The sequence below is a fragment of the Rana temporaria genome, chromosome 8 (assembly GCF_905171775.1).
Source record: "Rana temporaria chromosome 8, aRanTem1.1, whole genome shotgun sequence".
Classification (NCBI taxonomy): Eukaryota; Metazoa; Chordata; class Amphibia; order Anura; family Ranidae; genus Rana; species Rana temporaria.
The window spans coordinates 95,103,605-95,175,693 of record NC_053496.1 but is presented as its reverse complement, the minus strand read 5'-3'; the positions used below and the strand labels follow the sequence as shown (position 1 = coordinate 95,175,693).

The window sequence follows — 72,089 nt, the reverse complement described above, 5'->3', positions numbered from 1 at the left end:
CTGGGGATCTGTGACCTTAGTCCCTTTCTCTGTCTTAAAGGGGAGACGTCAGAGGTCTGTTAAGACCCCTGATATCTCTCCAAAGACCCCCCAACAGGGCTGATTAAAAAATTGCAATAAATATTTAAAAAAAAAAATGTAAAAAGAAAAAAAAAAAAAACACACTGACAATCCCCCTAAAAATAAATAAAAAATCACTGTAAAAAAAAAAAAATAATAAAAAAAAAATACTGCCACTGTCACATGACATTAAAAAAAAAAAGTATCGTTATTCGGTATCGGCGAGTACTTGAAAAAAAGTATCGGTACTTGTACTCGGTCTCAAAAAAGTGGTATCGGGACAACCCTATTTAAAATACAGTGTGGCTACATCTAACGTGTAGATTACATAGTGATGTTTGCAGACATCAACCTTGACCATGAATAGGTAAATGCTAGGCATCCAGTGCATTTCGAGACAGGGCTTTATAATTAATCTTTATGGATGTCCATACATAGATTCAAGGGCTATGTTACACCGGACGAGCTGCTATCTGCCATTCTGTACTGAACATTGGTCCATTTAGTCCTGTAACATGCAGTCTTAATTGGTGTCAGTACAATATACTTATTCGGTAATTTCTGCCACTCTCCGGTTTATCTTTTCTGTGCAACGTAGAAGCCAGTATTTGGGATAAAAGTAAATAATAAAATAAAAATAATGGAATCCAACCTGTTATTTATATTCCAAACCTCTGATACGTCTGTACAAGACGGGATACCTCCCAATAGACACTGTGTAACAGGTAAAGAGAAGAAGAGGTGGATGAGACAGAGGCCTCAAATAATGTCTTTGAGGGAGAATCAGCAACAGGGTCGGATGGAATGATAACAGAAACTTTATTGATGAATACATTACACAGTTTAATATATACAGGTCCAACTGGGGGTGGTACAAAGGCCTCCCGAGTGGGACCCATTCCTCCAATGTAGAGTTGGCTATAAAAGCTACATGCAAAATGACAACGTTGTCATTTTGCATGTAGCTTTTATAGATAACTCTAGATTGGGATAAAAGTAACCTGCACCATCGTATAGCGGCCTCAGCAGCCATATACGGGTCTGTACCTGACCTTGATGCTCCCGTTTGGGGATCTACACAGCATCCAATTGCATATATCTACCCTTGGGGGTAGATATATGCGCATCGTATCCGAGATATGCTACGCCGCCGTACCTTACCTGGATTTAAATCGAATCCATAAAGAATTCGCGCCATAAGTTACGGCGGCGTAGTGTATCTCAAGCGGCGTAACCGATCGGAATTCAAATCGGCTATTAAATGTCCCTAAATTTCCCGCTGTGCATTGCGCTAAATGACGTCGGAAGGACGTCATATTTTTAAACATAGACGTGAATTACGTCCATCCCGATTCACGGACGACTTGCGCAAAAAAAAAAAAATTCAAAATAAACGCGGGAACGACGGCCATACTTAACATGGCAAGTTTAACTATATGCCGCAAAACGGCAGCTTTAACTATACGCCGGAAAAAGCAGACTAGAGACGACGTAAGAGAATGCAACGGCCGCGCGTACGTACGTACGTACGTACGTACGTACGTACGTACGTACGTGGATCGTCGGAAATAGCTAATTTGCATACTCGCCGCGGAAAACGATGAAAACTCCACCCAGCGGACGCCGAAGTATTGCATCTAAGATCCGAAGGCGTACGAAGCCATACGCCTGTCGGATCTAACCCAGATGCCATTGTATCTTGGTTTGAGGATTCAAACCAAAGATACGACGCGGGTAATTTGAAAGTACGTCGGCGTATCAGTAGATACGCCGGCGTACTCGCTCTGTGGATCTGCACCTTAATTTTTATGTTGGAGGCTTTGAAAGCGCAAACATACATCCCTGAACCTGTGTATGGGCAGCTCTGAAGAATTATAAAGCCCCATCTCAAAATGTGTTGGCTGCCTAGCATTTACCTATTTGTGGTCATGGTTGATGTCTGTAATCACCACTATGTAATCTACATATGTATGATGTAGCCCCACTGTATTTTCAATTAACTAATTTTTATGTGTTTGTATTAATAAAGCTATTTCTATAATTTTTATATACATGAGTTCAGACGTATGTGCCTATAATAGTCCCAATTAATAGAGGGAATTTTTTGGAATTCATGTTAAGGGATGATGGCACCATTCTAGCACCCTATCATAATCTATATTCACGTATTCAGCTTCAGCTATGGCTGCATGTCATTGCTTAGGATTGGACCTGCTGATGGTGACTCCGAGTTAACATGCCATCATTATATGTGTCGACACGTCTAATTCAACTGAAGACAAATGTGACCGCACAGGCGAATGATTGGGAGATGGACCATTGTCGCCCTGTAACGGTAACTACCTGGACAAGAGCATTTATAATGAGATTACCAGACTTATTTTAATGAAAGCTGCAGATTTAAAAGGACTAAAAATTTATATTTGAAATTACATTAACATTATAAAGATTGTATGAGATTTTGATTTGAGTTTTGATCTAATTTCCGTATCATTTGTTTTAACCTTTTAAATATAGCACACATTTGGACAAATTAGTAAAATTGTTACCTAAAAAGATCTTCCTGCTGTGACCCTTTAATTATGACTTTATAGTTACACCCTGTCCCAATTTTGCAAATTGGCAGTCTGTTATGAATAACTAGTGTTGCTCAACTGGATTTAGAGTGTCTAATTTTCTCCTGCCTACTAAGACAGCTTGACATTGAGGTTAAAGTGTTTTTCAAATGGATGCATGCAAAGTCCTCATTAATATGTGTGTGTTTTGATGATGGGTAATGCTATAATGCATTCAACTTTATCTGTGCCAACCCTATGGAAGCAAAATGTAATGTCAGGCATTTAGAGATACTCCAGAAACCTCAGAGTACCCCGGAAGCAGTGAATACCAAGGGTTCTGTATTATGCACATTCTCGCTTATAGTGGCAGTAAACTCTCCTATCGTTTTCAGCCAAGGAAGCTGCCATCTTGGCCTCTGTTTAATCTTCACCTGCAATCGTGCTGCACATGTGATCAGTTAGGACCCCAGCCATTGGATGGTTTGCTTCAGAGCACAACCAATGGGGGAGTTAAATTTCCAGGCACGTGCCGGAAATGTAACTTTTTAAAATTATTAAATGGATGGCTTTACTTCTTCTTTTAAAGTGTGTATGAAACTGATGAACTTCTTATGTCCTCCTTTTTGAAATGTTAAAGTAGACTCAACATTGTTTTGAATCCCTGTGCTGCTAGCATTAGTAAACGGGGAGGAAATATCATATTTACTTGTGTTAAACTTTTTATTTATTTTATAAAGCTAAGTACACCCTTCTATCTGCATGCCTGTGGTAAGGGCTGATGAATTTCCAGGAAGTAAATGCTTTTTGTTTGGGGTGTTCAGATTAGCAATTTGATATATCTGTTAAGTTAAAATACAAAACCGGTTGATCTTGTCGGAAACTCAGAGCTGCTTTTTGTCACTTCCCGCGTTGTCTTAAAAGAGACTATTTAGCCCTCCCAGTTTTTACCCTGCACTCCAGATTAAATAGCCATTCTGTTATAGAGATCTGAAAGAGGGAATGGTTGAGTAGATTAGCAAATGTACTAGGCAGGGCTGACACCACTTTGTTCACAAAAATGCTGTTTGGTGTTAACCCAAACTAAGTGGACCTCCTAGCAATGTCCTTAAAGTGATAAGAGTTCTGTTTAACTAATTGCCATTATTCCTACAGCTAATACCTATAGATCATGGTACTGCATTTTGACTTTTTAATCCTCTCAGTACCTTATTTCAATAGGGCTGTTTAGTGGTCATGTGATCTTTCCCTGTTCTTTGCTGTCCTCCAGGGAAGACCTTTAGGAGGTGCTGCCATTACTCTGATGCTCCTATATGTCAGCAGATGACGTCTGCACAGTGCTGATTGGTGCTGGGCCAGACCCAAGACCTAAAAATCAAAATAGACCTTCTAATGAACTAATATGTAGAGAAAAAATGTTTTGGGGCCAGTTCACACCAGACGCAGTTCCGTACAGTTTAGTGTGCGTTTTTTCTGCACTAAAAATGCATGCACAGTATTTTCCATGTATTCCAGTGGCTCTAGTTGGCTCTAGTTCACACCATGCAGTCAGTTTCTGGTGCAGAAACTGATCGGAAACTGACTGCATGGTGTGAACTATTTCCATTGGAATACATGGAAAACACTGTGCATGCATTTTGTGCAGAAAAAAAAGCACACTGAACTGCCATATATGAATTTTCCCTATAGGTAAGCATATAATAAGGCTTACCTATAGGTACTGTAAATATCTCCTAAACGTACACTGCTTAGGAGATATTTACTGTACATGCAGCTTTGACATCACCGTAAATGGCGGCTCCTGCGCATATGTGGTGGAGTGACGTCATTGCGGCTCGGGCCACTCATGCAATCGGAAGGTCCGCGAACCTGGAAGGAAGTCGGGGAAGAAGATGGGAGCCCTTTTAGAGGGCTTTGTTCTAAGGTAGGTTTCATGTGAGTTTTAGTATGCGATGCATACTAGCCCATTATAACTTTTGTCTTGCAGGTTTAAAAAAAAAAAACGCCAGCGGTTTACTACCACTTTAAAACGGAGAACTTAAACATAGGTGTAACCTTTCCTTATGGCAGGTGAGGCTACTGATTGCAGCTTGGGATAGTATGTATATAAACAATTAACACATACTAAATGCTGGTATTAAGCAGGCACCAGACCTTGGCATCCAATATAACAAAACTTGATTTTCTCTTTCGTTTATTGACGGACACACCACTTCAAGTGCACTCCAGCAGCTCGTTTTTTTCTGCCTAGTGTAGGAGAAGGACCTGGCTCCCGGTGGGGACCATTGGTCCTGGTGGTTTTTTTTTTCTTTTTATCTTTCTGCTGATTCCTCTGATCTACTATCAACAGCTGGGCTGGGTGACAGGCTGGATAATATAGATCCTGGTAGTCTCCCCAGCCTGGCCATCGAGCGTGAGCAGGCCTTGGCTACGCGCTTGGTCGGTGACGACATGCCCCGTCATTCAGGGGTGGCCGGTGAGCTATATGCTCCGGGGCACACATATGACCAGCCTACTGCTGTCCGTGTCACAGTGTGCCGTGGCCGACAGCCACCCCGTACCGCTCGGGTGATGGGTCTGTCCGTGGAATGCGTCCAGCAATCCCCACAGGATGGGTAAGTATGGTTCCACCTGTCCTGGCAGGATGGAGCAGCTGGGCATACCTTGGGAGGTCGACTAGGGGGTCTCTCACTCTACCTTTCTTCTCTCCTTGTCCTTTTCCCTCCTCCCTGAGCTGGGGCCGCTGTGACTGACCGGGGGGCTCCGAGTCCTGGCAGGGGTCTGCGCTGGGGGTTGGTGGTTCTCCCTGTTTTTTTGACATAGTGGAGTGTCTAGTGTACTTTTTGGGGAAGGCTGCCGTGCAGGTCAGCGCGGTCGTGGCCATTTTGGTGTAGTCTCAGCCAGGGAAGGCCGTGGCCATTTTCTGTGGCAGCTAGGAGGGTGGATTTTTGGCTTACCTTGGCCCCCTATCGGGTGTCAGGCGAGTGTGGGTCAGAGGGTGTCAGAAGCTGGTGCTTCTTTACCAGACATCCCTGTGGTGGCAACCGGTTCCTTTGCACCTGTGGTGCCTATGGATGCTTTGTCGGCGGTCCTGGAGTATTTCGTTGCCAGGGCGGAAGCGGCGTGCGGGTGCAAGGGGGGTAAAAAACGCCCTCCCTTCGTCTTCTGGGGAAAGCTCAGATTCAGACTTGGGCCTTGTTGTTGCACACGGCCCCTGTTCTGATGTTTCAGAGGATGCGGACCAGGACCATTCGGACAGTATGGATGACTCCGTGTCCGGGTCAGCACAGGAAAGGGCGCTTGTAGGAGCACTTATTACAGTGGTGCGGGATACCCTAAAGATGGAGGATACAGCGAGGGCATCTACAGAGGCGTCTGTCCCTTTTGGGTCCCACAAGCCGGTCCGCACGGCTAAGGTGTTTCCCTACCTAACTTACGTTTGATAAGTTTATTTACAAAGAATGGGAACGGCTCAGCGGGCCTTTTCAGTCCCAAAATGCATGGTGGTACAGTACCCCTTGGGGGAGATGTCCATTTCTTCAGGAAATTCTCCTCAAATTGTGGACCTCCAGGTTAAATAAGGTAACCACGATCCGGTGGAGCCGCACCCCGGCTTTTAAGGACCCCATTGATAGGAGGGCTGAGGCGGTCACCCGGTCCATGTTCACGGTGGTGGGGTCGGCATTGCGGCTAGTATTGGCCACGGCCCTGGTGTCAGACGCTTACTGAATGGGCTAAATTGTTGCAGAGAGTTGGAAAAGCAACAGGCTTCCCCAGTCTCCATGGAACTGGCAGACCAGTTGGTGCATGGCCTTAGATACGGCTCCTTTGCTTTCTAGAGCCTCAGTATCTGCGGTGGTGCCCCGTCGCCTGATTTGGCTAAAATGCTGCTCTGCGGACCAGGCATCCAAGAAGTCTCTGGCAGATTCACCCTTCCAGGGGGAGAGGCTATTTGGAGCCTCGCTGGATGACATTATTAAAATGTTACTGGGGGTAAGAGTACGCTGCTCCCACAATCCAGAAAAGGTAAGGAGCCATGCCGTAGGCTTTTTTTTTCGTTCGCCCGGGTTCACAGGTAAGCATTCCCAGGCCGACAAGGTGCCGCTGAGGGGCAGAAGCGTTCCTGGTTTTGGAAGCCAAACAAGGCTGCATGAAGGTTTGCCCCCGCCCGACTCTCGGATGGGGGGGTCACCTTCGGGAGTTTGCAGCACGGTGGACCTCCCTTCTTTCTGACCAGTGGGTTTGCGAAGTGGTGTCATCGGGGTACAAGATAGTTTTATTTCTTGTCTGCCAAACAGGTTTTTTCCCTCCAACCTTCATCTTCTCCTGGCGCGTCGGTATGCCCTGTTTGGGGCAGTGCAGGACATGCTGAGGCGCGGGGTGATAATACCTGTGCCGTCGCCGGAAAGGTTTCAGGGATTCTACTCCAATCTGTTTGTCGTCCCAAAGAAGCATGGGGTCCGTCCGATCCTGGGTCTCAAGGCTCTCCACTGCTTTGTAAAAGTACGAAGGTTCAGGGTGGAATCAGTTCACTCTGTGGGCGCTGCACTCCATCTGGGGGATTTTCTGGCATCCTTGGACATCAAGGACGCATACTTGCATGTCACCATATGCGTCAGGCATCAGAAGTTTCCTGCGATTTGTGGTCGGGGACGAGCACTACCAATTTGTAGCTCTCCCTTTTGGTCTGGCGTCGGCTCCAGGGGTTTTCACCAAGGTGCTTATCCTGATTCTGGCTTTGCTGAGGCAATGAGGGATCGTGATCGTGGGATACCTGGACGACCACCTTTTTGAGAGCAGCTTCTGCCTCAGATTTATGGGAGGATGTGGCGGTCGCCAGTCAGACTCTTCGGGAGTTTGGTTGGGTACTGAACCTCCAGAAGTTGGCGTTGGTGTCGACTCAACGCCTGGAGTACCTGGGCTTTATTCTGGACTCAGAGGCAAGAGTTTTTCTCCCTTCAGACAAGCTTCAGATTCTTTAGGCTGCGGTGAAGCAGTTGGAGTCCCGCAGGTGGTCGTCACTGCACTTTTGCATGAGAGTCCTAGGTCTCATGGTGGCCATTTTCGAGACTGTACCCTATCCTCAATTCCACACGAGTGTTGCAAAAGGAGATTCTTTCCAAATGGGACAAGTCTCTGTTATCTCTGTATTGTTGAATTCGGGTGAGCCCCCTAGTCAGGGAATCCCTGGTCTGGTGGCTGAGGTCTCCGGCCCTTCAGTCCGGGTGGTCATTCTTTCCTTTTCATTGGTCGGTGATCATGATGGACGCCAGCCTGACCACTTGGGGGGGGGGGGGTGTTTGGGGCGTACACTCGGCACAGGGTCCCTGGACGCAGGAAGAATCCCGCCTGTCAATCAATGTGCTGGAACTTCGTGGCGATCAGGCGGTGCCTCTCCACATGGTCACAGAGGCTGCAGGGATGCCCAGTTAGGATCCAGTCGGACAACGCCACGGCAGTGGCATATGTAAACCATCAAGGAGGAAAGAGGAGCTTGGCTGCAGTATTGGAGGTCGCTCACATCCTGTGGTGGGCAGAGTGACGCGTGCCAGCTCTATCGGCTGTGTACATGCTGGGTGTAGTAAACTGGCAAGTGGACTACCTAAGTCGTCAGATGCTGAACCAAGGGGAATGGTCGCTACATCTGGATGTATTTTGACTCCTTTGCCTGAGATGGGGCACGCCAGATGTGGATCTCCTGGCTTCTCAACTCAATCAGAAGGTGTTGAGGTTTGTGGCCAGGTCCAAAGACCCCTGGTTGGACACGGCAAACGCGTTGGTAGCTCCATGGGGGCATCATCGGCTGATTTATACCTCCCCCCTCCGCTAAAACTTCTCCCTCGTGAAGAGTGGAGACCGAGGGGATTCCGGTGATTCTAATTGCCCCAGATTGGCTTTGGCGTCCCTGGTATGCCGACATAGTTCGAATGGTGGTGGATGTTCCTTGGCGACTGCCGATGCGAGAGGACCTTCTGTCGCAAGGTCCTATACTTCATCCTGCTTTTACAGTCGCTGGCATTAACGGCATGGCTGTTGAAGGTCAGGTGCTAAGGGACCGAGGTCTGTCGGATTTGGTAATCTTTACCATGCTGAGAGCGTGGAAGTCCTCTTCTCTGAAGATTTATCATCGCACGTGGAAGGACTACATTTCTGTTTGAGGAGATCGGGTGGGGTCTGCGTACATAATCGGTTTCCAGGATCCTACTATTTTTCCAGCGGGAAGTGGATCAAAACTTGCCTTATGCACCATTAAGAGGCAGATGACAGCCTTGGCTGTCCTTTTTTTTTTTTTTTTCAGTGACCCCTGGCGGCTCATTCATTGGTGAGTACGTTTTGTGCAAGGGGTTCAACATGTGGCCCCTCCGGTGAGAACATTAGGGAAATCCCCCCTATTGACATTCTGTCATAAAAAAGCCTTTCTGGTAGCGGTTGTATCTGCCAGGAGGATTTCTGAGTTGGCGGCCTTGTCTTTCAAGTCTCCCTACTTGATCCTCCACAAAGATACGACGGTGCTACGCCCGCAGCCTTCGTTTCTCCCAAAAGTTGTTTCATCTAAATGAGGACATCCTTATTTCCTCGGCCGTTGCATCCTAAAGAGGTTGCTTTTCATTCCTTGGACGTGGTCCGGGCTCTGATGGTGTATCTGTCTGCTACGGGTCTTTCAGAGGTCAGATTCACTGTTTGTGTCGGTAGCTGGTCCGAAGAAGGGCCTGGCGGTCTTGTCGGCCACCATTTCTCGGTGGATTAGACAGATCGTGACCCAGACTTATGTCTTATAAGGGCGGGCGCCTCCCTTTCCTGTGGCAGCACATTCGACCAGGGCAATTGGTGCCTCCTGGGGCTTCCTGACATCAAGCGTCGGTTTTCCAGGTGTGTAAGGCGGTGACCTGGTCGTCCTTTCACTAAATTTTACAAGGTTGATGTGAGCGCATCTACGGATGCTTGCTTCAGCCGCAAGGTTTTGCAGGCGGCTGTTTAAGGTTGCAACTCCTCCGTTTTGTTATGGGTGGAGTTTTTTTGTTGCTGTTCCCACCCCTTGTTTTTTTTGACACTGCTTGGGGATGTCCCTAAGGTAAAGATTTGAAGTGCTGTGTCCATCAATGAACGAAAGAGAAAATTGGATTTTTGTACTCACCCGTTTACCTCCTTTTTTATGTTTGTACTGCTTTTTGACGAACTGAGCTGCTGGATGCAGTGTGAGGGGTTATAGCCAGTAGGAACGCCCCCTGGTACTGTGCAGTTTTGCTGTTTTTACATGTGCTGCCTAGTCCTCTCCTGAAGGTGGCGATATAACCCTAAGGTCAAGATTTGATGTGCTGTGTCCGTCAATGAACTTCAGAGAAAAGGATTTTACAGTGAGTACAAAAATCCTATTTTTCCAAAGTGACCATGCTGAATCCCAAGTTTTATTTTAGTAACTTTTTTGTTTTTTCATTGTCATAGTGTACTAAGCTTGATATAATTGTTGCTATATTTATATCAGCTTTGAAGCCAACTGTAGATTTATGTTCTCCCTTATGAGTCATGAGCTGGAGTACAGGACACAGAGCCCTGTAATGTTTGAAGAATGTTTCCTTTGCCAACATTTTGTGATAGTATGTGTTTTTTTTTATTTTTATTTTTTTTGCAGCCAAATTGGGATAATGCCCACTATATTTGTTACATCTCCATTCACATAGCATAAAATATTTACCAACTGTTTTTTTTACTTGGTTGAAAATTCTACCTTCTGTTCCCCTTCTAAGTAATTTTAACCACTCAACCTCCGGAAGATTTACCCCCCTTTTATGGCCAGGCCATTTTTTGCGATCCAGCACTGCAGTACTTTTACTGCCAATTGCGCGGCCATGCAACACTGTGCCCAAATACAATTTTATGTCTCCCCCCCCCCCCCCCCCCCCCCCAAAAAAAAAATAGAGCTTTCTCTTGATGGTATTTGATCACCTCTGCAGGGATTTTTTTTCTGCTATAAAACGTATCCAATAAAAAAAAATCGAATGTCTTCATAGTTAGGCCAATATGTATTCTGTTACATGTTTTTGGTTAAAAAAAAAAAAAAAAATCTGATTTAACTTTTTTTTTTTTTTTTTTTACTACTAGTAATGGTGGCGATCGGTGACTTAGAGCAGGATATTGCGGCGGACATTCAAAGACTGACACTTTGTGGGAGCCAGTCACACTAGAACAGTGATCAGTGCTAAAAAAACACTGGCTGGGAAGGAGTTAACATCAGGGGTGATCAAAGGGTTAACTGTGCCTTATTAGTGGTTTTCTAAACTGTGGGAAGTGCTTTTACTAGGGGAAGACATTGGATCCTAGTCTGCTTTGCAGAGACACAGGATCTATGACTTCCCTCCTTTTAAAACTTTCTGTCTCTGCTCGATCATTGCTGAATGCTTGTGCACCCCATACCCAGAAGAGCCGGATCACATTTTATATATACATATAGTTATATAAACTGCGCTATATCAAGCTACAACTTACATGTTATACAACACTCGGCAAAATATAAAAAAGAAAAAACTTGCACTAAAAAATTATCTATGAAGTGCTGATTCAACTAGCACTGATGTAAGTGCACTACACCAAAAGTTGTAAAAAAAACATAAGGTGAACACCCAAACAGGTATAGACACACACACACACACACACACCAAGGTGACTGTGTGCGACCAAAAAAAAACTGAGAAGAAAAAAAACACATGTATGAAAAGTTATTCATGTGGTTTTTTTTTCTTTTCACTGTTTTTTTTGGACATAACAGTTTCCTCTGTCTATTCCCACTAGCAAGGTAGCATCTTCCATGTAGCCATCCACTCTTTGAGGCAAGATTCTTAGTGGCCTTGTCTCGTAAGGAACTTTGGGGCTATGCAGGGATATGGTTGACCTGAGGCCTAGGGCCCCCTTTCTCCCAAAAGGTATTTTCTTCCTTTCACCTTAATCGGGGCATTGTGCTTCCATTTTTGTCCTGCAATGTGCATCCTAAGAAAATATCCCTCTATGGTTTGGATGTTGTACAAGTCGCCTGAGTCTATCTCTCAGGAATGGCTTCCTTCCAAAGAGCTGGCTCCCCTTTCATCATTCTGTAAGGAAAAACCGGCCTCTCGTTACAACATTGCTAGGTGGTTTAGGCTGGCCATACATTATACAATTTTCTTTTAGATTTACCAAAACCATATAAAATATGAGGTCAGACCTAAACACTTTCAATTGTATGCAATCAGGTAGGCCCGTGTACTACATAGTTAAATCTAAAGGACATTGAATAAGAAAACGGTATAATGTGTGGCCAGCCTTAGTCCGCTCAAGGGCAAGATTACACCCTTTTTTTTTTTCTGTCATGGCACACTCCACTAGATCAGTGAAAGATATTTAGCACAGAAAGGCTCAAGAGGCAGATTCCAGGATTTTCAAGACTGCTACCTGATTTTCTGTTCACACATTTTCGAAGTTCTTCTTAGGTTGATGCTCAGGCTTCTCCTGACATAAGGGTCTTAAGGTATCTCATTTAAGGTGCAAGCTACCTGAGTTGCACACTGTTGTTATGGATACCTTGTTGACATTTCATTTGCTGTGTTGCCCGCCCCTCTTGCCTCTGTATTAACCTTTTGACGCTTCTTTACTGATGAAGAAAAGGACATTTTCGTAATTGCCATAAAATCAATAGGTTCATTAGGGTACACAAGTCATACTTTTCTGTCTTTTCCATAAAACTGGAGCATGATGAGAGTGGGAGGAGTTAAATCACACTGACTAGCATTTTATTTATTTTTTGTTTGCTAGGGCCCAGTCTCCTTCTGGGATCCGATGGTGTCTGGATCTGGGCCAGTAGGAGGAAAAGAAAGCCACTTGATGCAATGCGATTAAAAATAAAATATACACGGTAATGGCGCACGCTGCAGTTAGAAGATATAACACATGTCAAGTAAAAAGTCCTTTGAGTACCAGGCTCTGAAGTGAGATGACAGTCTGTAGGATCTGGGCAGCCTTGTGCAGGGAGCTGAAGCCAAACTCCAAACATGTAACCGAAAGAAAACAACAGGCACCACTTAGAAAAGACTGTAAACTTTTAATGTATAAACAGCATCAAGTTACTCGCATAGAAATTACTGTATTTAGGCATAAAGATGGGGTCCATAGGACAGTCAGTCTCTTGGCCGTATTGGTGAAGTCCACTTGTAGCAGCTGCTGTGTGTTGCAGAGATGAATGCAGGTGCTTGTTTTCCCAAACAGGAAGTTTCCAGGTAAACTGTGCAGCAGCTAGATAGAGGGCTGAAGCGCACACTGGGACACAACGGCGTGCAGAGAGGGGGGATGATGTCACAGGACCCAGAATGCAACGCGTTTCAGTGCTAGCACTGTGAGTTCTGGGGGATCACAGCGCGCACCTTTCTCAAGCCCTTGAGAAAGGTCAGAAGGTGGTTAAATCGCAAATCTACTAACATCATTGCTACTTCTGGCATTGGGGTTGGTTTACTAAAGGCCAACAGCACTTTGTAAGTACACTTGCACTAGTTTCCCCAGAGCTTGGGGAATGTGCTGATTTCCAGCATCCAATCATAAGCAAGCAAAAAAATTTGTGTTTTTGTGCTTTTTTTTTTTTCCTTGCACCTGATTGGGTGTTTTTTTAACGACCTGAAGCTTTACCACGTTCTCTAAGCTTTGTGGGAAAATATGTGCACTTTGCAAGAGCAATTGCACTGTCTATTTGCATTTACCTCCTTGCAACACAAGTTGTTTGTCTACCTCTCTGTTTTCAAGCTGTGGTGTTCAAAACATACTAAAGCTTCTGCTATCCTAGTAAATGCCTGACATTGCCATTCTATTTATGAGATGTATCAATTTACACAACTGCAGCTTCCCAGTGCCAGCATTCAGGGCACAGAGGGGCCTCTTAAAAATACACTCATCCCAAAGTGTCATCCCATGTCATTGTTAGATGCAGGAAAGAGGGTGAGTAGCAGTTTGTCAAATCAAACTGTCCAAGTAGCCCTTTAATTTAGAATGGAAGAAGTCATCTGGATGAATGTTGAAACATCTTCAACAGTAAAGAACAAGCACATCTGAATGTGTCTCACTACATGAGCTAGACCTGGATGTATTAAAAGAAGTATCGCTTTTTAACCCCTTAGTGACAGAGTAAAACAAATGTTAAAGTGGAGTTCCACCCAAATTTACAACTATACATTTTCACATTCAGTACATTGCATAGATATTCCGTCACTCCAATATTTTTTTTCCCATTTAAATACTTTATTATTTCTCGTTGAAGGGTTACTTACTGTCTTTTGCTCCCAGGGGAGTAGGTGGGTAAGTAGGTGTATCCGTCTTTTCCCCGGCGCCTGGGAGCGATGTGTCATGCCTCCCAAGAGTCAGTGTGGCTCGCAGCCCAGCAAAATCTCGGGTGAGTTAGAAACGGGAAGTAACGTGCGAGAAATAAGCATTCACTGCATCAAGGAAATGAGTGCTTGTGGACTTCACATGCCCACAAGCAAAATGGAAACGTCCTTCCTCTTATTATAGAAGTTATTCTTCTATACAAAATCGGACAGCGGATGTTTACACACACCAGAACAGTGAGTATTCTTTTACAATGCAAAAAAAATAAAAATGAATGAAAAAAAAACTGAATGGCCGCGGGACCTCCGCTTTAATGCCTGAACACAATTTTGTAACTTTGACATGTGTTGGTAAATCTGTACATATCACCACAACTACTTTGTGTGTGCAACCGGATTATATCTTTTTTCAGGACAAATTTAGCTTTCTTTTGGTGGTAAATGGCCTGATTATTTTTATTATTTTAAAAGCAAAACTGTAGTAATAATTGCAAGATCAGTGGAATGGGCAAACACAAATAAGAGATGGGTGAAAATGGAAAACATGTTGCACAAGACACAGTTAGGGAAAAATATTCGGATACCACCTAAAAATAGAACACCTAATTCTGACATGCACGAGCTAACTAAAATTGTTTTTAAAGTATGGGATAGATTATATCGACGGGAAAAGTGGTACAATTCCCTACAGTTGTAAACACACTTCAGGTCACACATAACCCCATCAGCGCCCCCTGTGGTTAACTCCCAAACTGCAATTGTCATTTTCACAAAAAACAATTTTTGTTGTGAAAATGACAATGGTCCCAAAAATGTGTCAAAATTGTCCGAAGTGTCCGCCATTATGTCGCAGTCACAAAAAAAATCGCTGATCGCCGCCATTAGTAGTAAAAAAAAAAAAAAATTATAAAAATGCAATAAAACTATCCCCTATTTTGTAAACACTATAAATTTTGCGCAAACCAACCGATAAACGCTTATTGCGTTTTTTTTTTTTACCAAAAATAGGTAGAAGAATACGTATCGGTCTAAACTGAGGAAATTTTTTTTTAGATATATATTTTTTTGGGGATATTTCTTATAGCAAAAGGTAAAAAATATTGCATTTTTTTTAAAATTGTCGCTCTATTTTTGTTTATAGCGCAAAAAATAAAAACCGCAGAGGTGATCAAATACCACCAAAAGAAAGCTCTATTTGTGGGGAAAAAAAAGGACGCCAATTTTGTTTGGGAGCCACGTCGCACGACCGCGCAATTGTCTATTAAATCGACGCAGTGCCGAATCGCAAAAAGGGGCAAGGTCCTTTAGCTGCATTTTGGTCCGGGTCTTAAGTAGTTAAGCACTTAGTGAGCACAATCACTCAACCAATTAGAGAGGAGAAAACCCTGAATCCAATTGAAAAACTTTGCAATGTTAAAATGCCTATGAAACATGGAATCTCTCAAATGTATGAAATATTAACAAATTTAGAAGGAAGTGGGGATTTACCTTACATAAAGAAATGGGAACAAGACTTAACAACAAAGTTAGAGGAAAAGCAAATGATAGAAGCAGTTTATAACTATGCAACAGATATTGCTACTATTGAAGCTAACTATAAGTGTTTGGTAAGATGGCATCTGGCCCCGGAAAGGATCAATAAAATCCAGCCAAGTAGATCTCCCTAGTGTTGGAGGGACTGCAAACAAACAGGAACAACAATACATATTTGGTGGGAGTGCCCAAAAATAAAAGAGTACTGGTATAGTATTTTAGGGTGCAGTGAAGTGATAACCAGGGAAAAGATCCCTCAAAATCCCTGGAATGTGTTATTTCATGGGAACAATAAAACTAAGAAACAATACCAAGAAACTTTGGTCCCTCCCCTGCTCAATGCTGCAAAGGCCCTGATCCCAAAAAAATGGCTGCAACTGGAGACGCCATCTATAAAGAAATGGATACCGAGGGTAGATTATATATTTGAGATGGAGTACCCCTGTAGCAGAGAGCAGGGAACGGAGGAAAGACATCGATTAATTTGGAAGAAATGGCATAAGTTTAAGTAAACAGAGAATTACACAGCAGCCATGATAGCAACGGAAGTGACCGAAATAAGTTTTAATGGTGAAAATACCGGTTCTTAAGGGGGGGATGGTAAATAGGATGTTTTGTTAGAATCTTATTGTTTTTATGTATTTATTTTAGGGATGTTTTCACATACAATACAAAAGTAATTAAAAAAAAAGCAAAACTGGCCCAAAATAGTAAAAAACAACTTTTCTTTTTTAAACTTTAGCTGTATATTTTTTGCTAGTACCATAATTTAGCACCAAAGAATAACCAAAAAACATTTTTTCTGCTCCTGATGATCACAGTAATGCTACATATGTGTGTGTTATTTGCAGCGCTTTTTTTTTCTCAGAAAATAGGTGCAGGAACTCAACCATGACCCCGTTCAGATTTCACAAACAGTGGAAGAGTCTTAAGGGGCATTACATACCAGGATTGCATTACATACAGAGTTCAGGGGGTTACACACAGGGTGCAGAGTTGTCACTTGTAAACACAGAAACCAGACTTCTGTGTTTACAAGTGATTGTGATGAGCAGGCACCAAAGAGTCTGAGCCAGAGGTGGTGGAACTGAGTTCCCCCAAGTTCCCCCTGAAAAAAAGCCCTGGTTATTTGTACTCATAGTAGGGCCCAGTAGCACTGACCTAGATCGAGCCCTGATCTATCTTTCCTGTCGCATCATGGCAGCTTGATGCTCACAACCTGATAGGACTGGTTAGGTATAAGAATTAAAGAGAGATCCACCACCATTCTGCTTTTTTTTTCTCGCCTTGTTAGGACTGGATGGATGGCTCAAGACCCCTTCCTGCTCTCGCCCCAACCAGGTTCAGCCTCTCCTGGATGAAAGTCCCTGTCTGTACAGTCTCTATACGAGCTATATGGAGGGAACCCCACTCTGATGGTCTTGGGGGTTGCATAAATTACGGTATTCTTATACCATACAAGCCTTAAATAGGCTTGGAATGCTCGCAGCAACCTCCATTTCATTTCTTTCCATCCTCTTGACCTACCTTTCACATCTGTTTTCAGCTCACCCATCTTTAATTTCGGTAAATTGTTCACATTCTGTTTCCTTTCACTGCATCTGCACATCATGTCTGGGCTCTCTAGTCCCACTGATCTTTTACCCTCCAAGATGGTGTCATGGCTGTACTGAACATGTACTGAAGTGGCCCAAATGAGGGGCACTGCTGCCAGTCTCCAAGATGGTGCTGAATGCAGCAGAACCGAACCGTGCATTTGTGGCAATGACTTCACTTCCGCCGTGATGGCAACGGTAAATTTAAGAACCACACTGTCTTTTAAAAAAATTACAGACCATTGCAGGAGTAAAACGGGCTCCCTGCAGCTGCTGGTTCCTGTTTTTATAGTCCTCCTATTTTTCTGTCCTTTGCTTCTCTCATGGAGGCTGCTGCTCAAGCAGACCATCACAAGTCCCTAAGGCAAGGGGTTCCAGTCATATAGCATACTTGAGAGAGAGAGAAGAGGATTAAGGGCAAATATCCTTTTATTGGCTGACAGCCAGCAGTCTCTCCTTCACCAGAAAATCCTGTTATCCACGCTACAGCAGTTCAGATGGCTAATAAATTAAAAGAGCAACCTACAGCCATCCCAAAAAGATCTTTTTGAGTGCAGAATTAAATACCAGAGCAAACAGAGTAGAACAACCCCAGGAAAAGAAAAAAGCTTTAGCTCACAAAATGTGGAAACTGATGGCAGAAGTTCACCTCCCAGCCAGGGCATGCATGAGTATTCGGGAATCCACGTCGGCCACTTTCCCTATGATCCAATAGCCCCAGTGGCACATGAGAACATTCCAAAATTCATTCTTGATGCAGTGGGATGGAGTCTCAATGTGTCAGCCGATATATATATATATATTTAAGAGATGGTAAAACAATCGATATGATGGTGGACTCGGACCTACAACCAAAAAGGTTATCGTCAAATTATTCCCCCCTCATCTGGAGATAATTACATTGGATGCCAGTCTAGACAGATGAGGAGCCCACTACTGGGACCAAGCGGTACAGGGACGGTGGCACTTCAGACCACTAGGGGTAGTTTCGAACATTTTGGAACTGAGGGATGCCTTCCAAGCTCTTCTGGCATTTAGTCCACTGATCAGGGGAAAGAGTGTCTTACTTACATATAGACAATATAGACAACAGAGTGACATTATCTTACATTCAAAGAAAAGGTGGGACCAGAAGTCGCACTTTCATGAGGGAGGTACGACTGATGTTCGAATGGGCTAAGTTGTACTTGACGGATCTGATTGCAGTTTACGTCCAAGGAGCCCAGAACCATTTGGCCGATGACCCGAGCAGAACCTTCATTTTAAACAACAAATGGTGCCTGAGTTCCCAAGCCTTCTCTCTTCTAACACAGACCTGGGGAGTTCCCGACATAGATCTGGCAGCAACACAGATGAATGCCAAAGGTCAAAAATTCCTGACAAGAACGATATATCCAACAGCAGCAGCAGGATTAGACTGTCTACACCAATCATGGAACTCTAACCTGGCATACATTTTCCCTCTAGTTCCATGAGGAGGGAAGAGGGGGGGAAAGGAGGAGGAGGAAGGAAGAGGAGGGAAGAGGGGGGGGAGGAGGAGGAGGAAGGAAGAGGAGGGAAGAGGGGGGAAAAGGAGGAGGAGGAGGAAGGAAGAGGGGGGAAAGGAGGAGGAGGAAGGAAGAGGGGGGAGGAGGAAGGAAGAGGAGGGAAGAGGGGGGAAAAGGAGGAGGAGGAGGAAGGAAGAGGAGGAGGAGGAAGGAGAAAGGAGGAGGAGGAAGGAGAAAGGAGGAGGAGGAAGGAGAAAGGAGGAGGAGGAGGAGGAAATGAAAAAGGAGGAGGAAGAGGGAGGAAATTTTCTATTTACTTCACAATTATGTGCCTCTTTGTGTTGGTCTATCACATAAAATACATTTATGTTTTGGTTGTAACATGGCAAAATCTGGAAAATTTCAAGGGGTATGAATACTTTTTCAAGGCACTGTAGTAAACTGTGACAGAACTACCAGGGCATAGTTGCCAACTGTCCCGAATTTCCCAGGACATCCCCAATACTTAGACCTTTGTCCTGGTCTGACCATATCCTGGGGACACCTGATGTAAGGAGGAACGCTGCTGAGGACACCCTGGTGCAAGGAGGAACACTGCTGGGGTCACCTGGTGTAAAAGGGGACTCTGTTGGGGGCACCTGATGTAAGGAGGGACACTGCTGGGGGCACCTGATGTAAGGAGGGACACTGCTGGGGGCACCCGATGTAAGGAGGGACACTGCTGGGGGCACCTGATGTAAGGAGGGACACTGCTGGGGGCACCTGATGTAAGGAGGGACTCTGCTGAGGACACCCTGGTGTAAGGAGGAACACTTCTGGGGTCACCTGGTGTAAGAGGGGACTCTGTTGGGGGCACCTGATGTAAGGAGGGACACTGCTGAGGACACCCTGGTGTAAGGAGGGACTCTGCTGGGGGCACCTGATGTAAGGAGGGACACTGCTATAACAAGACTCTGCCCACAGACAAAAATTGTCCCTATACATTTTTGGACAATGTTGGCAACTATGGAACTATACCAGGGTCGTCAGTGCACCTGTGACTGGGCTCTGGCCTCAGAAGGAAGGACCCTGGCCAGAAGCCCTTCATGGTTTCTTGCACCAGGGCCCTGAAGGTTCTAGTTACGCCTCTTCTGCACACTGCACACCACCTCAGCACAGAGTATACTCTGAAGGCACAGGCACGTAAGCTTTTCTTATTGCAGAAGTAACAGAACATATCTCTACCATCGAGCCTGCCTGACCCATGTTTTCCTTTCTCTTTACTCCCTGCAGTGCTGAGGCAATGTGGCACACAGAACGGGACATAACAAGTCACTTTCTAGCTTTCTTGAATGAAGTTGAACGTGTAAAGTGAGTCTGGCGCCCCCCTCAGGACGATGGGCGTATTGCTGTGAACGCTGCACAGTGCATGCTCTCCGCTTGTGTTGGGGATGACAGCTGCTCGTGTCATCGGAATAAGCCAATGAAATGTGCAGATACAACACGATAGCCTACTGGGTGGAAGGCTCAGCACAGCACAGCAGCGTGTTGAGGGGGCGGTACAGTCACTCATAGCACGGCAGCCAATTGAGTGGGAGACTCCGCTACTCACAGCACGGCAGCCTATTGGGTGGGAAGCTCAGCTACTGATAGCGACGCAGGCTATTGGTTGTAAGGCTCAACTAATGACATCACTTCAGCCCATTGGATGGGAGGCTCAGCCACTCACAGCACGACAGCCGAATGGTTGGGAGGTTCAGCTGCTCACAGGGCAGCAGCCTATTGGGTGGGAGGGTCAGCTGCTCACAGCGCAGCAGCCTATTGGGTGGGAGGCTCAGCTGTTCCTAGCCTTACAGTCTATTGGGTAGAAGACTTATCCACTACAACACGTGCATGGAGTGACAACTTCCTGGTCATGCAGCTGTCAGTGAACTTTGAATGTGTACTCTGTGCTGGAGATGAAGACCGGTGCGGCTCTCCTGGGATTAGAAGGACGGGTCTTATGTAACATGTAGGATAATTAGTGATGTGATCGGCCATTGTCTCACACATTATAATGATGAGGTCTCACCTGCTGCTTGCAGAATGCAGTGGCTGCGTTGTCACCACCTCTCAGCCATCCCTTGGTGGATCAGATCCCAGAGATGTCCCCTCTGATGTGTATAGAGGGACAAGTGACGAGCATGGTCCTCCAGCTAGAAGTGAAGGTGATGGGTGGTGGAGCTGCAGTGGGGTGATCATAGACCGGAGTGCAGGAATTGTCATCTGTCAGGCCGCTGTGTTTTTTCCTTTCTTTAAAGGAAAGGATCTCCCATTGTTTCCCTCTGATGACACAGTGCTTTCATCACATGACTTCCCGCCAGATTTATCCATACAGGTGGAATGCCCATTGGAACCCAAGCTAGACGAAGAACCCAGAACCCGCACTAACCCTCCGGATCAGAGGTCAGGGCTCGGCCTAGTGCCCGTGTCAAAGCGGCAGAGCCAGCGAATGCTGTGCCAGGCTGACCTTCTCATGGTAGTCCCGTGCCCTGAATTCCAAATGGCGTTTTCCAGCTTATTCAGGAGAGAAGACGGCTGGGTGTTTTCCAGTGAAGATGAGAAAGAATATGGAGAATTCCAGAAAGATCTGGCATACCTGCATTGGTTTGCTGTTCTGAAGTTGCAGAGCCCACCTACCCAAGCTAAGAGCAGACTGGATGTCATGAGATCCTCCGGTCTGGTAAAAGGCAGTACGGTGTTTGCATGCGGCTCTCCGTTTGGCTCCTTCTACACCGACATCTTCCTAAACACCGTTAGTAAAGGAGTCCTAAGCAACGTTGCTGGAGATGGAAACGTCGTACTGCTTACTGATGCCCGTTCTCTCCCGGGGTCAGAAGGAGGGGGCGTGTATTTGTTGGAACGTGGGCGCTTGTATTTGATAGGAATTATTGTGGCACCTCTATGCTGGAAGGCAAACGAATGGGTAGGGTTGGCTTTGGCTTGTTCCATTAGCCATATCATTAATAATGTTATTAAGGCACTTGGCAAGGCAGATGTTGCTATAAAACATGAATTGACAGCATTGAAGATGGGGAGATGTATTGTGGACAGACCCAAGAGAGGTGCAAGACCCTCAGAACACCTGATGGCAGTTGCTGTTCTAGTAGATTCGGGCCAATCATGGGGATCGGGAGTTCTGCTAAACTCAAAACTGGTTCTGACGTGCCGACATGTGGTGAGACATTCATCCAAAGTCTCTGTGAAGATCCAGAGTGCTGTCATGACAAGTGGAGAGCGTCATGCTTTTGAAAGGTAGGTAGGGAATATCTAAAGAGTCTTACAGGGTTAATATAGCGCATACAAATGCAATGTTGTATGAAATGTGTATTTTCTTGCACAATCAATATACAAAACATAAAAACCTTATGGCAGGGGTCTCAAACTGGTGGCCCTCCAGCTCTTGCGGAACAACAAGTCCCATCATTCTCTGCCTGTGGCAGTCATGCTTGTAACTGTCAGCCTTGCAATGCCTCATGGGACTTGTTCTGCAACAGCTGGAGGGCTGCCAGTTTGAGACCCCCTGCCTTATGGGGTTGATTTACTAAAGTCAAATGCACTGCACTTTGCAAAGTGCAGTTGCTCCAGATCTCCGTAAATGAGGTAAAGCTTCACTTTGCAAAGAATAGCCAATCACTTGCAAGAAAAATACAAAAACAGCATTTTTGTTTGCACATGATTGGATGATGGAAGTCAGCAGAGTTCTCCCTCATTTACTAAGCTCTGGAGCAATTGCATGCATAGGTGGCACTGGGGAGGGCACATATAGGGGGCACTGGTGAGCAGCACTGATCAGAGGCGCTGGCAGGCATCCCTGATTGGTACAGAGTCCCACCCCTAATGAGCAATGATTGCCATCCCTGGTGGTCCAGGGAGGGCTGCACTGATAATTAATCAGTGCAGACCCCCGTCAGGAGAGCAGTCAATCGGCTCTCCTGTACTCGCATCTTTCAGCGCAAGTAGAGATACAGACGATGCACAGCTTTTCCTGTTTACACTGTGATCAGCTGTGATTGGACACAGCTGATCACGTGGTAAAGAGCGATCGTGGCTTTTCCTGCTGGAGATCATATGCCCAGTCGGGATAACTGAACCACTTCCTGGCCGTCATTTTGCTATAGGCCGGGCGGGAAATGGTTAAACGTACACACTGCTAATAGTATTTGCAAAATTTCCATTTGGTGCACCTCTAGCAGACATGATACAGGAGATGGTCAGAGACTGCAGACACGGTACAGGAGATGGTCAGGGACTGCAGACACGGTACAGGAGATGGTCAGAGACTGCAGACACGGTACAGGAGATGGTCAGAGACTGCAGACACGGTACAGGAGATGGTCAGAGACTGCAGACACGGTACAGGAGATGGTCAGGGACTGCAGACACGGTACAGGAGATGGTCAGGGACTGCAGACACGGTACAGGAGATGGTCAGGGACTGCAGACACGGTACAGGAGATGGTCAGAGACTGCAGACACGGTACAGGAGATGGTCAGAGACTGCAGACACGGTACAGGAGATGGTCAGAGACTGCAGACACGGTACAGGAGATGGTCAGAGACTGCAGACACGGTACAGGAGATGGTCAGAGACTGCAGACACGGTACAGGAGATGGTCAGAGACTGCAGACACGGTACAGGAGATGGTCAGAGACTGCAGACATGATACAGGAGACGGTCAGAGACTGCAGACACGATATAAGAGATCAATGCAGCCTCACCAGTGCCCGGATCAGAGCGTCGATCTCCTATTGTGTCATGGAGCTGGATTTGAACTTCCCGGGCTGGGCAGCCACATTAACAAAACCCGCCTTTCTATGTTATTTCCAGGCATTCGATCAGTGTGCTGTCTATCACAGGAGGCATGGTATTGTTACAGGGGCTGCTGAATAATCCGCTCCGTGACACAGAGGGAGATCGCAGCTCTACGTGAGGAGGGAGGGAGGTACCGCCAGGATGACCGCCCCTTTTTCGTGCCATTATTGGCATATCTTCTCGTTTCGGCAGCTGAAATTTCGGTGCCATTATCGGCATCTCTTCTCGGCAGCTAAAACTTCGGTGCACCTCTAGTTATTTTACAGACAAAAAGTCCCCTAAAACACGTATGTCTTATTCCTAAAGTATAACATTATCTTTTGTTGCAAGCTGCCTCCATAATAGTAGCATTTATGTGTCTTTCCAGTCCATCCTGGAAACATGAAGAATTATGTCCTTTAATCCCAAAACAGACTTTGTCATGCCAAAAATTCAAATTCCTTTTTGAAAACATTTTGTAGGTTTCATCCTGTCAGAGGTGACGTGGTGTTTTCAACTCAGGAATCCTCTCCCTATGACATTGCCATCATACAACTGGAAGAAGAAATATCTGGTATACCTGAACCAGTTCTGGCGTCTGGCTACTGTGCAGGTTTGTTGTTGCTCATATTTATTCCAAAGCATGCTGAGTGTCTGGATTTGTGTGGTTGGCACTGAGCATTACACCTTAGGATAGAAACCTTTTTAGATGCAAAAAGAAACAAATGCTCCTGCGCTCAAAAGCTTGCCGTGAGATAAGTAGGGAAGAAAATCTCAACACCGAATCGGCTGTGCTGCCACTCTCAACAGGTCAGGGGGAACCCAAAAGAAACTCTACAAGAAAACAAAAACAGAGGGCGCACAAGTCTCCCGCATTTCCCTTGCAAAACTAAAAAAAAGGTAAAATAACACACTCACAAACGAGTGATAAAATCAAGCAGAAGATAAAAAGTCCATCATATGTATTATCCAGCAGGATCTGCTGGCCAGTAAACTGGGGTGGGGTGAAAGTCGAAAAGGAGCTGACACGTTTCGAGGTGTAATCCCTCTTCAGCGCTCTGAATTTAAAAGCTTTATTTAAAACTTTTACATATTGGGCAGCACAGTGGTGTAGTGGTTGGCATTTTCACCTAGCATTAAAAAGGGTTGCTGGATTGAATCCCGACCACGACACCATCTGCCTGGAGTTTGCATGTACTCCCTGTGCCTGCGTGGATTTCGTCTGGATTCTCTGGTTTCCTCCCACGCTCTAAAGACATGCTGGTAAGTTAATTGGCTCCTGTCTAAATTGGCCTTAGTATGTGTGTGAATGTGAGTTAAGGACCTTAGGTTGTAAGCTCCTTGAGTGAAGGCACTGATGTGAATGTACAATGTATATGTAAAGCCCTGCGTAAATTGGCGGCGCTATATAAGTACCTGAAAAAGGGCAGCACAGTGGTGCAGTGAGTAGCACTTTCGCCTAGCAGCAAAAGGTTCGCTGGTTCGAATCCCAACCACGACACCATCTGCCTGGAGTTTGCATGTTCTCCCTGTGTCTGCGTGGTTTTCCTCCGGGTACTCCGGTTTCCTCCCACACTCCAAAGACATGCTGGTAGGTAAATTGGATCTTGTCCAAATTGGCCCAGTATATATATGTATATATGTGTGTATGACTGTGTGTCCCTAGCGTGTCATGATCCTACGGGGTAAAAATGACTGCACCAGCCAAGCAGATTCTGGCTGGAAAAAGCGCCCAGAGGCGATTCAGTTCGCATGTGTTGCGCTATACAAGTCATTCATTCATTCATGAAATAAAAAAAAAAAAATATATAATTTCAAACAGTATAATTCTTTCTGGTTTTGTAGTGACAATCTTAGGTCACCTTCACATTGGCGGCGGTTAGAATGCAGTTTTATCTTCCCCCTAGATCAGGGGTCTCAAAGTACCGGCCTGCGGACTGGTTATAAATGGCCCACAGGGCAGGGGGTGCCGCGGAAGGGGGGGTAGATCGAGATGCATGCAGAGTAGCGCAGGAAGCGTCTGTCATAAGTTCACTTCTCTCTCATGTCACGCTGCTGCCCGGCAGCCCCTCCTCTCTTCTCGTCCATTCCCATTTGCTTGTGACATCATCTGGGATGGACGAGAAGAGAGGAGGGACAGCAGCGTGACACGGGAGAGAAGTGAACTTATGACAGGCGCTACTCTGCATGCATCTCGATATACCCCCCCCCCCTTCCGCGTCACCTCCCCACCCTGCCTGAAGAAAACGACAAGTAAACGCTTACCTGTGCCCCATGTACCCTTATTGTGCTCTGATGTGGCCCATGTACCCTGATGTGCTGTGCCCTGTACCCTGATGTTCTGGGCTCTGTACCATGGTGTGCTGTACTCTGAGCTGTGGGGTGTGTAGTGGTCAGTGTGCAGTGTAGTGGTCAGGGTTAATAATGCGTCCGCTGACACCAGTGCTGGTTGTAATAATGCGTCCGCTGACACCAGTGCTGGTTGTAATAATGCGTCCGCTGACACCAGCGCCAAGGGGTTAATAATGCGTCCGCTGACACCAGTGCTGGTTGTAATAATGCGTCCGCTGACACCAGTGCTGGGGGTAATAATGCATCCGCTGACACCAGTGCTGGTTGTAATAATGTGTCCGCTTACACCAGCGCTAGGGGTAATAATGCATCCACTGACACCAGTGCTAGGGTTAATAATGCGTTCGCTGACACCAGTGCTGGGGGTTAATAATGCGTCCGCTGACACCAGTACTGTTGTTTGTGAAGTTTGAAAGTTTGCATGCGGCCCCCCATGGGATATGAAAACTTGTCTTGTGGGTAATTTGAGTTTGAGACCCAAGCCCTAGACTGTCCTCCTAAAGTCTACAATACAGCTGGAGGGAGCTGTTCAAATCCTGTGCCCATGATGCCCTGCGTCGCACCTGCAGCAAATATAATGACGTATGTCGGGTTGAGGCACTGCCTGTCAAACTCGGCCAATCAAGACAATGGGGCCACGATGCAACCACAAACCAAATGCTTGGCTTGTGGTCGCAGCGCATTAGTCCTGTTGTAAATTAATATTAAGTTACCACAGCAACTGCTTGAGCCCTGTGAGTAGAAAATATAGTTATCAGGATTTTCTTTGTTCACTGTTTTTATTGGCGTATAACACTCACCCTGCAAATCAGTTGCAAATAGTGTGTGCATGTTATACGCCGATACTGCAATTTGGGCTGCCTAGGAGAGAACGGGGAGGGGGGCGGGACGAGCGCCGTCAGATTACATACAGCGAGAATCTCCTGTTTACTCAGCGGCCTCTGTAATAGGAAGTGCCGTTTCCTGGGCCGACATTGGACCAATGTTCTGTCTATCATAAAAGCCGGTCCAGGAGGCGGGACTTAGTATTAGAGGCCGCCGAGTAAACAGGAGACTCTTGCTGTATGTAATCTGATGGCGCTCATCCCGCCCCCCCTCCCTGTCCCCCCCGAGTCGGCAGTAATCTGATGTGAGATGGGCATTGATCAGGATGCATTTATGGCAATGGTGAGGCTACAGATGGGTATTGATCAGGATGCATTGATGGGCATTGACTATTATTTTGTTTCAAAGTTCTTTATTTAAAATTTTCCTGAAACTTCCTAAAATGAAGGTGCGTGTTATACGCCAATAAATACGTTACTTTATGCTTCAGCTCTCTGCCTTTATACCTGACAGAGAAAAAAACAGATTTGCCACAACTATGTAAAAAGCTGCATCGCCATATACTTATTGTTTTACAGCAGACCCGATGCAAGATTGGGTTCCAGGAAAGAAAATGGGAGAACTTGGGGTAGCTGCAAAGCAAAGATCTATGGTTCTACTAGGAAGAGTAAATGTATTTTATTTATTAAACGGCTGATATGCTAGAGTGACTTTTTATATACTAGATCTAGTATTTTCCTAATATGAGTACTATGATATGGCAAAAATGTTAACAATTTACCATCTTTTTTTGGCAGGAGAGGATGTCTGCATTGTTGGATTTGGGGCTCTGGGTGAACGCTGTGGCCCATCTGTAACGTCGGGAGTCTTGTCATCTGTCATATCTGTCGGTGATGGCCCTGTCATGTTACAGACATCATGTGCTGTTCATGGAGGTTCCAGCGGAGGACCTTTGTTTGCGGTTCAGTCTGGAGAACTACTAGGTAAAAAGGGGAACAATGTTCTGGTTATTTAGTTCAAATGCACCTTTTTATGTTTATTTGGCATTGAACCTTGCATGAGCCACATACAATGGTCACCTTTCCACTGGCTTCAGTAGCTAATTGCAAAAAAGTCTTGCACATTTTAAAACTGATATTTTAGTTCTTGGTAGGTGCCGGAGTATTAACATCAAGAAAAAAAAAAAGGAAAGTAAAGTTTTAAGGATGGCCCATCAGTATCAAAATTATCCTAAATTCTTAAAAAATATATATATATATTTTATTACAAAAAGTCATATAAAATACACTAAATTGTCAAAAGTTTTGGTACGGCTGCCTTTATACGCACATGAAATTTAATGCCATCCCAGTCTTAGTCCATAGGATTCAATATTGAGTTGGCCCACCATTTACATCTATAACAGCTTCAACTCTTCTGGGAAGGCTGTCCACAAGGTTTAGGAGTGTCTGGGAATGTTTGACCATTCTTCCAGAAGCGCACTTGTGAGGTCAGACACTGATGTGGATGAGAAGACCTGGCTCGCAGTCTTCACGCTAATTCATCCTAAAGGTGTTCTGTCGGGTTGAGGTCAGGACTCTGTGCAGGCCAGGCCAGTCAAGTTCCTCCACCCCAAACTCGCTCATGTCTTTATGGATCTTGTTTTGTGCACTGGTGCGCAGTCATGTTGGAAGAGGCCAACCCCAAACTGTTTCCACAAAGTTGAGAACATGAAATTATCCAACATGTCTTGGTATGTTGACGCCTTAGGAGTTCCCTTCACTGGAACTAAGGGGCCAAGCCCAACCCCTGAAAGATAACCCCACATCATAATCCCCCCTCCTACAAATGACCAGTGCACAAAGCAAGGTCATATAAAAGATGATAAATCAGCAAAAAATTACACAAAAGACCCAAATGTAAGCTGCTGAACACCAGGGTCAAATCTCAAATCCCTCAAACACATATAAAGTAGATGGTGCAGCGCTAAAAAAACAAGTCCATAATATTAACAATAAAACACTCTCCGTGGGATCTTCAGTGTGAATACTAGAACATGCAGATATATTTGTGTAATGTGAAAACACCTCTACCAGTATAGATCAATTGGCCGCTCACCTCACAGCGTGGACCAAACAATGAAAGGGTCAAAACAGCATTCCCTTACGGGTATATTAGGTGATATCCAAATCCTTTTGGCATATGTAGCGGTGTCACAAACGATAAGATTCTCTCAGTAGGCATATATCATGAAATGACGATACCATAGTGCTCTCCGAAATGACAGAACATTTAATAAATAAGAACAGTAGTAACCTTACAAACAGAGCACTCAGCCAGTGCTAGCTTGATCAGCATGTAAAAAGCAGATGAACGATGGTCGCGTTGCGTCCCTGTGGTTGGGGACTTCTTCAGCGGATATGGAAGCAACGTGACGCCCGCTATTAAATAGAGTGGACGGAGGATCACCATGGCAACCCGACGCGAGATCATGTGATGCCGCGCGGGACATGGATAATCACTCACAGGAATCCTGGAAGTGTCCCCCGACCTCACATTCATAAAAAACAAACACCTACTCACAGCCCAAAAGGGATGCAGAGGAATCAAATGAATAATAAAATGAAATTAATTAAATGTGTGTATAGAAACCAATAGGGATACAGGTTCAATCACTAAAAAAACTCCAAAAAATTACAATACATATATTTCGGAGAGCACTATGATATTGTCATTTGTCATTTCATGATATATGCCTACTGAGAGAATCTTATCGTTTGTGACACCGCTACATATGCCAAAAGGATTGGACTCATCATATCATCTAATATACCCGTAAGTCAGGGGTTGACAAATTTGCTTGGAATCTAGGAGGCAGGTAAAAAAGTTAGGAGCCAGAAAACGCGCCCCGTCCCGACAAGCTTTGCGCGCAGAAGCGAACACATACGCGAGCAGCGCCCGCATATGTAAACGGTGTTCAAACCACACATGTGAGGTATCGCCGCGATTGGTAGAGCGAGAGCAATAATTCTAGCCCTAGACCTCCTCTGTAACTCAAAACATGCAACCTGTAGATTTTTTTAAACGTCACCTATGAAGATTTTAAAGGATAAAAGTTTGTCGGCATTCCACGAGCGGACGCAATTTTGAAGCGTGACATGTTGGGTATGAATTTACTCGGCGTAACATTATCTTTCATAGTATAAAAAAAAATGTGGATAACTTTACTGTTGTCTTATTTTTTAATTAAAAAAAGTGTAATTTTGTCCCAAAAAAGTGCGCTTGTAAGACCGCTGCGCAAATACGGCGTGACAGAAAGTATTGCAACGATCGCCATTTTATTCTCTAGGGTGTTAGAACCCCCAAACATTATATATATTTTTTATCCTAATTAGAGGGAAGAAGATGGCAGTGAAAATAGTGAAAAATTACATTAGAATTGCTGTTTAACTTGTAATGCTTAACTTGTAATACCAACGGCCACCACCAGATGGCGCCAGCTTACACATCTGGTGGTAATAACTTTTAATACCAACGGCTGACCACCAGATGGCGCCAGCTCACAAAAAAAATTATAATTTTTTTTTTTTTTGCCCCCCTTCCAAGCCAAGTCGCCAGGACCCTATTTCTAGTCGCCATGGCGACCTGGCGCCCGGGATTTGTCGAGCCCTGCCGTAAGGGAATGCTGTTTTGACCCTTTCATTGTTTGGTCCACGCTGTGAGGTGAGCAGCCAATTGATCTATACTGGTAGAGGTGTTTTCACATTACACGAAGACCTCTGCATGTTCTAGTATTTACACTAAAGAGCCCACGGAGGGTGTTTTATTGTTTATATTATGGACTTGTTCTTTTAGCGCTGCACCATCTACTTTATACACAAAGCAAGGTCCATAAAGATGTGGATGAACGAGTTTGGGAGAAGGAACTTGACTGGCCTGCACATAGTCAAACAGATTTATACTTACAGTATCTCACAAAATTGGATACACCCCTCAAATTTTTGTGAATATTTAGTGGGAATGCTTAATAAGCATTCCCAGTATTGATATTCGTTTTTTATTATTCTTCTTAATTAGTGGGAATGCTTTAATAAGCATTCCCAGTATTGATATTCGTTTTTTATTATTCTTCTTCTTAATTTTAATTTTAATTTTATTCCGTACGTTTTTTGGCTCTGCGTAACTTCTGCATACTTTCAGCTATTGAGACCATTTAACTTTTAAAATGTTCGTCTCATTCAGCTAACGATGGGACTTCTTCAAGTTTTTTTGTACTATTTATACTTTTTAAAATATTAAGCTTTTAGACACTTTTTTTTAACATTGAAGTCAATGAGAACATCCTTTTTCCTGCTTCAAAACACACGTTCTGCCAAAAGTTTCAGCTCCTTCATACTTTCACTTACAGACACCAAACAAACTTTAAAGCGGTCACAAAATATTCAGCTATCCAAACATGACTTTTTAGATTGATATCTTATACGGTTTTTGTGAAAACGCAATTTACGTTTAGTGATTTTTTTATCGGTTATAATGTAATCCTATGGAGCAGGTTTAGAGTGTGTCATGTGACCTTTAGAGTGGAGATCTTTGAAAACAAAAATTATCTTTAAAAAAAGGGCGAACAAATTGCTCTCACGCCCACAAGATCTACTTGTCATACACAATTTATATATCAAAACGTAGGTATGCTTGTCTGGTTTCAGGCAATGTGATCAGTTTTGCGATAGGCATTTGACTTTTAGTTCCAGGAGCTTCTAAAGGACAAGTGCCTCAAACGCCCTCCCATTGACCGTCATGTTAAAAAGTCTAAAAAAAATTCCTGCAAACACACAAAGACGCTCTTTTCTAAATCGCTGGCATGGCCACAATTTTAAGTTTATCAACATAAATTTCATATCGATGCGTTCACAAGGGCCGTGTCTTTCAAACGGTGAAGTCGCTGTATCGATCGCATGTACGGTTGTGGATTTATTACGTTTTGTTTGGAGGCGTAATTAATGTATTGGTCTGTGAATTAAAAGGCGTTTGTAATGGAATTTCTTTCCATAAATAGCTTTCTACCTCAGTGCAATATTCCTCCTCACTGACCTGGGGGAGGGGAAACCTCTTGAGGGGGGAGGGGCGACCAGGAAGTCAGCATACTCTCTACTTTGCAGATAGAGAAAGGAGCTGTGTGTCCTAAAGATAGTGTAGTGGTTATGGTGAATGGCTTTGGTGCGGGCTCAGCAATTCAGCATTCCCACTCGCATTTTCCTCAGGGAATGCATTTTCTAGTTCTTTTTATTCTTATCCTTTATTAGTGGGAATGCTTTAATAAGCATTCCCAGTATTGATATTTAGTGGGAATGCTTTAATAAGCATTCCCAGTATTGATATTCGTTTTTTATTATTAGTGGGAATGCTTTAATAAGCATTCCCAGTATTGATATTCGTTTTTTATTATTCTTAATTTTAATTTTATTCCGTACGTTTTTTGGCTCTGCGTAACTTCTGCATACTTTCAGCTATTGAGACCATTCAACTTTTAAAATGTTCGTCTCATTCAGCTAACGATGGGACTTCTTCAAGTTTTTTTGTACTATTTATACTTTTTAAAATATTAAGCTTTTAGACACTTTTTTTTAACATTGAAGTCAATGAGAACATCCTTTTTCCTGCTTCAAAACACACGTTCTGCCAAAAGTTTCAGCTCCTTCATACTTTCACTTACAGACACCAAACAAACTTTAAAGCGGTCACAAAATATTCAGCTATCCAAACATGACTTTTCAGATTGATATCTTTTACGGTTTTTGTGAAAACGCAATTTACGTTTAGCGATTTTTTCAGAAAATGGAATCGGTTATAATGTAACCCTATGGAAGGGATTTAGAGTGTGTCATGTGACCTTTAGAGTGGAGATCTTTGAAAACAAAAATTATCTTTAAAAAAAGGGCGAACAAATTGCTCTCACGCCCACAAGATCTACTTGTCATACACAATTTATATATCAAAACGTAGGTATGCTTGTCTGGTTTCAGGCAATGTGATCAGTTTTGTGATACGTATTTTAGTTTTAGTTCCAGGAGCTTCTAAAGGACAAGAGTGACAAAACCACTCTCATTGACCGTCCATGTTAAAAAAATTTAAAATTTTCCTGCAAAACACACAAAGACGCTCTTTTCTAAATCGCTGGCATGGCCACAATTTTAAGTTTATCAACATAAATTTCATATCGATGCGTTCACAAGGGCCGTGTCTTTCAAACGGTGAAGTCGCTGTATCGATCGCATGTACGGTTGTGGATTTATTACGTTTTGTTTGGAGGCATAATTAATGTATTGGTCTGTGAATTAAAAGGCGTTTGTAATGGAATTTCTTTCCATAAATAGCTTTCTACCTCAGTGCAATATTCCTCCTCACTGACCTGGGGGGAGGGGAAACCTCTTGAGGGGGGAGGGGCGACCAGGAAGTCAGGATACTCTCTACTTTGCAGATAGAGAAAGGAGCTGTGTGTCCTAAAGATAGTGTAGTGGTTATGGTGAATGGCTTTGGTGCGGGCTCAGCAATTCAGCATTCCCACTCGCATTTTCCTCAGGGAATGCATTTTCTAGTCGTTTTTTATTAGTGGGAATGCTTTAATAAGCATTCCCAGTATTGATATTCGTTTTTTATTATTAGTGGGAATGCTTTAATAAGCATTCCCAGTATTGATATTCGTTTTTTATTATTCTTCTTCTTAATTTTATTCCGTACGTTTTTTGGCTCTGCGTAACTTCTGCATACTTTCAGCTATTGAGACCATTTAACTTTTAAAATGTTCGTCTCATTCAGCTAACGATGGGACTTCTTCAAGTTTTTTTGTACTATTTATACTTTTTAAAATATTAAGCTTTTAGACACTTTTTTTTAACATTGAAGTCAATGAGAACATCCTTTTTCCTGCTTCAAAACACACGTTCTGCCAAAAGTTTCAGCTCCTTCATACTTTCACTTACAGACACCAAACAAACTTTAAAGCGGTCACAAAATATTCAGCTATCCAAACATGACTTTTCAGATTGATATCTTTTACGGTTTTTGTGAAAACGCAATTTACGTTTAGCGATTTTTTCAGAAAATGGAATCGGTTATAATGTAACCCTATGGAAGGGATTTAGAGTGTGTCATGTGACCTTTAGAGTGGAGATCTTTGAAAACAAAAATTATCTTTAAAAAAAGGGCGAACAAATTGCTCTCACGCCCACAAGATCTACTTGTCATACACAATTTATATATCAAAACGTAGGTATGCTTGTCTGGTTTCAGGCAATGTGATCAGTTTTGTGATACGTATTTTAGTTTTAGTTCCAGGAGCTTCTAAAGGACAAGAGTGACAAAACCACTCTCATTGACCGTCCATGTTAAAAAAAATTAAAATTTTCCTGCAAAACACACAAAGACGCTCTTTTCTAAATCGCTGGCATGGCCACAATTTTAAGTTTATCAACATAAATTTCATATCGATGCGTTCACAAGGGCCGTGTCTTTCAAACGGTGAAGTCGCTGTATCGATCGCATGTACGGTTGTGGATTTATTACGTTTTGTTTGGAGGCATAATTAATGTATTGGTCTGTGAATTAAAAGGCGTTTGTAATGGAATTTCTTTCCATAAATAGCTTTCTACCTCAGTGCAATATTCCTCCTCACTGACCTGGGGGGAGGGGAAACCTCCTGAGGGGGGAGGGGCGACCAGGAAGTCAGGATACTCTCTACTTTGCAGATAGAGAAAGGAGCTGTGTGTCCTAAAGATAGTGTAGTGGTTATGGTGAATGGCTTTGGTGCGGGCTCAGCAATTCAGCATTCCCACTCGCATTTTCCTCAGGGAATGCATTTTCTAGTTCCGTACGTTTTTTGGCTCTGCGTAACTTCTGCATACTTTGAGCTATTGAGACCATTCAACTATTAAAATGTTCGTCTCGTTCAGCTAACGATGGGACTTCAAGTTTTTTTGTACTATTTATACTTTTTAAAATATTAAGCTTTTAGACACTTTTTTTTAACATTGAAGTCAATGAGAACATGCTTTTTACCGCTTCAAAACACACGTTCTGCCAAAAGTTTCAGCTCCTTCATACTTTCACTTACAGACACCAAACAAACTTTAAAGCGGTCACAAAATATTCAGCTATCCAAACATGACTTTTTAGATTGATATCTTTTACGGTTTTTGTGAAAACGCAATTTACGTTTAGTGATATTTTATCGGTTATAATGTAATCCTATGGAGCAGGTTTAGAGTGTGTCATGTGACCTCTAGAGTGCAGATCATCCACAAAAAATATTATCTTTAAAAAAAGGGCGAACAAATTGCTCTCACACCCACAAGATCTACTTGTCATACACAATTTATATATCAAAACGTAGGTATGCTTGTCTGGTTTCAGGCAATGTGATCAGTTTTGTGATACGTATTTTAGTTTTAGTTCCAGGAGCTTCTAAAGGACAAGAGTCATGTTAAAAAGTCTAAAAAATGTTTCTGCAAAACACACAAAGACGCTCTTTTCTAAATCGCTGACATGGCCACATTTTTAAGTTTATCAACATAAATTTCATATCGATGCGTTCACAAGGGCCGTGTCTTTCAAATGGTGAAGTCGCTGTATCGATCGCATGTACGGTTGTGGATTTATTACGTTTTGTTTGAAGGCTTCGATAACTGATTTTGTGTGTGGATGAAAGCGTTTCTAATGGTATTTTGATTCCCTAAATAGCTTTCTTTACCTCAGTGCAGTCCTCCTCCCCCACCTCATGTGGAGAAAGCCTCTTCAGGGGGGAGGGGCGACCAGGCAAGTCAGGACACTCTCTATATTGCAGATAGAGAAAGGAGCTGTGTGATATTAGGCTTTATAAGTACTGAAGGAACACTGCTTGTATGTCCTAAAGATAGTGTAGTGGTTATGGTGAATGGCTTTTGTGCGGGCTCAGCAATTCAGCTATTCAGCATTCCCACTCGCATTTTCCTCAGGAAATGCATTGTCTAGTTCTTCTTCTTAATTTTAATTTTATTATTCCGTACGTTTTTTGGCTCTGCGTAACTTCTGCATACTTTCAGCTATTGAGACCATTCAACTATTAAAATGTTCGTCTCGTTCAGCTAACGATGGGACTTCTTCAAGTTTTTTTGTACTATTTATACTTTTTAAAATATTAAGCTTTTAGACACTTTTTTTTAACATTGAAGTCAATGAGAACATGCTTTTTACCGCTTCAAAACACACGTTCTGCCAAAAGTTTCAGCTACTTCATACTTTCACTTACAGACACCAAACAAACTTTAAAGCGGTCACAAAAATTCAGCTATCCAAACATGACTTTTTAGATTGATATCTTTTACGGTTTTTGTGAAAACGCAATTTACGTTTAGTGATTTTTTTATCGGTTATAATGTAATCCTATGGAGCAGGTTTAGAGTGTGTCATGTGACCTTTAGAGTGGAGATCATCCACAAAAAATATTATCTTTAAAAAAAGGGGGAACAAATTGCTCTCACGCCCACAAGATCTACTTGTCATACACAATTTATATATCAAAACGTAGGTATGCTTGTCTGGTTTCAGGCAATGTGATCAGTTTTGTGATACGTATTTTAGTTTTAGTTCCAGGAGCTTCTAAAGGACAAGAGCGACAAAACCACTCTCATTGACCGTCATGTTAAAAATTTTAAAAATGTTCCTGCAAAACACACAAAGACGCTCTTTTCTAAATCGCTGGCATGGCCACAATTTTAAGTTTATCAACATAAATTTCATATCGATGCGTTCACAAGGGCCGTGTCTTTCAAACGGTGAAGTCGCTGTATCGATCGCATGTACGGTTGTGAATTTATTATGTTTTGTTTGAAGGCGTAATTCATGTATTGGTCTGTGAATTAAAAAGCGTTTGTAATGGCATTTCTTTCCATAAATTGCTTTCCTTACCTCAGTGCAATATTCCTCCTCACTGACCTGGGGGGAGGGGAAACCTCTTGAGGGGGAGGGGCGACCAGGAAGTCAGCATACTCTCTACTTTGCAGATAGAGAAAGGAGCTGTGTGTCCTAAAGATAGTGTAGTGGTTATGGTGAATGGCTTTGGTGCGGGCTCAGCTATTCAGCATTCCCACTCGCATTTTCCTCAGGAAATGCATTTTCTAGTTATTCTTCTTAATTAGTGGGAATGCTTTAATAAGCATTCCCAGTATTGATATTCGTTTTTTATTATTAGTGGGAATGCTTTAATAAGCATTCCCAGTATTGATATTCGTTTTTTATTATTCTTCTTCTTAATTTTAATTTTAATTTTAATTTTATTCCGTACGTTTTTTGGCTCTACGTAACTTCTGCATACTTTCAGCTATTGAGACCATTTAACTTTTAAAATGTTCGTCTCATTCAGCTAACGATGGGACTTCTTCAAGTTTTTTTGTACTATTTATACTTTTTAAAATATTAAGCTTTTAGACACTTTTTTTTAACATTGAAGTCAATGAGAACATCCTTTTTCCTGCTTCAAAACACACGTTCTGCCAAAAGTTTCAGCTCCTTCATACTTTCACTTACAGACACCAAACAAACTTTAAAGCGGTCACAAAATATTCAGCTATCCAAACATGACTTTTCAGATTGATATCTTATACGGTTTTTGTGAAAACGCAATTTACGTTTAGTGATTTTTTTATCGGTTATAATGTAATCCTATGGAGCAGGTTTAGAGTGTGTCATGTGACCTTTAGAGTGGAGATCTTTGAAAACAAAAATTATCTTTAAAAAAAGGGCGAACAAATTGCTCTCACGCCCACAAGATCTACTTGTCATACACAATTTATATATCAAAACGTAGGTATGCTTGTCTGGTTTCGGGCAATGTGATCAGTTTTGCGATAGGCATTTGACTTTTAGTTCCAGGAGCTTCTAAAGGACAAGTGCCTCAAACGCCCTCCCATTGACCGTCATGTTAAAAAGTCTAAAAAAAATTCCTGCAAAACACACAAAGACGCTCTTTTCTAAATCGCTGGCATGGCCACATTTTTAAGTTTATCAACATAAATTTCATATCGATGCGTTCACAAAAGCCTTGTGTTTCAAATGGTGTAGTCGCTGTATCGATCGCATGTACGGTTGTGGATTTATTACGTTTTGTTTGAAGGCTACGATAACTGATTTTGCGTGTGGATGAAAGCGTTTCTAATGGTATTTTGATTCCCTAAATAGCTTTCCTTACCTCAGTGCAGTCCTCCTCCCCCACCTCATGTGGAGAAAGCCTCTTGAGGGGGGAGGGGCGACCAGGCAAGTCAGGACACTCTCTATATTGCAGATAGAGAAAGGAGCTGTGTGATATTAGGCTTTATAAGTACTGAAGGAACACTGCTTGTATGTCCTAAATATACTGTAGTGGTTATGGTGAATGGCTTTGGTGCGGGCTCAGCAATTCAGCATTCCCACTCGCATTTTCCTCAGGAAATGCATTGTCTAGTTCTTCTTCTTAATTTTAATTTTAATTTTATTATTCCGTACGTTTTTTGGCTCTGCGTAACTTCTGCATACTTTCAGCTATTGAGACCATTCAACTTTTAAAATGTTCATCTCGTTCAGCTAACGATGGGACTTCTTCAAGTTTTTTTGTACTATTTATACTTTTTAAAATATTAAGCTTTTAGACACTTTTTTTTAACATTGAAGTCAATGAGAACATCCTTTTTCCTGCTTCAAAACACACGTTCTGCCAAAAGTTTCAGCTCCTTCATACTTTCACTTACAGACACCAAACAAACTTTAAAGCGGTCACAAAATATTCAGCTATCCAAACATGACTTTTCAGATTGATATCTTTTACGGTTTTTGTGAAAACGCAATTTACGTTTAGCGATTTTTTTCAGAAAATGGAATCGGTTATAATGTAACCCTATGGAAGGGATTTAGAGTGTGTCATGTGACCTTTACAGTGGAGATCTTTGAAAACAAAAATTATCTTTAAAAAAAGGGCGAACAAATTGCTCTCACGCCCACAAGATCTACTTGTCATACACAATTTATATATCAAAACGTAGGTATGCTTGTCTGGTTTCAGGCAATGTGATCAGTTTTGTGATACGTATTTTAGTTTTAGTTCCAGGAGCTTCTAAAGGACAAGAGCGACAAAACCACTCTCATTGACCGTCATGTTAAAAATTTTAAAAATGTTCCTGCAAAACACACAAAGACGCTCTTTTCTAAATCGCTGGCATGGCCACAATTTTAAGTTTATCAACATAAATTTCATATCGATGCGTTCACAAGGGCCGTGTCTTTCAAACGGTGAAGTCGCTGTATCGATCGCATGTACGGTTGTGAATTTATTACGTTTTGTTTGAAGGCGTAATTCATGTATTGGTCTGTGAATTAAAAAGCGTTTGTAATGGCATTTCTTTCCATAAATAGCTTTCCTTACCTCAGTGCAATATTCCTCCTCACTGACCTGGGGGGAGGGGAAACCTCTTGAGGGGGGAGGGGCGACCAGGAAGTCAGCATACTCTCAACTTTGCAGATAGAGAAAGGAGCTGTGTGTCCTAAAGATAGTGTAGTGGTTATGGTGAATGGCTTTGGTGCGGGCTCAGCTATTCAGCATTCCCACTCGCATTTTCCTCAGGAAATGCATTTTCTAGTTTATTCTATCTTTTCATGTCACAAAAAAAAGAAATTACACTTTGCTACAATTTAAAGTAGTGAGTGTACAGCTTGTATAACAGTGTACATTTGCAGTCCCCTCAAAATAACTCAACATACAGCTATTAATGTCTTAACCGCTGGCAACAAAAGTGAGTACACCCCTAAGTGAAAATGCCCAAAGTGTCAATATTTTGTGTCGCCACCATTATTTTCCAGCGCTGCCTTAACCCTTTTGGGCATGGAGTTCACCAGAGCTTCACAGGTTGCCACTGGAGTCCTCTTCCACTCCTCCATGATGACATCACAGAGCTGATGGATGTTGAAGACCTTGCACTCCTCCACCCTCTGTTGTGTATGCCCCACAGATGCTCAATGGGGCTTGGGTCTGAAGTAAGGATGAGCTCCGGTGTGTTTGCACAGTCCATGTGCAGAGCCAGCCAGGAAGTCGGCACCACACTGCGCTAATCACAGGCAGGGAGACATTTCCCGATCTCTGCATCCGAGCATCGGGAAATGTTTCCCTGCCTTTGATTACCGCAGCCCGGTGCCGACTTCCTGGCAGGCTCTGCACATGGACTGTGCGAAGACGCTGGAGCTCATCCTTAGTCTGGAGACATGCTTGGCCAGTCCATCACCTTTACCCTCGGCTTCTTTAGCAAGGCAGTGGTTGTGTTTGGGGACCTTATCATGTTGGAATACTGCCCTGCGGTCCAGTCTTCGAAGGGAGGGGATCATGCTCTGCTTCAGTATGTCACAGTACATGGTAGCATTCATAGTTCCCTCAATGAATTGTAGCTCCCCAGTGCCGCGTACACACGATCATTTTTCGGGTTCTGAAAAAGTGACAAAAAAAAAATTCGAACATGCTCTATTTTTTAACAACGTTTTAAACAATGTCGTTTTTCGGATTGTAAAAAATGATCGTGTGTGGGCTTTAACGACGTGAAAAACCTGTGCATGCTCAGAAGCAAGTTATGAGACTGGAGCGCTCGTTCTGGTAAAAATGTTTTTCAGCCTCTAGAAATTATTTTTTTTTTTTTTCAACTTCATCATTAAAACGACGTTGTCTACATACGATAGTAAAAAAAAAATGCTCTAGCAAAGCGCGGGGACGTACAACACGTATGACGGCACTATAAAGGGGAAGTTCCATGCGGATGACGCCACCCTTGGGGCTGCTTTTGCTGATTTCGTGTTTGTAAAAGACGATTCGCGCTTTTCTGTCTGTTACAGCGTGATGAATGTGCTTACTTCATTACGAACGGTAGTTTTACCAGAACGAGCGCTCCCGTCTCATAACTTGCTTCTGAGCATGCACAGGTTTTTCACGTCGTTAAAGCCCACACACGATCATTTTTTACAATCCGAAAAACGCCATTGTTTAAAACGTTGTTAAAAAATAGAGCATGTTCGAATTTTTTTTTTTTTTTTTTTGTCACTTTTTCAGAACCCGAAAAATGCTCTGAAGCCCACACACGATCCATTTTAAATTACATTTCTAAACGTTTTTTTACAACCCGAAAAATTATTGTGTGTACGCGGCATTAGCCATGTTGAGCTTTCAGTGACCAGTATGAGAGAGTGAGAGCGATAACACCAAATTTAACACACCTGCTCCCCATTCACACCTGAGACTTTGTAACACTAGTGAGTCACATGACACCGGGGAGGGAAAATGGCTAATTGGGCCCAATTTGGACATTTTCACTTAGGGGTGTACTCTCTTTTGTTGCCAGTGGTTTAGACATTAATGGCTGTGTGTTGAGTTATTTTGAGGAGACGGCAAATTTACACTGTTATACAAGCTGTACACTCACTACTTTGCTACAATGTAAAGTGTAATTTCTTCAGTGTTGTCACATGAAAAGATATAATATATTTACAAAAATTTGAGGTGTATACTCCTTCATGAGATACTGTACCTGCTCTGTGCAAAGGAATAATTTACTTGGGTCCCCTGTCGGATTAGGCGACCCGGCAGAATTGGTAAGGGAAGTGACGTTTCGTCGCCGCCATCTTGCTACACCCTGCACTCCACCACAGTAAAGATACACTGAGAAGGGGACAAGTGGACATCTTGTTACACCTGTCGGAGTTTTGCATTTTACACTTTTTTTAACAGTAAACTGAATTGATATAGTGAAATACAGTACTTACAACTCTGTGTATATGTTTACATGTTGAATTTTAAAAGCAGCAAACTTCTGCCTGAATAGCAAGCCTGTGATTAGCAGGCTTGCCGCTGCTTTTAAGATTCAACATGTAAACAGTCAGACTGAGTTTTTAAGTGCTGTATTTCACTATATCAACTCGGTCTACTGTTAAAAAAAAAAAAAAGTATAAAATGCAAAACTCCGATGGGTTTAACAAGATGTCCGCTTGTCCCCTTCTCAGTGTTTCTTTACTATGGTAGAGTGTGAGGTGTAGCAAGAAAGCGGCGACAAAACATTACTTCCGTTACACATTCTGACGGGCCACCATATCTGACAGAACACCGGCATTCATGGATCCTTCTCTCCTGCGAGTCCCCCCATAGGAATCCACTTTCTATGGGGACACTCATGTTGGCTTGCTCCCAAGCCTTGCTGTCTGTGTCTTTACACAGACAGCTGGAGTCGGCCCTGCCCTCCACTCTATCGTCACAGGGTTTGATTGGCAGCAGAAGGAGCTAAAGGTTGCTGCTGCCTCAGCAAAGCCTGTGAGACAAGAGATGAGTTGCACAGTGCAGGGTTGAATGAGGGCTCAGGTAAGTAAAAGGAGGGGGTGATACTGATGCCTAAACATTTTTTACCTTGATGCAATGAATGCATTAATGTTAAAAAATAATGTTTTAGGTTTTATAACCACTTGAAGCCGTGTTCTTTATTTACTCCTCTTAGCCTGGGGTCAATTTATATATTTTGTGTCAGCATTTTTTTTATTTTTTATTATTGTTTTTTTTTTTCTTTATTTCAGGAATTGTTGCTAGTAACACAAGGGATAACAATACAGGGGCAACATATCCCCATTTAAACTTCAGTATCCCTGTTACCATTCTTCAAGCAGCACTGGACAGATATGTGCAATTTGGGGATTTGCGGAGCTTCGGAGAGCTTAATAAGGCTGGGCTTGCAGTGCGAGATGTGTGGCGACTTCAGAGGTCTCCTGAAAATGTTTTCAAGAGCAAGTTATGAGTCTCTTGTAAGTACATTTGGACTGCATACATGTAATTAGTACCTTACTTTCACACGATCCGTGCCGCAAAGGGGTTGTACAGAAAAAGGACATTGTATTCTGGACAGTGGCACATGGTGCCGATCAAGGAAAATTTTCAAACATGTTCCTTCAACAGAAGTGGACTTTTACTGAGCAGGGATGGCCACACACTGATCAAAATTCAGCTGCCAATCCTTGCACAAAAGTGATTTGGCCTGCTTTAGGTAAGCCCATGTGAGAAGGTCTGATTATAAGATAAGAGCTTTACATGTAAACCAAGATCATGGCAAAAAAATAAATACGTATTTGAACAATCATTAAATGTCACGAGATTCTTTAAAGTTGTGCAAACTCCCCCCCACCCTACTACATTGGACTACTCATGGTTGTGATTTAAAAAAAGAGGGAAAATACTTAATACTTGTGATGTGACTGATTTACATAGTTACATAGTTAGTCAGGTTGAAAAAAGACACAAGTGCATCCAGTTCAACCACAAAAAATAAAAAAACAAAATAAAAAACACAGTACAATCCTATACACCCAACTCCATACCCACAGTTGATCCAGAGGAAGGCAAAAAAACCCAGCAGAGCATTATCCAATTTGCTACAGCAGGGGAAAAAATTCCTTCCTGATCCCCTGAGAGGCAATCGGATTTACCCTGGATCAACTTTACCTACAAATCTTAGTACTCAGTTATATTCTGTACATTTAGGAAAGAATCCAGGCCTTTCTTAAAGCAATCTACTGAGCTGGCCAGAACCACCTCTGGAGGGAGTCTGTTCCACATTTTCACAGCTCTTACTGTGAAAAAACCTTTCCGTATTTGGAGGTGAAATCTCTTTTCCTCTAGACGTAAAGAGTGCTCCCTTGTCCTCAGTGTTGACCGTAAAGTGAATAACTCAACACCAAGTTCACTGTATGGACCTCTTATATATTTGTACATGTTGATCATATCCCCCCTAATTCTCCTTCTCAAGAGTGAATAGATTTAGTTCTTCTAATCTTTCCTCATAGCTGAGCTCCTTCATGCCTCCATGATTTGATTTATTCATGCGATAAAACAGCTGTTTGTTGCAATTCGAACAGGGGAATTCAAGCAGGGGAATCCAAGCAATTGTAGTAACACTATTGCACGATCTAAAATAACTTTTGTGACTCTCGCCTTAGTCTCCATTTAGACCTGTGCATTGTATGTGCATTTTAGAAGCCGTGCGTTTAAATAATCAAAAATCCTGCCGCATTTCTGTTGCACTTTCATGAATACACACGTCATATAGGATTCAACGGTTAGCACGCCCAAAACATGCATAAAAAAAAAGTGCCTAAAACACAATGCACAGATGTGAACCAGCCCTTGGAGGAAGTGCTGCTGTATATAGTGAATCAGGCAGCCTTAAAGTGGTTCTAAAAGGCAGAATGTTTTTTATCTTAATGCATTAAAGTGGTTCTTAAGCCACTTGTATAAAAAGCCAGAGCCGATGAGGAGAGAGAAGGCGGGGCCCGAGCCACATCTCCGCATCTGAATGAACACACAGAGCAGCATCTTGGCTCGGGTGCCCCCATAGCAAGCTGCTTGCTGTGGGGGCACTCAGGAGAAGAGCTGGAAAGGGGCCCGAGAAGAAGAGGATCTGGGCTAATCTGTGCAAAATCACTCAATAGAGCAGGTAAGTATAACATATAACTTCATAAAATTGTGCTAAAAAAGAAAAGTTTTTGACACAAAAGAAATTGTCTAAAATAACATGACTTTTGTATCCTTTTTTAAAGTCGTCTTCTTTCCCATACAAGTTGGGAAGCCAAGTTGTGTTAATCACAACAGCCTCTGTTTTTTAAAGCCTAACTCCATGTTTAACCACTCCAATACAGGGGATTTTCACCCCCTTCCTGCCCAGGCCAATTTTCAGTTTTCAGCGCTGTAACACTTTGAATGACAATTGCGCGGTCATGCAACACTGTACCCGAATTACATTTTTATCATCCCCCCCCACAAATAGAGCTTTCTTTTGGTGGTATTTTATTCTTGCGCTATAAACAAAAGAAGAGTGACAAGTTTGAAAAAAAATCAATATTTTTTACTTTTTTGCTATAATAAATACCCCCAAATTTTTACTTTTATTTTAAACTAAATTTTTCCTCCGTTTAGGCCGATATGTAGTATTCTACATATTTTTGGTAAAAAAAAAATTGCACTAAGTGTATATAGATTGGTTTGTGCAAAAGTTATAGCGTCTACAAAATAGGGGATAGATTTATGGCAATTTTTTCTACTAGTAATGGCGGCGATCTGTGGTTTTGATCGTGACTTCGATATGTCCGCCGCAAAATCGCACACTTTTTTGTGACCATTTATGTTCACATTTATACAGCGATCGGTGCAATAAAAATGCATTGATCACTGTATAAATGTCACTGCCAGGGAGGGGGTTACACTGGAGGCGATCAAGGGGTTTAATGTGTTGCCTAGGGAGTGATTTTAACTGTAGGGGGAGGGGACCGATCTGTATTTCTCTGTACTGGGAACACACCATCGGTCTCCTCTCCCCTGACAGGACGTGGATCTGTGTGTTTACATCGCGGCCACTGGATACGCGCATCGGCTCCTGAGTGACGCAGCAGATGCGTGCATGCTCCCTAGACGGCCAGGAAGTCAAGGAGATAATATGACGCCCGCCCAGGATGGGATATTTGACAATGGCTTGGATGGGAAGTGGTTAATGTCCCTTTTCAATAGTTTTTTTTGGACCAAGCTGGCCCAAACTATTTACTGAACTGGTGAGCTCGCTATTCGTCTTAACTGTATGTAGCCTCAGCCACCTACAGTATACAGCACTGTGTTCTGGCAGTGAAACAAGAACTTTCCTGTCCCTCTGCTGGAAAAAAAGTGAGTCGGGCTGAGCCATTCACAGAAACCTTTGTAATCTGTAAATGATCACAGTACTTCCCCCTGATTGGCTGGGGCAGGCAGATGACATCACAAACTCTGCCTGAGCTAGTCAGAGGAAGCTTTGTATTCATTCATGGAATGCAAAGCTTTCCTTGAATGGCTGAGCAGCACTTAGTCTGACTCGATTTTGTACCGGGAGCAGGACAGAAAGTTCTATATACTGTATGTAGCAGAGGCCACATAAATAATCGCTTCTCACAAGTTGTTCTGACCCCAAGAGAGAAAAAGGTTACTGGGGAGGGACCTCTAGCTGATTTACAGTTTCGGCTCTGTTCCTGTGAGCTGTGTGAAGAGTGTGTGCGGCCCTTTTCTTTCAAATTGGCTCCCGGAGCTTTCCTCACTGAGCTTCGCCCTCTTTTTTCCGAAGGCTCAGACACGCTTTATAAACTCTGGACTAAATGGATGTAGAGAAAAGGATACTGCAGATAAACAGGTACAACTTATGTAGGAAGATTTGTTTAATATCTATGCATCACCTGAGGCCACACGCTTCACTGGGTATCTGAAAGGATATACAACCATATTGTTACCAGACACTTTTACCCCCTTCCTGCCCAGGCCAATTTTCAGCTTTCAGCGCCGTCACACTTTATATCAATTGCTACATGACCGCACAATTGTGCGGTCATGCAACACTGTAACCAAATAAAAAATGTTATAAAAAAAAAAAAATTCAAACAAATAGAGCTTTAGAAAAACAAACATGTTATTTTTTTCATTGGTTATAAAATGTTGCCATTAATCTTCAGTAATTTTAAGCCAACATGTATACTGCTACATTTCTTTGTTGAAAATAACCCACATCAGTGTATATTATTTAAGCTTTACGAACTTTTAAAAAACATTTTTTTTTATGTTTTACATACTGTCACCAGTACAGTGTAGCGTCGTCATATGACAACACTGATGAAGCGGTGATTGGCAACACTGACTGGCGACTTTTTTTCCCCCTAATCGTCTTTCAGGACAGCCACCTGAGAGACCTTGGCTCCTCCCCTCTGTAGGAAACACCGCGTCAGCCTCCTATAAATTTCCCCCTCCTCAGTTATTTGTGTTTCCTCCAGAGGGGAGACACCGTTAGGAACCAGCTAGGAGAGCCAAGGGAGGCTCAGGCAGACAGTCCGGAAAGGGAGCAGGGGCTCTCGGAACAGGTCACTAACCTAGGTAAGATTGTCGCCCTCACATCCCTGAGTGCAGGTCGAGGGGCTCCGTTTTGTAGCACCGAGTGCGGTGGAGAGGAGTGCACAGCCAGCGTCCCATGCCTCAAGCAGTGTGTATCGGGACCGCACAGAGCCGATGGCCGGTGACGTCATGTCCGGCAGACCCCCCGTCTTCCGGGTTTGCGGCTTCCGATTCCCGGCTGCAAATTTGAAAAACAGAGCCAGGCAGAGGCTGGAGGGAGCTAAAATTGCTGTAGAGACAGCAGAAGCGGCACTGGTGACAGACATGTCGGAGGCAGAAGAAAGGGACACTGCTCCAGCAGAGACCAGCTCCAGCCACTCGAAGGTAAGGGGAACCTAGGGTGGACCTCCCCTATCCTAAACCCATCACCCCAGGGAAAAAGGGAGGGGTGGGCAAGTCAAAACCCTTAGGGGGTCATTTACTAAAGTGCACGTGCACTTGGAAGTGCAGTCGCTGTAAACCTGAGGGGAAGCTCTGCTGATTTTATCATCCAATCATGTGGATGCTAAAATGCTGTTTTTTTATTTTCCTTGCATGTCCCCCTCGGATCTACAGCGACTGCACTTTCAAGTGCACATGTAGTGCAAGGTGGATTTTCCTTTAGTAAATAACCCCCTTAGTGTCAGAGGGGGGTTCATGGGGCCCCTAGTGAGGCAAGCCCACATGAAGACACTGCGCACCTGCCGTGGGCAGCAGGTGGTTACGGGTACTAACTGTGGGGTGTCTTTTTCCCTTATGTCTTTCAGAAAACTGACAAAGATAGGCCTGCTCAAAGAGGAAGTGTCCATCCTGCAAAGTCACACTTAGGGATTCATGGAGGAAAGTTATTTGTAGTGATTGCATTTGCAAGCTAGTACAGGAACATACTTCAGAACAGAATAAGCTAGCATCATCTGTTAAAGAGTTATCCAACACTTTTGAATCTTTTAAAACCTTTTTTGAAGGATTTCAAATCCCACAGCTTCAGTCAGCTTCTCCTCCAGTACAGGCAGCAGGATTAATACCGTCCACAAGTGCAGGCCCTTCAGTTACTCCTAGAGAGGATGCAGAAGAGGAACCTGACAGCGCGGTGTCCGGTTCCCAAGAATCAGAGGAGGAGACTCGGGATGGCTTCCTGGAATCGCCTTCCTGTTACAAACTCTCATTAGAGGATGTCGATCACCTCTTGGGGGCCATATACACCACTCTGGGTATACAGACAGAGACAAAGCCCCGATCCCTACATGACCAGATGTATGAGGGATTGGGAGAACAGAAAAAGAGGAATTTTCCAGTTCACAAGGTGTTAATAGAAGCAATTAAAAAGGATATGATCCCTGCAGTGTTATCAGGAAGGAATTTGGTGAGGAGCATAGAGTAACAGCCTGAAATGAACCCTTTAAACGTGGTCACTTCCATCATGTAGTTAAAGATGGGGGTAGGATGCAGAATCCAGGCGTCCCCATTCGACTGGGCCCTCACCGCATGTTGGAGCTGGAAATTGTAAAACCGCATAGATGCAGGTAGATTAAATTCCGCCTGTAACGCAGAAAAGGCACGCAGTTTACCATCTCTAAATATTTGCTTCATATGTATAATGCCGTACTTCTGCCATCTCGAACCATAGTGTAATCTTTCCAGCTCCAAGTAGCGTCTGTTCCCCCAGATGGGACTAAATCTAGTCAAACCCTCCACCTGCTGCAGCTCCCTGACTTTATTCCACACCTTCTGCATCAGATTGTAACTGTGAAAGCGCTTATTGGATTTAGCAAAACTCAACGCTTCCAGGCCCTCTGCCACCTCCCCTCCCGTCGCCGTCATAAAAAGGTGCGCTACCGGGTCTTGCAAGTTAAATACCTGGGTGCCTGTAGGGCTCAATACTCTCGCTATGTGTTGCAGTTGGGAGGACAAATAGTACAGTTATGGTTTAGGGAGAGCAAGCCCTCCTGCCTCCTTCGGGCGGTGTAATTGTTCAAGTTTTACCCGAGCAGTGGAGTTTAGCCAGATAAGGGACCTAAAAATTGAGTTAATGATCCTAAATTGTTTTAGGGGAACTACCATGGGAGAGTTGTGAAGTATATATAAAAGTTGGGGCATGAAGATAATCTTGATCAAATTTTTCCTACCCACGGGGGGACATTTTCAATTTGGACCATACCTTCACCCGATCTCTGCAACGGTTCAATAAAGGGGATAGATTTAGTCTGACACAGTCTAAAGGGTTGGGGGTAACCTGAACTCCTAAATACCTCAATTCCCCAGACACAGGAATGTCTAATAAAGTCGCTTCCCGCGGATCAGGCGTGTTATCCAAAAGCAGAAGGGAAGACTTGGTCCAGTTGATTACCAATCCTGAGTAGCAACCAAACGTCCGAATCACCTCCATAGCCTCCCGTAGGGACGTCTTTGTGTCACCCAAAAAGAGCATAGTGTCATCTGCGTACAGCATACACAATTCTTGCAATCCGCTGTACTGGAAGCCCCTGATATCATTGGCACGAACACAGGCCGCCAACGGTTCTATGGCTAGGGCGAACAGTAAGGGCGATAAGGGGCAGCCCTGTCTGGTACCCCTATGAAGTGGAAAGCCCTGAGACACCCTCCCGCACTCTCTAATGGCCGCTGTTGGGGAGCTATACAATAGTTGGACCCATGCTATAAGATTTGGCCCAAACTTGTGCAGTATGGCCCACAAATATGACCATTTAATACTATGAAAGGCCTTGTGTGTGTCCAGTGATAGCAAAGCCCTGTCCCCCATATTATCAGAGATAGATTGTAAATTGACAAACAAGCGGCGTAAATTAATAGCCATGGATTTCTGAGGCATGAATCCTGCCTGATCAGAGTAAACTATGGAAGAAGTAGCTTCATTGAGTCTCAAGGCTAGGACGTTGGCCAATATTTTCACATCTGTCTGCAGGAGGGAAATTGGTCTATACGATCCTGGGTCTAAGGGATCCTTACCCGAGTTTTAGTAACGGTACTATAATGGCCTCCCCTTTTCCTTAGCGTCATTAAATACTCCCAATAGTTTAGGCAATAGCTGTTCCCCATAGTTCTTATACACCTCTATAGGTAGCCCATCCTCCCCCAGCACCTTGGTGTTGGGGAACAAACCGGTCGCTATTTGAAGCTTCTCCAAAGTCAGAGGAGCATCCAGGTGTTGTCTATCCAGATCTGTCAGAGTAGGTAACTCTATTTTGTCAAGATACTCCTGTAGGGGGGCATCTGTGTAATTTTTGCGGGAGCAATATAAATTTGAGTAAAAGGAGCTAAGAACATTCATTATGTCATCCAGAGAGCTAGTCATCTTGCCATCAGATGCCCGCAGGGAACCAATAGATGGTGACGCCTGCTGAGCATGGGAGATTTTTGCCTGGAGGCGACCGGTATGCTCCCCCTCCTCCATAAAAGGCCAGTTTCTGGGCATAAAAATGAATGTCCTTTGTCAGGGGGTCGCCGCTGGCATGCTTGGGCGTTTTAGGTTTACTCACTGTGTCCTTCCTCTTAGCGCCGCGCTGTCCACGCTGCTGCGGCATCGCGGCGCCATCTTGGATTTCCGAGTGGTCTCCCCCTTATTTGCTCTTTCCCCGCAGCCCCATCATGGCTACAGCCCAGGTAAGTGGCACAGCTTGTTCCCAGGGGGTTCCGGAGTCAGCTACTAGCTTCAGATCAGCGCGATGCTGCCGGGAACAGGATCAAAGCAGGGTAACAGGCGGGAGCTCTGTGAGAAAGCAGCTACTCACATGCCGATCCAGGCCATGCCCCCCTTTTTCTAAAGCTTTAGAGAGACGTTTTCCATTTTCAGGTGACCCATCCTCAGTATGGAACAAAACTCCAAAGCTAGATGCCGCCTTCTCACAGGTATCAAGGCATACAGATTTAGCTTTCGAGGATATAGGCATCTTATCCGAAGCAATGGATAAAAGGATGGATTCATTATTAAAAAAAATTTGGGACTCCACACTGGGAAGTTTAAAACCCGCAATGGCAGTCACAGTGGTGGCCAGAAATATGGAGTTCTGGTTAAACCAGATCCAAGCACACATTGAGGAGGGAACTGCGAAAGACCAAATCCTATCCTACTTTCCCACACTGCTACGAGGCATAGCCTATATCGCAGATGCCTCAGCTGAACTAGTATTGATGGCAGCTAGATCATCCGCACTAGCCAACTCCACAAGACGGGCCCTATGGTTAAAGACATGGCAGGGGGACTGCGCTTCTAAAGCCAAATTATGTGGCATCCCATTTACAGGGGACTTGCTATTTGGGCCAGGTTTGGAGAAGGTGCTAGATCGTACAAAGGATAAAAAGAAAGCATTTCCGCTGAAATGCAAAGCGCCCTGGAGTCAGCCGCAACAGAGCAAAAGGAGACAAAGTACAACTTCGGTTCCAAAAGGTCCCCGTTATACAACACCCAAGGCAGATAACCAGAAAAGACCTTGGGTCCCGAAGGGGAAAGGCAAAGGAGGAGCGATTTTTCGTCGTCCTGAACAAACCTACGACAAGAAATGTCAAAATAGTCACAGTAGGAGGAAGACTGGGGACCTTCCTCCCGCAATGGGAAAAGATAACCTCCAATAGCTTTATTTTGAGAACAATAGGGGAAATATATCACCTGGAGTTCTCAAAACCACTATCAAACAGATTGTACTTAACCAAACTTCCAAAAAACAAAGGAAAAGCCAAAGGGTTAATGAGAGCTGTAGAGGATCTCAGGAAACAGGAAGTAATCAGAGGTGCCAAAGGAAGAAAGGAGGACAAGGGTTTTACTCCCACATATTTGGAGTACAAAAACCCACGGGGAAGGTCAGACCAATCCTAAACCTCAAACCCCTGAATGTGTCCATAACCTACAAAACATTCAGGATGGACTCAATATATTCAGTCAAGGCCTTACTACCCCCAAACTGTTTTCTGGTTTCTGGTTTCCCTAGACTTGAAGGACGCATACCTACACGTCCCAATACACAGAGATTGTCAAATTTCTAAGGTTAGCAATAGAAACAAAACAAAACCATGCACCTACAATTCTGAGCCTTACCCTTCGGCCTTTCCTCTTCACCCAGAATCTTTACAAAGATTCTGGCGGAAGCCCTGGCACCCTTGCGAGTCCAAGGCATATCCATCATCGCCTATTTAGACCATCTGCTCCTGTTTGCAGAATCTCTTACAAAAGAACCTCGAGATCACACAGACTTTTCTAAAAAATCTGGGTTGGAAAAATCCAACCTACAACCCACTCAGCAGATAACATACTTGGGATATGTAATAGATTCGGTCCAACAAAAAATATTTCTACCCAAAGAAAAAAGGTGATGTCAACGCTGGGGTTACTAACGTCTGCAATCCCAGCAGTACAATGGGCAGCCTTACATTTTCGGCCACTGCAAATGTTCCTATTTAAAAATATGGGATCACAAGCAGGAGTCCTTGGAAACTCCGGTTTTAATACCAACAAAGGTAAAAAGAACCCTATGCTGGTGGAGGACAGTAGAGAATGTAACCAAAGGTCGGCTGTGGACACTTCCCATTTCCCAGACCCTTACCACAGACGCAAGTGGCATAGGATGGGGAGCGCTTTTAGGCTCCCAGATAACACAAGGGACGTGAGAAAAGGAAGAGAGGATGAGATCATCCAACTGGAAGGAATTGAAAGCAGTAGGGCGTGCACTCCAATCCTTCCAGAATGAGTTAAAAGGACATCACTTGCAAATCGGGTCCGACAACGCATCAGTCATCGCCTACATAAACAAACAGGGAGGAACAAGAAGTGGAACCCTGTGGGCACTAGCAGAGAAAATCCTGAGATGGGGAGAGAAAAACACACACTCTATTAGCAGTCCACCTAAAAGGGGATTTAAACAGAGTAGCAGATTTTCTCAGCAGAAGACAAGTGAAAGAAGCCGACTGGGCGTTAAACCTAGAGGTGTTCAAACAAATTACACAAAAATGGGGAAAACCTCAGGTAGACTTATTTGCATCAAGAGAAAACAAAAAAGTCAGAGCGTTCTTTTCTCTGAAAAGAGAAGACTGAGCACTAGGAGTGGATGCATTGGCACAGAGGTGGACATTCAAGATATGTTATGCCTTTCCTCCACCAGTGCCAATTCCAGCAGTAATAAGAAAACTCTGCATAGAGAACACAACTTTCATTCTCATAGCCCCTCACTGGCCCAGGAGACCGTGGTTCTCTATGCTGAAAGAACTCGCTATAGAGCCCCCCTGGTTACTTCCAGTCCTGGAAGATCTACTCTCCCAAGGCCCAATATACTGCCCCCAAGTGAAAAGGTTAATCGCGACTCTGCTAAAAAGCAGGAAAGTGGAGACACGTAAGATCTATCAGAAAGTGTGGAAGTACTTTAACAATTGGTGCACAGAAAACACCTTCAACACACGGAGTCCAGTAGCCGTCATAGAGTTTCTGCAGAGTGGTGTAGAGAAAGGACTAAGCACTTTAAAGAGTCAAGTGTCGGCACTTTCAGTTTTTCAAAAAAAAAGATTAGCATCCGATCTATGGATAATCAGGCTCTTCAGATCCCTGAGCAGACAAAGACCTATACAGAATACAGTTTTTCCAAAGTGGGACCTGTCACTAGTGCTGCAAACTTTGACAGCAGACCCCTTTGAACCACTGGAAAATTGCAACCAAAAGACGCTGACGCTAAAAGCAGTCTTCCTGGTAGCAATCACCACAGCAAAAAGGGTTTGTGAGAGAGAGGCCTTATCAATCAGACCCCCCTTTTGTCAGATCTTTGCAGACCGCATCATTTTTAAGATGGACCCGGGATTCCTGCCGAAAGTAATCTCGAGATTCCATAGGGAACAAGAGGTTGTGTTGCCTTCATTCTGTTTGAAACCTTCTAAAGAACAGGAAGTAAAGTTTCATAATTTAGACGTCAGGAGATGCGTCTTGCATTATTTAGAGGTAACTAAGACACTAAGGAAGACGAATTCCTTATTTATTTTACATTCTGGAGCTAGAAAAGGGCACAGAGCCACTCGACGCACCATAGCAAGATGGCTAAGAAAAGCCATTGAACAGGCTTACAAGTTAGGAGGCATACAGATCCCAGAAGGTATCAGAGCGCACTCCACAAGATCAATGGCAGCCTCACAGGCAGAAAGAGCTGGAGCAACGCCGGAACAGAATTGTAAAGCGGCGACATGGTCCAGCTTTGCCACGTTTGTAAGACACTATAGGGTGGATCTTTGGTCAGCTAAGGATCAGACCTTTGGAAGCAAGGTCTTACAAGCTGTGGTCCCGCCCTAAGGGTAAGTGATCGGTTATCCTCTCAGGTGGCTGTCCTGAAAGACGATTAGGGGAAAAACTAAGTTACTGGTAACGTTCTTTCCCGGAGTCTTTTAGGACAGCCGGGTACCCACCTGAATGTGTATTAAAGATTTCCTTACAGGAAATGTGATATAGTTAACTATGTGTGTATCATATATTCTTGTGTTTTTTTACATGGTTTCCTATGGAACATGTTCACAAACCAAGTTTTTTTTTTTGTGCCTCTGCGTTTTTGGAAATGGTCTGGGACTTGTTTTCCTTCCCAAAAGCAGAGTTTTGCATGCAATAGAATTCAATGGACCCGCATCCAAAACTCAAGTACTGCGATTTTTGCCACGATTTGCGTTTTTTATTCTATTTATTTTTTTAACCTGTTTATAGCTGGTTGTTAAAGGAAATGTAAAACAATTTAAATTCTCGGCTTAAAAAAAACGCAAATCGCGATAAAAACGTGTGTCGAAAAACGCAGCAAGCACTGCAAAAAACGCTCAAAAGCAACATGCACAGGTGTGAATCGAGCCTTGGTAACACTGTACTTCTCTGGGGAGGTGATCATGATTTTTTTTATACACTATGGTTGCTTCTGACTGCATTCTACAGTTATAAGCAACCGTGTTTTCTGAATGAAAACTACTCATTCAGCATTTACTATTGTGATTGGCCACAGTTAATCACGTAGTACAGATATGGGCTGAGATTGTACCATGTGATGACTGTGACCAATCACAGAACTCATCACAATAGTACACAGTGAAAGGCATGAATCAAAGCCTTTCATTGAGTACAACTCTCATGTGATCTGCAGTGTTTGGCCACAACAGTCACATGGTACTGGCAGTGGGCTGGTGTAGTGATCTGTCATTGGCTGTGTCCGATGGACCCGACAGGTGACAGCCTGATCTTGGGAGGATGTCACATGATGTCCTCCCAGAACAGTGCTCCCATCTGGCCTATTGTAAAATGACAAACGCTAAGGTGGTAAAGGGACATTAAATATGGAGTTGGGTTGTAAATAGGGGGAAAATACGTTTATATTTAAGCCATAGCTTGAAATACAATTTTCCATTTGATTTCACAACCTAACCAAGCAACTTGAAAGAGAGAAGCCAAATTGGTTGCCAGGAGGGACACAAAGACTCTTTTTGCAGGTGCTCCATATATGAGGTCTTTTTGTTTCCACATGATCAGAATTCTAACACACCTACGCGGCTTCGTGTCCAATTTTGTTTCTCTGAACAATAAGGATTGGATGAAGCTTTTAAATGCTGAGCAATTATTTGTTACAGACTGCCCAAGGTTTCACTTGACTGTAACTTTCTTTAAAAGCATGTAAACAGTGAAGAACCAAAGAGGTGGTCTGTATAATGCTTTGCCTCTGACTGCTAAAAATAATGGGAAGCATTAAGGAGTCTGATTGCTGACAAAGTTGTTCCCATCTGGAAATGTTTACAGAAAATCAGAGCACCGCTGGAAATATTAAAATGAAACCCATTCAACATTGTTTAGCAATTAATTATTTGAACAATGTGTAATATGTGAAACACCACTGATCATGCCGGAGCAGTAGTTGGTTCCTCTATAGCGGGCGTCACTAAATGGCGGACCGCGGTCCGGTTCCGGCCCCAGTGGCCATTCTACCCGGACCGCAGCCTCGCCTGTGTGTCTCTGTGGCCGGCTCGCCCGCCTGCCGATGCCGCTATATACGCAGCATGGCAGGCGCAGCAGGTCTGTGCCGTCTCTCTGCACTCCCCCCTCCCCACACTGCCTGTCTGCCTTATTCACACAAGCATTAATCACGACCGCGCTGGACAATGGGCGGGACTTTTTAAGTTAAAAAGTGGGTGATTGGTTGCTAGGCAGCGGGTCGGTCCCAGCAACAAATCACTCGCTTTTAAGGGGAAAGGTCCCGCCCATTGTCCAGAGTGGCCACGCTCCATGTCCTGTGTGAATAAGGTAGGTTTTCTGTGGGGACGGGGAGTGTTGTGTTGTGCTGTGCTGTGCAGGACAGGACAGGGGTTTACTATTGAGAGGATTGTGATGGGGGGGAGTCAGTCTGCGATGGGGGGTCTGTAATTGTAGGGAGGGGGTTGTTCAGTCTGTGATGGGGGGGTCTGTGAATTTGGGGGGTCCGTTTGATTGGTGGGTCAGTCTGATTGGTGGGTCAGTCTGTGATAGGGGGTCTGATTTGGGGGGGTCAGTCTGTGATAGGGAGATCTGTGATTGTGGGGGGTTCAGTCTAAGATGGGGTGTTCTGTGATTGTGGGTGGGGGGGTTCAGTTTGTAATTAGGGGGGGAGTTAAGTCTGATTTGGGGGGGTCAGTCTGTGATAGGAGGTCTGTGATTTGGGGGGTCAGTCTGTGATTGGTGGGTCAGTCTGTGATAGGGGGGGATCTGTGATTGTGGGGGGGTTCAGTCTGTGATGGGGTGGTCTGTAATTGGGGAGGTCTGTGATTGTGGGGGGGGGGGGGGGTTCAGTCTGTGATTGGGGGGGGATCAGTCTATGATAGTGGGGTCTGTGATTGGGGGGGTTCAGTCTGTGATTGGGGGGGGTCAGTCTGTGATGGGGTGGTCTGTGAATTTGGGGGGTCAGTCTGTTATAGGTCTGATTTGGGGGGTCAGTCTGTTATAGGGGGTCTGATTTGGGGGTTCAGTCTGTGATGGGGTGTTCTGTGATTGTGGGGGGTTCAGTCTGTGATTGGGGGGGGGGGGTCAGTCTGTGATGGGGTGGTCTGTGAATTTGGGGGGTCAGTCTGTTATAGGGGGTCTGATTTGGGGGGTCAGTCTGTTATAGGGGGTCTGATTTGGGGGGTCAGTCTGTGATAGGGGGATTTGTGTTTGTGGGGGGTTCAGTCTGTGATGGGGTGTTCTGTGATTGTGGGGGGTTCAGTTTGTAATTGGGGAGGGGGATCAGTCTGATGTGGGGTCTGATTTGGGGGGGGGGGTTGTGATTGTGGGGGGGGGTTCAGTCTGTGATGGGGTGGTCTGTGATTGTGGGGGGTCCATCTGTGATTGGGGGGGGTCCATCTGTGATTGGGGGATCAGTCTGTGATAGGGGGTCTGATTTGGGGGGTCAGCCTGTGATAGGGGGATCTGTGATTGTGGGGGTTCAGTCTGTGATGGGGTGTTCTGTGATTGTGGGGGGTTCAGTTTGTAATTGGGGAGGGGGATCAGTCTGATGTGGGGTCTGATTTGGGGGGGGGTTGTGATTGTGGGGGGGGGTTCAGCCTGTGATGGGGTGGTCTGTGATTGTGGGGGGTCCATCTGTGATTGGGGGGGGGTCCATCTGTGATTGGGGGATCAGTCTGTGATAGGGGGTCTGATTTGGGGGGTCAGCCTGTGATAGGGGGATCTGTGATTGTGGGGGTTCAGTCTGTGATTGGGGGGTCCATCTGTGATTGTGGGGAATCAGTCTGTGCTGGGGGTGTCCATCTGTGATTGGGGGGGGGATCGGTATGTGATGGGGGTCTGTGATTTGGGGGGTCAGTCTGGGATGGGGGATCTGTGATTTGGGGGGTCCGTCTGTAATGGGGGGTTTGTGATGAGGCAGGGGGATGTGATGTAAGGGGGGGGGGGCTGAGGACACTGATGTAAAAGGGGTTCTATGATTTCTGCACTGGCAAAACACAGGTCTCTATTTTCTATTTGTCCTGTTCACATTGAAACAGCGCCCCTGCGTGCTGAGCAGTGTGGTGCAAAATGCATTCTGTTTCTATGCACCGCAACTGATCCGTGCTGCATAAAAATGAAAGAAATGTATTTTGAGATTTTTATGTCGATTTCGATGGTGTGTGGGTCTTAAAGGTGTGTGCATGTGTGTGGTGGGGGGGGGGCGCTGTGAAGTGGAGGATATCATGTGGCATCATAGCACCAATATGACATTCGGACCTCCGCTGGAAGAATTTTTTTCCGACCGGACCCCCGTGAATTTTAATTCACTACCCCTGCTCTATAGTAATTGAACAATGTACTGAATTACCCTTTTCTCTTCTAGGGTATAAAGTATTCTTATATAAGATAAATAAGCTGAAAATTAAGTGTGGGGTCTCTTACATACAAATTCTGATAACCCCTTTGTCAAAGTTTTTTTGCATACAATCACTCATGTTATGTTGATAGGTTATAGCACTTCTGCGTTGCAACAAAGGGGTTCTCGGTTCAAATCCTGGTGAAGACCCCATCTCCATGGAGTTTCTATGTTCCCTGCTTCTGTAGGTTATGTGAGATAGAGACCCTAGATCAGGGGTTTCCAAGCTTTCTAAACAAAGGGCCAGTTTACGGCCTTCAGACATTAGGGAGACTGACTGTGGCCATTGGGAGTATAAAATGCCCCAGAGTCAAATGTATAGGTCAAGTCATATAGCTAAGCATGTAAATAATGCCTCTGGTTTGGTGATCACTAGGAGTAAAAGAAAATTACATAGCATCTGTGGCTAGTAGGAGGATAAATAGTGTCTCATAATTGATATTGGTGAGAGGAATGGTGCCCCATCATTGGTGGCATTAGGATGAACAGTACCCCATCATTGGTATTAGTAGGAGGAATCACATGTCCAACTGTTGCTGTCAGTGGGATGAATAGTGCCTCATACTGGTAAGAGAAATAGTCCTACAAGGGCTGGATTAAAGCAAGCAAAGGGCTGATTCCGGTCCACGGGGTGCAGTTTGGAGATCACTGCTCTAGATTGTAAGCTCCTTTAAAGCAGGGACTGAATGTACAGTATGCAAAGCACTGAATAATTTGATGTTAAAAATGGTGCTACTAATAATAAATAATACAACGTTCAGTAGGCGAGTCATGTACTGAATATTTGGCTAATAAAAATGAAAATTACTGTTTACAGTAGGGAAAATTTATTTTATCCCCTGAAGATTTTTTTAAGCCCACTTGCAAAGAAATGAAGGGTCTATAATTGTTATATATATATTTTGAATGATAGAGACAGAATATCAACTAACAATTCAGAAAAAAACACATGATGCAAATGTTCTAAATTCAGTTGCTGTTCAGTGAATAAAAAAAGTATTTGATCCCCTACCAACCAACAATAATTCTGGCTCCCACAGACTGACTACCCAGGAGGAGCTTGTGGATGGTCTCAAGGCAGTTGGGGCCACAGTCAAACAAACCATTGGTTGAAATCCTGCAGCCCCGGCAAGGTCCCCTCCTCAAGAAGGCACATGTACAGGCCTGTCTGATAAAGGATTGGGAGAAAATGCTGTGGTCAGATGAGACCAAAACTGAGCTCTTTGGCATTAACTCGATTCGTCATGTTTGGAGGAAGAAAAATGTTGACTATGACCTTAAAATCGCCATCCCTACAGTCAAACACCGGGGGGGGGGGGAAACATTATGCTTTGGGGCTGTTTCTCTGCTAAAGGTACACGCTGACTTTGAGGGGCCAATGGACAGGGCCAGATATTGTATTGTATTGTATTGTAAAATCTTGGATGAGAACCTTCTTCTCTCAGCCAGAACACTGAAGATGGGTCGTGGATGGATCTTCCAGCATGACAATAACCCAAAACATCCTGCCAAGACAACAAAGGTTAGGCTCAAGAAGAAGCACATTACTACGTAAGGTCATGGAGTGGCCTAGCCAGTCTCCAGACCTTAACTATAGAAAATGTATGGAGGGAGCTGAAACTTTGAGTTGCCAAGCGACCAAAGAAATCTAATGAATTTATAGAAGATCTGTGTCGGAGACCCCGAATCAGACCGAGACAGAAGTACAGTTAAATCACACTTGTTTAATAATAAAAATAAAGCGGGAAACAGAGTAAGTGTAGTCAAAACAGCCAGAGTTCATTAACCGGATCGGGTAGTTGGCCAAGCCAATGTCCAAGAGCCAGCGATCAAGGTATTAGTACAGCAAGCAGGATCTGTAGCCAGAGGGCCCGTCGATCAAGCAGGTCTTCAACAGGACCGCAGGAGAAGGTACCCTAAAAAAACAACTTCTTCCTTAATTTTCCAATGGGAACACTACATCTCTACCACCAACCAGCTTTGCCTTCTACTGATATTGCTCCATCTGAATCATTTGATCCTTTTTCACTGTGGTAATAGTTGATTGTGTCAGTGCCGGTTCACACTACAGGGACATGAAAGTCTGCACGACTTTGCGAGGCAACTTCAAGTCGCCTCCAGGACAGGCAACTTTTGGCTGTGGCCAATTAAACAATAATCAGCTCTGTGGAAGGGGTTTGCATGAGAAAACATTTTTTTCTTCCTGTAAAGTTGCTTCAGTTAAGACCGTGATCCGACTTTGGAGGCAACTTCCACTGATATCAATGGGTACAAGTTGCCTTGAAGTAGTACAAGAACCTTTTCTGAAGTCAGAGCGACTTCAGTAGTGTGCATTAAGACGGCTCTCGTTCACTTCCATGTAATTTGTCTTGTCGGGCGACACAAGTCGCCCCCCCAGGTTGCGGTAGTGTGAACCGGCTCTTAGGTGGTGCGAGCGTTGTTTAGACCAAACACCATGTTTTGTTTTGAACATGTCATGTCAACAATGTGAATTTTAAGGCTCCATGCACACTGAAGCTGATAAACTGTAGGCGTTTTGGCTTTTTTCTTTTTAAAAGCCCATAAACTGCACTCTGTTAGCCTATGTGTCCATGGACACATGGGCGTTTTTTTGTGTAAATGAGCAGTGGAGTTTATGGGCTTTTTTCTGAACGCCAGAAATTTGCATTCAAAGTGCAGTTTTTCAGCGGGAAAAAACGCTAATAAACGCTCAAACGCTGCTTACCAGCGTTTTTTAGCGTTTATCCATTAAAAAAAAAAGCTACACTGAAAAACGCTATTGCAAAAAACGCTAAAAAACTTTGAAAGTCTCCCTGCAAAGTGTCATGGTTATGCATAAAGTCTGGCAGCTTACCTGTCTCATGTGTCCATTAGAGGCCTGACCCTCTTTCTGGCTGTCTTTTATCACCTTCCTCCCTGTATGGCCCCCACCCAGGCCATCCCAGGAAGTCTATATTAACTGTTGCACTACTGGTCTACAGGGCTGTTCAACCTTTGTTTGTAGCTTGTTCCTGTCTGCAGTGTGTTACGTTTACCTTCCTGTGTACCGACCTTGGCTTGTCTCTGACTTCTCCTGTTTGCCTGTTTCCCTGACCTTTGGCCTGTTCCTTGTTTACCCTTGTCTGCCAGTTGTCTCGACCTCGGCTTACCCATCATTATCGCTTATCCTGGTTGCTGTTTCCCCTCTCTCCCTGCAGAGCGTGACCTTGGGGACCCCAGGGGTCGCGACCTGGATCCAGCTGCGGCGAAGGCCATCCTCACCACCAGAGGCTCTGGTGAACACAAAGCTGGGTCTTGGACTCCGCGCCCTGGGGAATCTTGGGCTCACGCTTCCTCTCTGATTGCAGCAGTCGGCCATAGGGTTCACTACCCTGTGGTGCATCCCTGACCCCAACGGGGTGCACTTGTCACCTGGCCACAGGTGACCTGACACAAAGCTACTGGCGTTTTTTATAGCATTTTTTAGCTTCCAGTGTGCATGGAGCCTAAACATAGATAAAAGTTTATTTTGTACTTCAGTGCTATGGATGTGCCTTTAAAGTCAATGTCTCCTTCTCTTGAATACATTTCTTCCTCAGTTTAGGCTGATATATATTCTTATACATATTTTTGGTATAATTTTTTTTGCAATAAGCATATATTGATTGGTTTGCGCAAAAGTTATAGCGTCTACAAAATATGGGCTATATTTATGGCATTTTTTTTATAAATACTTTTTTTTTTTCTTTTTACTAGGAGTGGCGGCAAACTTTTTTTTTTTTTATTGGAACTGCGACATTGCAGCGAACAGATGGGACACTTTTGACACATTTTTGGGACCATTGACATATATATAACGATCAGTGCTATAAATATGCACCGATTGCTGTGTAAATGTCACTGGCAGGAAAGGGGTTAACACTAGGGGGCAATCAAGGGGTTAAATGTGTTCCCTCAAGTGTTTCTAACTGTGGGGGGGATGTGACTGACTAGAGGAGAGCCATATAGCTGTTCCTAGCTAGTAGGAACAGATGATGTGTCTTTTCCTCTCCTGACAGAATGGGATGTGAGTGTTTACACACACCCCCTTTCTGGCTCTCGTGTTTGCAATCGCGCTTCTGCTAGAGCTGTTTAAAGGGCCGAGGTACAGCTATGGCAATTTGCACAGGATTGCCGGCTTGCCACAGTAGAATGACGGTGGCTAGTGGTTAAAGTAGACCTATAGGCTTTTTGGGTAGAGTAAGGGAGGGTTAGAACCCCTGTAAGGTTTCTTTTTTTTGCCATTTTTGTCCTATTGCCAAACAGGAACTGAGAGTAAATACCTGCAAATGGAGGTCACCGGAACTAGTGTCCCTGTTGGAAAATTTACACCTCCATTGCTTTTCTGGGGACAACCCAAAATGTTCTCTTTCACTGATCATGGTAAACGGGACAAAGAGGGTGAAACTCCCTAACAGGGGCACAGACAGCAATAAAAATGCACAAACACTTTATCCAGAACTAAAAAAATAGGATTTTTGTACTCACGGTAAAATCCATTTCTCTGAGTTCATGGACGGACACGGCAGCCTTTGACCTTAGGGTTATATCCACTTCCTTCCAGGAGAGTTAGGCAGAAAAAAGCACTTTAAGTGTTAACAACACTTTCCTCAGTACAGCTCCTCCCAGGGGGCGTGGTCCCCCAGGTATAACCCACACTCTGCCTCAGCAGCTCCAGTTAGTAACAAGCAGTACAAACAAAAGAGGGGTGGGTGCTGTGTCCATCCATGAACTCGTAGAAATGGATTTTACGGTGAGTACAAAAATCCTATTTTCTCTTCCGTTCATGGACGGACACAGCAGCCTTTGACCTTAGGGACGTCCCCAAGCAGTGTCAAAAAATTCGAGGGGTGGGAAAAACACAGCAAATCAAGCTACACCCCAAACAAAACTGGAGTTACTCAACGGAGGAACTCCAACCTTAAACTGCCGTCTGTAACACCTTGCGGCCGAAGGAGGCATCCGCAGATGCACTCACATCCACCTTGTAAAATTTTGAAAAAGTGTGGACTGACGACCAGGTCGCTGCCTTGCACGCCTGTAACACAGAGGCTTGATGCCGGACAGCCCAAGAGGCACCGATCACCCTGGTCGAATGCGCCGTAACCTGAAAGGGAGGCGCCTGCCCCCTCAGGGCATAGGCCTGAAGCACAACCTGTCGGATCCACCTAGAAATGGTGGCCGACGAGACCGCCAGACCTTTTTTAGGACCAGTCACCGACACGAACAGTGAGTCCGACTTCCGGAACGGAGCCGTAGCAGATAAGTACACTCATAGGGCCCGAACCACATCCAGGGAATGTAAAGTGGCCTCCTTCTGTTTTTTTGGCCGAGGACATAAGGATGGTAACACAATGTCCTCATTAATGTGAAAAGCCGAAACGACCTTTGGGAGAAAAGACAGCTGCGACCGCAGCACCACCTTATCCTTATGGATGACTAAGTAGGGAGCCTTGCAGGACAAGGCCGCCAGTTCAGACACCCGTCTGATCGATGTAATTGCTACCAGAAAAAACACCTTTTGTGACAGAGTCAACAAAGGGATCTTCCGAATGTCCTCAAAGGGAGCGTCTTGAAGCACTGAAAGGACCAAATTCAAGTCCCATGGGGGCAGTGGAGGGCGCACAGGAGGGGCCACATGCCAGACCCCTGCACAAACGTACGCACCAAGGAGTGCGCTGCCAAGGGTCGCTGAAAGTAAACAGCTAGAGCCGAAATCTGACTCTTAACCGTACTCGGCGATAGCCTGATCCACTCCCCGCTGTAAAAACAGCAGAATCCAGGACACCACGTATGTACGGGGGTGCCATCTCATCTCCTCACACATAGAGATGTAGGCCTTCCACGTATGATGGTAAATCCTCCGTGAAGTAGACTTCCGTGCACACAGCATGGTAGAAACCACCGAGCCTGATAGGCCCCGGTCCTTCAACACCTGGCTCTCAACAGCCACGCCGGTAAAGCCAGCGACTGTAAAGCAGGGTGGAAGATCGGACCCTGCGACAGAAGATCAGGAGCGGCGCAGCCAGCCTTGGGCGATCAGGATCATTGGAATCCCTTCAGCTTCCACCCTGCGCAGCAGGCGAGGAAGAAGCTTCAGAGGAGGGAAGGCATAAATTAGGCGATAGTGACCCCAAGGTGCCACCAACGCGTCTGACGCATCCGCCCACGGGTCCTTTGACCTGGCCACGAACTGTGGCACCTTCCGATTGAGATGGGACGCTAGAAGGTCCATGTCTGGAGTGCCCCACTTTCGGCACAGACTCCGAAACACCTCTGGGTAGAGTGACCACTCTCCTTGGTCTAGTGTTTGGCGACTGAGGTAGTCTGCTTGCCAATTCTGTACTCCTGGAATGTACACGGCCGATAGAGCCGGAACGGACCTTTCGGCCCACCGAAGGATGTGCGCAACTTCCATCGCTGCAGCCGAGCTCCGTGTGCCTCCCTGATGATTGACGGCCGTGGCGTTGTCGGACTGGATCCTGAATGGTCGGCCCTGCAGATCCAGGGACCACCTGGCAAGGCACAGCTTGATTGCTCGGAGCTCCAGTATATTGATTGGCAGGCGGGACTCCTCCTGAGTCCAGCGCCCCTGGGCTGACTAGGTGCCCCAAACAGAGAGGCTGGCATCCGTCGTGACCACTGTCCAATGGCACGGCAGAAACGACTTCCCGGTCCGAAGCACCGGAGACGTCAGCCACCACACCAGGGAAGACTTGACCAGATGACTCAACTGAATCTGGTAATCTAGAGATGACGGGAGCTTGTCCCAATGCAACAGAATTTCCTTCTGTAGCTCCCGGGTGTGGAATTGGGCATACGGAACCGCCTCGAAAGAGGCCACCATCAGACCCAGAACCCTCATGCAGAATCGAAGAGATGACCACTTCTGGGTCGACAACTGCTGCACTGCAGATTGCAGAGTCTGGAGTTTTTCCGTTGGGAGGAAAACCCTTGCCTCCAGAATCCAGGACTAGCCCTAGGTATTCCAGCCGCAGTGACGGAACCAACACTGACTTCTGGATATTCAGAAGCCAGCCGAACTCTTGGAGAGTCTGACACGTGATAGACACGTCCTCTTCTAATTCTGAGCCTAAGGAAGCTCTCAGGAGAAGGTCGTCCAGATATCCCACGATAGCGATCCCTCGCTGCCTCAGCAGGGCTAAGATCGGGGCGAGCACCTTGGTGAAAACCAGTGGTCCCGAGGCCAAGCTGAACGGGAGGGCCACAAATTGAAAATGGTCCTCCCCGACCGCAAAGCGAAGAAACCTCTGGTGCCTTGTGCAAATGGGAACATGTAGGTACGCGTCCATGATATCCAAGGACGCCATAAAGTCTCCCTGATGGAGTGCTGCTATCACCGAGCGAATCGACTCCATCCTGAATTTTTGCACCTTGACGAAACAATTGAGGGCCTTCAGGTCTAGGATTGGACGGACCCCTTCCTTCGTGGGGATTACAAACAGATTGGAGTAAAACCCCTGAAACCGTTCCATCGAGGGAACTGGCACAATTACTCCCCTGCCCAGTAGATCCTGGACAGCCCCTGACAGAGCCTCCCGGCGATCCGGAGGAAGCTGGAGGTTGGAAGGAAAAAATCTGTTTGGACAAGAGAGAAACTCTATCTTGTACCCCGAGGGAACTACTTTGCAAACCCAACGGTCGGAAAGAAGAGACCTCCACCAAGCCGCAAATTCGCGAAGCCGGCCCCCCACCTGAGACACGTGCGGGGGCAGACCTTCATGCGGAAGCATGTTGGGCTTGCGGTACCAGGTGCGCTTCTGCCCCGCAGTGGGGGCCTTAGCACCTTGCAAACTTTTTCCCACCACACTGGGCGCACGAAAAAAAAGCTTGGGGGTAGTAAAGGAGGGCCCTTGCTTACGGCGAGGCTCCTTGCCCTTCCCAGGCTGTGGGAGCAGCGTGCTCTTACCACCAGTGGCATCCTTAATGATGTCATCCAGGGATGCCCCAAAAAGCCATAAAGGGCAAATCCACCAAGGCCTTCTTTGAGGATTGGTCTGCAGACCAGCACTTCAGCCACACAAGGCGGCGCAGTACCACCGCATAGGCGGAGGCCCTGGAAAGCAAGGGAAGCGTATTCAGGGCCGACTCAGACAAACTTTGGACCCTGAACCAACTGTTCAGCCAGGTCCTTACAGGTCTCGGAAGCATCCTGCGCCTCCAGCTCCTGTAGCAAAAACTTTGCCCGTTCGGTCAGTGTCTGCGACACCAGAGTCCCGGCCAAAACCGGTCTCACAGCCGAACCCACCACTGTGAACATAGAGCGGGCCACAGCCTCCACTCTCCTATCTGCGGGGTCCTTTAAAGCGAGAGCCCAATCCACAGGCAACGTGGTGGCTTTGCTCAGTCTGGACACGGGAGGGTCCACTGACGGAGGAGAGACCCACTTTTTTTAAAAGTCCTCCTCAAAGGGATAGCGGATCGCAAAGTATTTAGGAACAGTAAAAACTTTTTGCGGCTTATCCCATTCCTTGTATAATAATTTGTCCAAATATGGAATACAAGGAAACACTTTTGTGGTGCGGGTTGGCTTGCGGAACCCAAAAGGGACCGGCACATCCGATGCCTCCGCCAAATCCTCAAGTTTTTGAGTGTCCCGCACCGCAGAGATAAGAGCTCCAACAAATTCCTTATCATTCACCGACCCTGAAGCAGAGTCATCCTCACTGTCCGCGTGGGTTAAGCCCGCATCATCTGACATGACAGAACCAGTACTAGAAGCAACGGCAGGATATGATTCTGTGTCAGAGACATCCCCAGAAGCAGGCTCAGGGAGGGGGCGCTTTTTACCCCCCTTCTGGCCACTTGTCGCTTCAAACCTGGCAAGAAACGCCTCAAGGACAGCCGACATTGCCTCAACAGATGCGGCAGGGGCCTAAATCTCCTGGAAGGAAGTGGATATAACCCCAAGGTCAAAGGCTGCTGTGTCCGTCCATGAACGGAAGAGAAAAAAAGTATACCTTAATAGCGACAGGTTCGTAAAGTGGCGGAAGTAATAACTAACCGATTTTGTCAACTGTATTTGTAATGTCACCAAAGCTGATACAAATACTTAGCCTCAGATAGTTTTTAAAGGGAACTGCCACAGAAAAACCGACGTAAATGAATTCCCCACGATATACGGTACTTTACAACCAGTTTCTGCATATATTAAATATACCACCAGATGGCACACCTGCTTCTCTTTTCAAGTCGCATTGCGCTGCTTGCTAGTGGCACACCAGAAAAAATAAATAAAAGAATACATTGGTTTTGCAAAATTGTTTCATAGTTTAAAACAACGTACAGGAGACATACATACATACACACACATTTATATATATATATATTTTTTTTTCATATCATTATTTTTTTCCCCCCATAAGGTAATTATTATGCTAAAAAGGGTAAAAGGATCCATTTGGGGAAATCACACTGACAGTAGACTTTCTCTGTTTTGCTGTGTACAATGGTTTTCATTTTTAATATGTCCTTTATTATTAGGAACTCCGCGTAGGTAACAATGACTGTCTCTCATCTAATCATAGTATGCATATATTATTGTTTGAGTGTGCAAGACGGAGAATATCTATTGAATTTCACTGCAAAGTGAAAATGTAATTCATGGAAATTGGTAAGGTGGTGCCTCATTGTCTTTCAAAGGGTTAAGATAATATCTAGTTTCTATGGCAACCCAAATGCAGAAGCTGTAGATACGGAATAAACTGTTGCTCAAGTGCAGTAAGGCTGCTGGTCTGCTGTCTGATTAGAAGCACAATAAATTGATTTGGTCGCAGTATTTATGCAGCTCTTGGTTTTTAAATGCTGCCAAAATCATAAGAGTTTGTTAAAAATTCTTCCTGTGCTCTACTCAAACAATATCCTGCATGTTAGTCATTGAAAGCTGGCTTTACCTTTTAAATCGCTAACATTTGTTTCCCTTTTCTTTGTTTAATCTGGTACAAAAATGTGCTAAGTACAACTAAAGCACAAACCTGAATGGCTATTTGTATCAATACTAACCATACATTTCCTGTCCTGGTACCTGAAAGTGGCAGCATACATGTGGCAGTAGCTCCTAACTGGGGCTAACTAACGGGTAATGCAAGGTGGTTGGCACTTCTGCCTTGCATTAATTTCCAAAAAGGGCACAGTTTTTTTTTTTTATAAATCTCTTTTTATAAAAAAATTTGAAAATATTCCATACAAAAATAAAACCATACATATACATTTGCACATACATTTACATTTTTCCATTTACATTCATCTGCTCTCTTCTAGAACCTCCATACAATTCAAATTCATCCCTTTCACCTGACTCAAATACCTTTCCCCCCCCCCCCCCTCTCTCCCTTCATTCTATGGTGTTGTTAACCTCCCCTTATTCCCCATTTATCCTGAAGCTGTCATGGAATTCTCTATCCAGCTCGCCCATACTCTCTCATATTTCTCCCCATGTCCTCTATTCCAATATGCCTCTCTATACAATATATATATTACTGTTTACCAAGTTTTTCCAGTGTACTACCGAAGGGGCTTCTGTCTTTTTCCAGTTTAGCACTATTGCCTTGCTAGCATAGAACAATAGTAGACCTATCTGTGTTCTCCTTCCCACTGACATACTGTTTTCCCCTACCAATCCTAACAGACAGATCTCTGCTTCTTGTTCCAATCTTATTGATGTCACTATGGCAATGATTCTCAGGACCTCTCTCCAAAATACCACTATCTTTGGGCATAGCCAAAATATATGCATTAAATCTCCTGGGATGTCTGCACATCTCCAGCAGTCCTGAGGATTTGTCTGGGAAATCTTATGTAGCTTATATGGTGTATAATGGCTTCTATGTAAAATTTTAAATTGTATTAATTTATCTCAGAGTGATACAAGTATTTGCAATGGAAACCGCCATACCTCCTCCCACTTCTCCATTAAGTTTGGGACCTCCCTCTGCCAGTTTTCCCTTAATTTATTTGTATCCGAAGATGCAATCTTTGTTAAATACATATAAAAATTTGAAGTTTTCTTTTTTCCTTTTTTTGCCATTTGCTTCAGACCTGATTCCATCAATCGCGGGGTCCCCTCTGGAAATTGAGCTAGTAAGCGTGGATAAGCTGCCCATACCTAAATGCATAGCTCTCCGGAATATTCCAAAATTGTCTAATTTCTACGTATGAGAGAAACTTCTCCCCTTGTAAAACTTGTGACAATTTCTTTATCTCATATCTAGTCCACGCCCCTTGATCCTGGATCAAATCCAGATGTGGCAACTCAGGATTTCTCCACAGTGGGGTATTTGGTGATAGGTTTGTTTTTAAATCTCCTTTTCCTATAGCGGCTTTCCATATTTTTACTGTTGTCCTCATTGCCGGGGTTAGGTCTTGTTTTGATCCCTCTATACAATAATCCCTGCAATGCCTCTACCGATTGGACCACTGCCGCTTCCAACATAGTGGCTGCATCATACCCATCCGGGTTTAACCATCTCCCGGCCGTCACAAATTGTGTGGCTATATAATATTTATAAAAATCTGGAAAGGCCAGCCCTCCCTGTGCCTCCGGTCTCATCAGCGTAGTTAATTTAATTCTTGCTGGTTTATTTGCCCATATAAATGTAGATAGCATTCCATGTGAGAAGAAAAGAGCGGCGCCTTCTAAGCGTAGCAGGTGAGTTTTATTCAAGTAAAAACATATATAAAAGAAATGTACTCACAAGTGGAGCTACATAACAGGCTTCATTAAGTATCTGTTCATCCGCTCTGATCCCGGGGCAGACAATAGTCACTTGGTGTCACTGGATGTCCAAAAGACTGGATTCCACTTAATCCCTTGCCTCAGTTGGCAGTGATGGCAGGAGCTGAACGCTCTCGGAACGCTGGAGAAGGGGAGCTTGTTTCTCCAGTGTGCTGCTGGAATGACGTCACTTCCGGGTCAGGGGAATGCGGGAGGATGCGTGCGTTCGAGACATACGTGTCTCTTCTTCAGGCACTGGAGGGGCCATATTGCAAGTGGGAATATAGGCACAGTTGGGCTGGCCAGGCACCATCCCATTGGCTAACATTTTAACTAACAGAACCAATGTCATTCGTGATATGCATGCAATAGAAAAAATGGTCATAAGATCTATAAGCAACCATAAAAGATATTGTGTGTATTAAAAAAACTCAAGAGTGAATGAATGAATGACTTATATAGCGCGGCACATGCGAACTAAATCGCCTCTGGGCGCTTGTTGTTCCCGTCTCCTTTGATATCAAAAGAGATGAGTTTTGATCTTTCTCCTGAATGCTAAATGGTTTTCCTCCAACCGAATGCTGGTTGATAAAGCATTCCATAGTCTGGGACCCTGGACCGCGAATCTTCTTTCTCCTTTGGACTTGTAATTGGCTTTCGGTATCTGAAGCAGATTTTGGTTGGTGGATCGCAGAACGCGATTGGAGTTGTGAGCTTTTATTTAAATGCACAGATAATGGGGAGGGTTCCCATGGATACATCTATGCGTTAGGCAGAGTGCTTTAAAAGCAATTCTGTCTTTTACTGGCAACCAATGAAGGGATCTCAGTAAAGGTGAGATTGATTCCCATGTTTTTTTTCCAGTTACTAGTCTGGCGGCCGTATTTTGAACGGCTTGCAGACAAGCGATTTGGTACTTTGGGAGTCCGAGGTAAAGGGCGTTTGCATAATCCAATCTGGAGTTTACAATCGCTCCCACCACGGCCGCTATGTCTTCTTTGGGAATAAAAGGAGTAAGTTTGCAAAGTAGGCGCAGCAGATGGTGAGATCCGCTGACTACTGACCCTATTTGTGCGTCCATTGTCATGTGAGAGTCGAAGATGACCCCAAGACTTTTGACTTTGGCGCTAGGGGTGATGATTTTGCCCAGAATGGGCGGGGGTATCCAAGTTGTTGCAGGTTGATTCAGACGCTTGGCGTGAAACAGGAGAAGTTCGGTTTTCGCGCCGTTGAGTTTAAGATGACTCTTCGTCATCCAGTTCTCTATCAAAGAGAGGCATGTCTCTAGATTGAGATGATGATCCTTTTTGTTGCAAATGCGGAAATACAGTTGCGTGTCGTCTGCATAGGAGTGATAAAGTAGTTTTTGGCTACTAATGATTTCAAAAAGAGGACGAAGATAGATGTTAAACAACACCGGTGATAGAGGCGATCCTTGAGGGACTCCGCACGATAATGTGTGTTTCTCAGAAGTGAAAGGTCCCAATTTCACTATTTGTGATCAGTTTTCCAAAAAAGAGGAGAACCAAGATAAATCACCTTCTGCGACTTTGGCTACGTCAGCTAGCCGAGTCAGTAATAGTTTGTGGTCTACAGTGTCGAAGGCTGCGCTTAGGTCCAACAGAACCAGAAGACAAGATTCTCCTTCGTCTGCAGCCTCGAGAGCGTCGTCCCATATTTTGAGCAATGCTGTTTCGTCCCGTATCCGGGACGGAAACCCGATTGAAATGGATCAAGTAGAGTGTGGGTATCTAGATGCTGTTGCAACTGTTGTACCACTGCTTTTTCCATTACCTTGGAGAGAACGTTTAGGCCTGTTATGGGACGGCGGTGAAGTGGGTCCTTGGGGTCTAGGGTGGGTTTCTTCAAGATGGGTTGGATTATGCCTTCTTTCAACTGGGAGGGCACTGAGCCCTCCTTGAAAGACTGGTTTATGAGCTGCATGATAGGAGGTGCCAGGATGTCGGCGCATTCCATCAGAAGTTTGGTGGGGATGATATCCATTGGCGCTGTGCTCTTTCGCAGAGAACCGATGATATTTTTAGTGGCATCGATGGAGATGGGTTTTAGGGTGAACCTTCCTGCTTGTGGTGAATTTCTATGGGTATTATGAGGATAATTGCGGGGGGGGGGGGGGGGGTTCGGGGGCTATTGTTCTGCTGAATGCTATCCCGGATTCCCTCAATTTTATTAATGAAGTAATCCGACAATTCACTGCAAAACTCCTGGGTATCTGAATTGGGGGGTTCAAGACAGACGGGATTCATGGTCTGAGTGACCATCTTAAAGAGTTCGCGGGGGCGGTTTAGGGCGCTGTTGATAGCCTTGGAAAAATAGTTTTTCTTGGCTATGAAGATTTCTTTGTGGTATTTTCTTGTTATTGCTTTGTAGATGGTGAGGTTTTCTTCTGAGGAGCTTCTTTTCCAGGCGGCTTCCGCCCTTCTGCGCTCTTGCTTCAGGGACGTCATCTGGTTGTTAAACCATCTGGAAGTGTTTTTCTGGATGCAGGTTTTACGTTTCGGCG

General features: G+C 44.5%; 1 protein-coding gene across 1 annotated transcript; it reads left to right on the top strand.

Annotated features, from left to right (window-relative positions):
- Nucleotides 1–20,375: 20,375 nt before the first annotated feature.
- TYSND1 (trypsin like peroxisomal matrix peptidase 1) lies at nt 20,376–42,695 on the top strand. Its single transcript, XM_040362318.1, has 4 exons — nt 20,376–21,842; nt 23,865–23,995; nt 27,357–27,542; nt 42,139–42,695. Exons 1-4 carry the CDS (start codon nt 20,605–20,607, stop codon nt 42,354–42,356), a joined length of 1,773 nt encoding a protein of 590 aa, XP_040218252.1. The 5' UTR covers nt 20,376–20,604; the 3' UTR covers nt 42,357–42,695.
- Nucleotides 42,696–72,089: the final 29,394 nt, after the last annotated feature.

What these genes read in the sequence shown, in the direction of transcription:
- TYSND1 (XM_040362318.1), top strand. Translation starts at nt 20,605, where the DNA reads ATGATGAGGTCTCACCTGCTGCTTGCAGAATGCAGTGGCTGCGTTGTC. An exon ending in GAGCGTCATGCTTTTGAAAG is followed by an intron (nt 21,843 to 23,864) that starts GTAGGTAGGGAA and finishes AACATTTTGTAG; the next exon opens with GTTTCATCCTGTCAGAGGTG. An exon ending in GGCGTCTGGCTACTGTGCAG is followed by an intron (nt 23,996 to 27,356) that starts GTTTGTTGTTGC and finishes TTTTTTTGGCAG; the next exon opens with GAGAGGATGTCTGCATTGTT.